A 72,089-nucleotide genomic window follows, 5' to 3' on the forward strand; every position below is an offset into this window, starting at 1 on the left:
GAAGCACGTCCAAATCACTGCTGTCGTGGACGTTAGACAAACAAAACTAGTGCGTGGCTTCGATGCACAACCTTGCGCGAGTAACTGACTGGGTGAGCAGACAATGTTAAGCGGCGTGCTCGTTACTATGTGTTATGTACGCAAACCACTGGTTGCGCTGCACCGCTAGGACTAACCAATATTACCCAAGGCGGCAGTGAATGTGCCATAGCAGCCAATATGTCCTACAATGGCGGCTTGTGGAGGTACGGCAACGCCATCTACATTTCGCAGGGCGAACTTCATGGCGGAAAAAAATTCCCGTTTGAGGCTTTTTGCGCCAATTAGTGTACTGCGCCAGCTTACATCGCTATGACATCGCATACACTGAGCACAACAAATCAAATGAAGCGTAGTAAGTGGGAACATTCGTCACAACGCCGCATCGCAATCTAACCTGAGTACACCCATGTATATTTATAGACCTTATTCTATAAAGGCGCGCATTACACTGATGAGCACTGACAGTTTTCCATGAATTCATAGCAGTAGGTTCACCCAGATTTTGAACGAACTAGCATATCCATGTGTTCTTAGTACCAACACACATCTGTTATTTTTGTGTTAAGATAAAACCAGAATTACATTGAAATAATTCACAAAAACACCACTTTAATCTTCACTAACACAGCACGCGTGCCACCTGTACATTTCCTCTAGTATTGACGACATAGCTAAAACTTAATATGTAGTGAAGAGGCAGTTAGAAAATGAAGTTATTGATCAAATCGTATAATGTTAACACTATACATATATAGCCTTTACTGTTACGCATACGAGCATTTTGACGACATTGCAGTGGTAAATACGGTAATACAATCTCGGAACATCTCAGCATTCATCGCCACGAGAAAACTTCAGAAAGCCTGCGCAGTTTCGTATCCATAATTATTCATGGATGGAAGCAAACAGCATGTCACTTCCCATTTTCCAATTCGAATGAAATTGTCTGTACGCTTTCAAATGTTTCCATTGCAGACGTATTCGATGCATAATTTTAAGCAACTAGTGTTTTGCCTCTAGAGATGTAGTCGCGCTTCAATGGCACGCGCTAATATTCTCCAGTCTGGCCGTGCTACGAGGTGCGTACCGGCTTTCTCTTGCGCCATGTTTACAGAGAAATAGTAGGCACATCTAACTTGCGCATTTCGAAGCGCTATCCATAGCTCAATACGAAGCAAAGTCGGCCACGGCATCTAAGCAAGAGCGGCCAGGAGTGTGCGCGCGCCGGCAAACGTGCGTGTGCTCAGATCTTAACTCCCACGTGGTTCGAGACGCGATGGCTACGATACCCGTAAGCAGGGTGACCAAAGATTATTTCCCACGCTGGCGACCGTGGCAGAGACTGAGCAGTCGATAATCGGCTTCTCCCGAAAGTTCTTAATTATTATCGAAATTTTAAAAGATATTTTCGCATACTTCAGCCTGTTTGTTGAACTTTGTGAATATATATGCACAGATACAGTAAGAAGAACCGATCTGATCGAAACACTCTTGTTGATTGATGTCAGCCATTAGCCAATGCCAGCCGCGTATGGAAATATACTATACTACGAAATAAAGCATTGAGAAAATATTAAGGAGCAGGCTTCTGTTGAAAAAAGAGCGTATGAGAAAACTTGACTTCGCGCTCCGCTTTCGTGCGCGGCACCTGCAACTTCAAAATTTGGCTGCGATGTTCACCGCAGCGTATGCCACCCGCGGAATACGTTTTGTTACCAAGCCTAATGTGATTGATTCAGGACCCCTTAAGGTCGTCAATTACCAACTGTTGTTTTAAAGCGAAGCTTTATATTGTTAGGCGAAACAAAAAAAGCGTCTGTCCGTCGCCTGTCCACAGAGAACTATCATCATCAGCACTGGCTCGAGCGTCGTCGTCTTCTTCCGCAGCTGGCTCGTTGGCTCCACTCGGGTTGCGCTCGTGCTCGTGCTCGGCACTCGCTCGTGCCACTGCTCCCGCGTTCGTCGTCTTCTTCTACAGCTGGCTCCGTTGCTGCTCATCATTCCAGCGTGTAGAATTTCACTCCTGTCGTCATAATGGGCAGGCCGCGTCTAAAGGATGTGATCCATTGCTTAAGGGGGTATGAACCATTCATTGTCTTACGTAACGGACGGATTTAATTTTGAAGCAATTTAATTACGAACAATCGCAAGCGGCAATGGCGGGCGAGTGCTGCTAACCATGCCATCGGCGAAACTCGAGACAGTGACGTCGTTCTGTCTGAGGCAGCCGAACGTGTGTGTAACCTCATAATTGAGAAATTATGAGGTTACACACACCGGGGCCGCACATTTCAGCTTCGCTGGTCAACCATCTTCACGGACTGGAAGGGCCGACAATTTTCTTTACATATTAGAGCTGATATGGTCCATAGGAGCACTTCATTCTCCAGAAAATATATTTCCTTCATGTATAACGAACATTGTTTCTGATATAACCACGAAGCAGGTTATACAATCAGTGGATGTAGATGTAGAGCCTTGGTATTAGTGGCACATACCCACTCTGGGGATTGGCCAAGAACCGGGTAGTTCGATATAACAATGAGAAAGGAGATTTATAAAATAATGCAAACCTAAATTTGAGAATGTATACGCATAAGAGAATGAATAGGTGGAATACATCACATGACTTGAATAAAGAAATAAATGAAGACTAAAAAAAGTAATAAACAGCTAGTCATCAAATTTGTCAAAGTATTTCGGAACCCTAGGCCCTGATTTTATCTAAATCTTTCTGATCTTGCAATGTAATCCAGGTTGGCATCGACAGCCTTCCTGTCGGTGTGCCCAAGGGTAGAGTGGACTTGTTCCATAAAACGAAGTACTTCTTTCTTCTTTTTATGGGGCTATACGTGCCAAAACCAGTTATGATTATAAGGCACGCCGTAGTGTAGGGCTCCGGATTAATTTGGACCACCTGGGGTTCTTTAACGTGCACTACAACGCTAGCACACGGGCGTTTTTGCATTTCGCCTCCATCGAAGTAGCATCGTGAGACACACTGTCTGTGAAGTTAAGCCTCGCGACACGATGCCCAGTCGCGCAGGAGGTTCACTCTGAAAGTTCACGCTTATGGGACTGTTCTCGATAAAATCCACTACGCCGTGCAGGAGAATAACTTGATTATTTGGACATGCTGGGAACAACCCCTAAAATTGCATTTTTTGTATCTTTATGAATGCGAAAGCTAGGCAAGTTTCTGGAATCCATTACCCGAACACAATGCGGCATATCTTGATTTACTGTGATTACTGAGCCATTGACATTGTGTGAACTTTTTTATCTATGCCTTTGTGTCGCGGTTGCACTACAGACTTGGTTATGAGATGCTCTCTTATTATGAGCCCTTTATTGTTACAGATTATACTTGTCACACATTTTTTTTCTCCCTACTGCCCTTTACGGTATAAAAGACGGCGCCTGCGAGTAGTCCAGCTACACTTGTGTGGCAAAATTTCCCACCATGAAGGCCTACGTATTTCTGGTGATCCTTAGCACAGCTTGTGGTGAGTTGTGATCTTATATGGTATGAAATATTCATGCCGTTAGAAGTAATGTGCCTATAAAAGGCATTTATATAAAAAAGTTGTTTATATTTCCTATTGATGTTCATTTAGACGTTCATTGCTATTTCAGCCAACAAAGCAAATCGTTTCCTTGGGGAATGCTCAAGAGGCTAGGATATTGTTTATGAATATGTGAAATAGTGCACAAAAATATCGAATCTATTGAATAACTACAGATACGTGATAGATAGCTTCGTACAATGGAGAAATTGACCAATTTAAGCACATAATGATTGAGAATATTCATTCTGTGCTTTTCTCGCTCGATTTCTAAGTACATACAGTGTTTTGTTTTTTAGTTACAGCCATTGCATTAATTTCAACCACAACACTATGGTGTTGATTTTTACGTGTTTGTCTGTAATGTTTACTTTTCTGAAAAAAAAAACTGGCCCTGACAACTGCAATCTGTAGTCTGTAATCTGTACTTTCCTGAGAAAAAACTGCTCTTGACAAATACTACGATTATTTCACCGCAACATGCACGGAGTTTACGAACAAAGCATACTTTCATTGTGAAATCATTTGTCTTCATGAGCTTCACGAAGTTGTGGAACCTGATTGAGACTAACGATGAAGTCGAGAGCTTAGAGTTAATCGAACCAACTCTAGTGGAAAAGCTGCCCATAGTGCCCATGTATTGAAATCGGGAACCGCAAGTGCGCTGCCATGTTGCTACTCTATGCTGGCGCGCAGGCGCAGACGACGAGGTGCCATTCAGATAAGGGGCGCAATCAACGCGATTCCAAGCCTCCGTCAGCATGGTAGCGCCATATAGTTAAGGTGCCTGCAAACGCATCCTTTTAGGCACCTTAAATTTCGCATAAAACTTTTCTAAATAGCCATCGAATGTGTCTGAAAAAATGTACGGAATTAACTTCAAACGTTGTCCGTGCCTACGTTCTACGTGTAAGTGCTTGCTCTTGCTTAATATGCAGACTATTTTTAGTTCTGCAAAAATGAGTCGTAGCAACATGGCGGCGCCTTTGCGCTTCCCGCTTTTTTGGCCCAGCTTTTCCTCTAGAGTTAGTATACTAACTATATGGTCGAGAGTATCCTGCTTCGAGCAGTACTAGGACCAATGATATAGGCGACCTTGCTCTTTAATTATTGCTTATTTGGTCTACAATCACAACAATAATTTAATTAGTGTTCTCAAAGTCATTGCGATCGTAGCCAGCGATTTCTTCACTGTGTTTCAACCAGGTCTGGATCCAATAATTTTTGTGGAATTTTCAGCGCATTTCTCGCATCTTCAAAATTATAATATTTGTATAGCAACTAAACAGATTAAGGATTTTGAATTATTTAGTGATCTTTCAAGTTTACAAAATATGAACTCCATACGAAATCTCGCTGTAGAAGGGTCAAATTTGAGAATGCCAACTATTTCATGTCTATAGCAGGCTTGAAAAGCACCCATCGAGCCACTTGGAAATTATTCCCGGTGAAACACATTGCGCGAAACAATGATAGAAGAGTATGCGCTACATAGAACGACATACTCAAACCGAGCAAGAACACCGATTGGCAAACCTTCCAACTCATTTTACTAAATCATTTTGCGCCCGTTATTCAAACCTGCAGCTGAATTCCAATCAGAAGTGTTTAAAGATGCATGTAACCTAAAATATCATAACATTCATCAATGCTTTTCCTGTTGATGCATTAGGTTATCGTACAAAATTGTGTAGACATCTCCTAAAAGAATTCATGGGTTAACGGTAAATAGCAATCGCATAAAATAAAATTTGCCTCGTGTGTTTGCGCTTTCCTACGAATGACGTCGAATCCCGTTAGTGTGGCTGTGGTACTGTGTACAACGTATAAGCGCCTCGTCGCATTGGAAATCGGTTGCACCAAATCCATGTATTGCGGACTGCCACGTTTACTTAAACGACATGACGAATTGTTATTTAACATGCTATCTGAATACGGAAATTGAGTTATATTTTTAAGCATCTATAAAGCGCACAATTGGTAACCGGAGCCCACGCAATACTCCAGGTATACTTTACCCCCATTTGGGCTCCCGCCACACATGATGGTTCTTGTGAACACATCACCTTGAATATGTAATCGTTATAGAAACGCCCGAATTGATGAATTCATTCACGGGGACTAATTGAAAACTCACCTTTTTTGTGGATTTATCCAGCTTTAAATGTTGAACAGCAATGCGCTGGGAATGCGGACAGAGGGATCTGCAACCTCAGCCTGCCAAGGTGGTGGTTCAACACAAAAACAGGAAAATGTGAGCAGTTTAACTACGGCGGCTGTGGTGGAAACCATAACAGATATGACACGAAGGAAGTTTGCGAGCATACATGTGCAAATGAAAAGGGTGAGTACCCATCAGGTTTAGATTGCAGACTACAGGGAAATGAGGGATCAAGAGCCACATTGGCTGTAACGATATTTGCTTGCTTCTGTATGAATCGTGACTTTTTTTATGCGTGTATAGTGTAGTAGAAGTGCACAGGATATTTGATGTAGGACTTTTGTTAAAGGCCCAAGAATTTTGCTCCAGATAGTATGATTCATTAAATGGAAAATTGCATTAGGTTACGTGAAAAAAATTCAGGCTCGTGTTGATGATATTATGTTTAGTCTATCTACCACAAACTATAGTAAATGTCGTTGAGCCAGCAAAACGTTATTGAGGCATGCGCCCCCTTAAACTCTGTGGATAAATTTCCAGATTTTCTTGCATTAAAGTTAGCATATGAAGTACGCGCATCCACTAACATCGCATGAAGGGAAACTGCACTCAAGTATATTGGAGCGGCACTAGAAAATTAGCAAAATAGCGCGCCATATTGAACGGAGCAAGCAGAACTTCGTGGAAAGACACATAAGTCGAGGAGACCTGATTTGTGTGGCCTCTTGCCACTATTTGTAACCTACTCTCTGTAGCATATTGTGGCACATGTTGCAGGTCTTCCACTCTTCTCGAAACAATATACGAATGTTACATCACTGGTTAAGTTTCTTATATCGAATTTTAAATGTGTGCCTTTCAGATTGCGGGATGCATATCGCTTGTTTTAGTACAGCTACGCTACCGATATTTGTTATTCAAGAACGAAATAGGCACATGTGCATGCACAGTGATGGAGCCAAAACTGCGAAAATTCGCATCTACATTTGTAGAGCAATCGCTGATGGTGTCGTTGCAGTATCTACAGTTATATAAAAATAATGTTCATTTATGCACACTATTGCAAGGCATATTCTCGCGCACATTTCTTAATCGTGTGAACGTATAAAACAACTGACAAATAAATTCACGTATATCGCCTTCTACTACTAAACTAAATAATGTATGTAGGGCGTGGGTTAGGGGGCAGTCTAGTAGATTCTTAAAAAGGTGAAACCAAACAGCACATCATGAAGCAGTAAGATTTTTGCTGGAAGTCTATTTTTAAATGTGGTCGCACGAGAAATTCTGTTTCTTCATTGGTGCAACTGCATTTTTATTATCGTAAGCTGCCAGCAATTGACGAAGTTCTTTCAAAATTCGCAGAGACTATATTGACTTTGTAGAGTACATAAAAACATTAAAAGAAATCTGGCACTTGTGTGAAAATAAACGTTGCTATGTGGAGAATAAATTCTATTATGCAGCTGGTTCTCGATAGCGTGTTGCAAAAACCTGAATGCTACATCATTAAGACTGCTTCAATATATTGAATCTCTGTTTTTACTTGACTGAAGTCATCGCCATGTTGTCGAAGATGATAATATATATATATATATATATATATATATATATATATATATATATATATAAATGCCTAGTCCCAGCTGATCAGACAAGCTAGAGGTGAAGTTTTCTACTTCTACTACTTTAAAAGCACAAAAGTATATACGTGAACAAAAAGAAATCGATATTTTACCATATTTTGATGAGTGTGAAGGCATAACCACTTCGCAAACTGAAGGCGAATCACACCCGATAGAAATGCATAATTGTCCCCAGACCTACCGGGGATATCGTTTTTTCGGCTAGTGCCAAATGAATATTTACGGTTGGTTGAAGATTGAATAATTTAGCACGTAATTTTTCTTTGTCAAAATAATTTTGTCATATTATCCTGTGCGCACAAACATTGCTGCTGGAACCTAATTCTGTGGGGATTTAAGAAAACAAATATGTCCACGAATGCACTTGATAAGGCGGCATGGTGTGAATATCATTCTACGTCGATCTGGTCACATTCTGTTTTTTGGCATTTTCATTTTTGCGGGGTACCAGAGAAATAAAAGTATTACCTCCTCGGTATACTTGGTAATCAATTGGCATCAATACTTCTTGCATGAATGACGCGGTGAAACTAAATAATTTCTACAAACTGACTGCAAGAAAACTTCATGTTACACGGAGTCTAGAAATGAAAAAGTATATTGGGTGTTCGTTACGATATTCTACGTAAGTATACATTATATTTCCGTTTTTAGATTACACTAAAAGTCACGATTCCAACTCCAGTGCTTATACTTGTTAAGGATCCTAATTGATCTCCTTAGATGGTATGCCTCGTGGGCTGACAATCGAGTTATTACCAAATTAGAGGTTTTACGAATGGTGACAGATACTTGCCATAACACCTTTATTACTTTCACGCAGTGACACAGCGTTATCCATTTTTGTACTTTTGCTCACAGTGCGGGTTGAGGAAATGTGTCGCCGTCCGCCGCACCGTGGTCCATGTCTCGCCAATATGCATCGATTCTACTATAACCACCTGACGGAATCCTGCCGCCCTTTTGTCTATGGAGGTTGCCAGAGCAATGGAAACAACTTTCAGTCATACTTCGATTGCATGAAAGTTTGTAAGGGAAGTTTACTCCCGTAGAGTGTGCAGCAGTTTGCGATGATAAAATAAACTCGCAGAGATGTAGTTTGATTTCTTGCAATAAAAATCTATTCCTGAAACGCTTTTATTTCAGATAATTCAAGATGTTATCGTGTAAACATACATGTAGAGCCGTTTTTCACAATATCTTGGGTGAAAAGAAAGTACACTGACACTGAGCAACATGCTAAGGCGTTCATGCTTTGAATAAATTAGATGTACGAAGTAGATAACTTTAAAGGTTGTCTTACTCTTGCCATTTTTTTACTGGTATTAGTTTAACAAGGCCGTGCAGGTGCAATATCTAAGCGCCATACTAGATCCTAGGTTGGTGGTCACATTGCTCACATTACGGTTCAAATTTCAAGCGCATTGTCGTCTTTTACCATGTATTTAACGCTTCCAAGGGGACAAAAGCAGCGTTATTTCATTCGTATAGATGAGGATCACGTTTATATTCTAAAACGACGTATTCTGCCGCTTTTATCACTATTGTCCCCGTATTTTCCCCTATTTCCTTCTCCTTGTTGGTCGACACAAAGAAAAAAAGAAGAGGTTGTTTTTGGGCTGACGCTGAGCTACGAGTGTAATTTTAGTAAGCTATTGATTATGATAAGTCAAGTCGAAAAGCCTAAAAACATTTTTATGCGAGAAAAAAAGTGGGTTGCACATGTCCCACCATTCTCCGAGGCCATTTTCATCAAAGAGGACATCTCATGGCCTCGTTATCCGCTTCTACCTTCTCATGGCTGACAGTAAAAAGAACAGAACGAGCCTGCACGCGCATATTTCACATGCTTTAGTTGAGTTTATTGAGCAGCCTTTGTACAAACCTCGCCTATTAGGGCTACCTAATATCACAAATGTTTTGATAAAAGAAACTCATTCGGAATCCTTAAAGGTTATACGTCGCGCTTATACATAACGCGCTAATTCCGGCACACAGCCATTGGGATTATCATCAGTGGGGGTATCATTGGCAACAGCGGGTATGACAAAGTGAAACACCTATCAAAAACAGAATGAGAAAAACACACATCCATGACAAAACCATGGCCTTAAAGTATTTTCGACAACGAGTACGGAGAAAAGTGGCCTTCGGCAATTTCTCTGTCATTGCTCTTCTGCAAGCAATATGTGTACTTAAAAGAGTCGCCATTTGCCATTGTGATGACTTGAAGGAATGATAAAAAATAGTGGGACGTAGCAGAAAAGAAAAATAATTAACAACTCATGCTACTATAGAATTTTGTTGGCGAATATAAAAAAATATACTAAATATGTCCAGTAACCTAGAAACAAGGACAGTTTATAGAATTTTGTTGGGGAATATCAAATAAAAAATATACTAAATATGTCCGGTAACCTAGAAGCGAAGACAGTTTCTAGGTTTCTTTATGAAACATATTGCAATTTACGAATTGTAGGCGGGGGGCTTGCGACACGCATCCACTTGGAATGAACTTCCAGAATGACAACAGTTTGGAGATATGCGCCATCAAACTCGCCGTAAAAGTGCACTGTTGCTCCACTTACATTTTGCCAAAATTCTGTTTAATACATTGAAGCACTAAAGTAACTGAAACGCCCATGCATTTCGTCCAACACTTTGGGAAATATCTCGAAACGGCTGTCAACCTGGAAATTTATTTCAAGTGCTTGCGTCTTGAAAACCCACTGGCTACAATTCGTAAATTGCAATATGGTTCTTAATTTATTTATCTAAGACGTTTATTAGTAAATGTTTGTTAAGTAGTTGAATGTGTGTTTCGATTTCTAGTGCTACTTATGTCCGCCTGTTCGAAGAACCCAGCTCTACAATAAGAAATATGCTACCTGCCACAGGCGATTTTTAAAAATTCTGTGAAGCTTATTTTTGAACACCCAGCATATCCATTACCAAGCATACATGATGCCCTCGACTGCATCCATGGAGCCAGCTATTTTTCGTACGTCGACCTGCGGTGTGGCTGTTGGCAGGTTGCCGTGGATCCTATGAACCGTGAGGAAACCGCATTTATAACACCTGATGGGCTATACCAGTTTAAAGTTATGTCATTTGGTCTATGTAATGAGCCAGCGACATTGGAGCGCATGCTGGATTCGCTCCTCAGAGCCTACAATAACCTAGAGGGCGTTATTGTTTTTCAGCCACATTTCCCAGCCATATTCAGGGCCTGTCGGACATTCTCCAAGTGTTCTGCCGCACCGGTTTATGCTACACTAATCCAAGTGCCCTTTTGGTCGCCGCGAAATCACACTGCTTGGTTACCGTGGTAACAGTGTCGGAATCAGACCTAACCCACAAAAAATTGGTGCCGTGAAGCATTTTTCTGTGCCTTGCTTGCTCTACTAAATATGCACGCTTCTTCAATGGCGCTGGTGGAGGCCACAAAGAGCGTTTTGGTGGAGGCGCTGGGTACGCTGCCTGATCATCACCATCCCCGAAGCACGAAACTTCGATACGGTAGCCGTGTTGCTCGCTCGGCGATGACCAGTGAAGCACCCACTGTGCCACAACTTACTGCGCAGAAGCTGTTTCCATTTTCTTAAATCTTGCCGTTTCAAAAAGATCCAGGCACCTTCTGTGGCACTGGTGACATGGACGTCGAATATTCCATCTCATGTTATGAGTGTGTCAACAAACAGAACAGGTGGCAGGATACGCTTATGCTGGCCAATGTGGTATTTTGTTTGACAGGAACCACGCGCGCCTGGTTCGAAATGCATGAGAACGACCTGCCCTATGCAAAGAACAACTCAATGACTTGTTCCGCAAGGGATAAGGTCGTCAGCTAGCCTCTAAGAAAGAACATGGTATTCGCGCGCAGTCATCGATGAAATCAAGCATTCGCAAAAATACCACAACCCAACTGAGGGGAGAACGGCGGATAACCTCCCAATATGTTTCGCGTGCTCTCAAGTAGAGCATACTGTTGTTGTTGTTGTTGCCTGAAAACAAGGCTCGTACCCACAGGGGCAACATTAGATTGTTTGAAATGTGCGTCAAACGAAACGCAAAATGGGGGAAAGTCAAACATCTAACACAAAGCAATAGTCAACTCAATGCCAACAGAAATTTTGAGAGGGCATATTCATAAATTTAAGAAAAAAAATAAAGTGAAGTGTCCCACGGTCCGTACCCTAGCAGTGAAGCCTTCCTGACGCTTCAGTAAACTTGCATATTGCAAGGCACAGCTGGAGCCGCCTCTACCTCTTCTTCATCGGTGCCGGCCTATTCTTGCAGTCTTACTCAACCTCTTCTCAACATAAACAGTTATATCTCAAATGCTTAAAGCAGCTGTCTACGCTTTGTTTGAATACCTTAGATCATAATACTCTTGTTCGCGCATTAATGGTGCGAGAAATCCGTGTTGTAATGCATTTCTGCACAAAAGGGGTGGCAACTCTTCTCAAGTACATGTCTACGCTTGACACGCAATCTACACGCCAGTCTTACGAAGGGTCTCTCACATGCTCATGCATAAATTAAGTCCCGCATTTGCCCTGATCCGATAGCGGTGGCCGCTGCCCTTCCGTTTGCAGTAATTTTTATTCTAAACTATGGCAAGATGGACGTCACCGCAGCAGACTTATTTCATCGGCCTTAAGCATGTGATGCCCACCAGCAAGTGATTTCGACAGGCGGCACGGTATTAAGCGCAAACTTTAGAACACTTCATGCGAAGGTGTTAGTCCGTGCTATTAGAGCAAAAGAGGAGCTGCTCAAGCTCCTTGCTTCGGCGAGGAGGCAGGCGCCATCCAACACGTCTTGTCCTTTGAAACTCATCGCTTCTAAGAAACCTACTATTTTCCCAATCAAATATTCAAATTGCAACGTTAGCAAGAAATGTAATTGATTACCAGGAATGATTCACATGTAATACGTTGCCTACCAGTCTTGTGGCTTGGTTCCACAAATGTAGCAGCAACGTACAAGTTCTGTGTTATCGCTCCTGTGTGTGGAAGAAAAATTAAATACTTTTGTTTTACTAGCCAAAACCACGATATGATTATGAAGCACGTACGCGGTAATGAAACGCCCAGAATACATTTAACCGCCTGGGTTTCTTTGACGTTACCCAGCGCAGGGGTGTTTTTGCATTTCGCCCCATCGAAATGCGGCCAGAGCGGCTGGTATCTAATCTCGCGCTCTCAGGCTTCGCAGCACTACACCATAGCCACTACACCATGGCGGGAATTTATCTGAACGGCTTGTCGCAAAATAAAAAAAAACTGAAGGCGAGCGCGGTGATGACTAGCCCAGCTGATCGGTTAGACGTTATTGGTCGACATCCAAAGACAATATGGTTGTTATCTCATACGCGAATAAGTTGTCGCAAAGGTTAGAAAATATTGAAGGGCGATATTACCACCTAATAGTGGCGGTGCGCAGGTAGGTAGAGCGCGAGTGTAGTCCAGCAATAAATTGAAATACATTACTGGGTGAACTGGCACCCGCAAGTGAATCGAACTCGGCGGCGATGGAAGTAGCAAGCGCAACGTCGGGTGTTGGGTCGAATTTTTTTTTGTTCTTTATTCATAAACGCTAGCATAATCTCTTAGCATAGGCATAACTCTATCTAAAACAGGACGTATGAATTCTATGTCATCGCTAGCGCATTGTCGCGTTACAAAAAAATGCGATTAAAGGCGGCGACGAAGTGCGCGGTAAAAAATTGGATCACACATGGAAATACGGTCTACAAGTGGCATTTCCCTCTCCCAATAAGTCAGGTAGCATTTGTTCTGGCCTTCGTATAAAAGTTGCTCAGTGGTCGGCAAAAGGTGGTCGTGGTATAAAGCACTAAATACCTCTGTGGAATATGTAAAATGTGTTTCTTATTGTATTGAATTGCCCTTGTGTGAAATAATTATGCAACAATTATGCATCAATGTGTAATTAAAACGTCATGTTGTATTTGTTGAAAATAATACATATTCTAGACTAGGTGCGAACTTCCTGTCATGTGAGTGTACAGTTTTTGAAAAGAAGAAAAATGAAATATCTTTAAGAAGGGGAGTATAGGAACTCGCGAAAATGGAGGGCTTCCTAATTTGCCACTCGGGTGCCAATTTATGTGTTAGCCATTTTCACGCTGACAGAAAAAGATATTTCATCTCTAAGTCCTTCCTAAGTGTCTCGTTATTTCCGATATATTATTCGCTCTGTGTTGTGCTGATGACCGTGCGAGATTTCCGAAACATTGCTTTGCATATTTCCTTTTATTTTCTGCTCATGTGACTTCCTCTTTAAACGCTGGTGCCTACGTCGAAACAAGCATTATTCGGTTTTGAGAGCGCTGCGTCCTTTTTCTTATTCGCTTTTGTCCCCGTTCGTTTTGCGCAGCGATTACCGTGAAAACGTTCCGGATATCATACCTTGAAGTTTTTCTTAAGTGAGATTGAAAACGGCTAAAAACGTTTTACATCAAAAAGGAATGGTACCATCGAGGCCATCATTCCAGGGATTTTCGCATCCTTTTCTGTACTTCACGACAACGTTCGGCTCCTGCAAGGGAAGCCGTCAGCCTTTCTTAAGGGGCTCATCGCGCAATGAAGAGGCGAAGACATTCAATCGTGGCATGCCGGTTGTCGTCACAAGAAGGCGCACTGCTGCTTTCCTTGCTTTCCCACTGTTCCTTCCCTGAAACACTTTCTTTCTAACACCGCGAGTTTTCTGGCACGCGTGTATTATGGAGATTCTTGTCATCACCATCATCATCAGCAGCAGCAGCCGCCTATTTTTTGTCGACTGCAGGAGGAAAGCCTCTCTCTCCCAGCGACCTACAATTAGCAGTATTATGGGCGCTCTAGTCTTAGTAACGATCTTATCCTTTATGCCCAGCGTGAGGTACCCTTTCCAACTGCGACATGCAGTACAAATGTTCACCACGCGGAGCCGCTCGAGAAATGTTTTGACCTCGCAGATCAGCTGATATGAGCAAGCTCAGAAGGGCGAGCATCTCCGCTGAAGTAATTGTAGCTACTGGCTAATGCAATTTGGGGTCGTTAAACCTGAAAATTCTAAAGTTGCAACAGCATTGCTTTCTTAATATAGATATCACATGGGTACCTTGTTTTTCGAATCGTAGGCCAGCCAAAGCTAAAAAAATAAGATCGTAGCATAAAAGCGTGGACACCAGTATAGCCACGACATTGCTCAACATCGTGACGTGTTGTGGGAAACGGCTGGGTTTTTGTGGTTTGCAGCAGAAACACTGTGAGCTCTAAGAGGTAAAATACAATACATCTGCCACGCAACGTATTGCTGAATGCAGTTGTGCTGCTCCTTATTTATGAATTTTAGAACGCGGGCACGCAATATTTGTTTTCCCAGCTCGTTTTCCTTTTGCTGTCCCGTGTTGCCTGAAAGGTTGCGCTTCTGACTGACGTTTATAAAGGAAGCAAATACTTTTTACGAAAATAATTTTATTGCAAGAAATCAGCACACGTACATGCATTCACCAGTTGTGGCTCTGTCTAGGGCGACAGGCTTCCCTTGCAAACACTCATGCAATTGACGTATGATTCGAAGTTGTTTCCATTGCTCTGGCAGCCTCCGTAAACAAAGGGGCGGCACTTTTGCCTCTCGTTGTCATAGTAGAATCGCTGCAAATTACCCATGCATGGGCCACGGTGGGGCGGAAGGCGGCACATGCTCTCAATATGCCCTGCATAGAACATTCTAGGAATTAATAACTGCCGGGTGTTACAGTTTTATAATAGTAACAAACGGTGAACATGGTCACGATGGATATCTGCCATCCTAAACGTACTCACGGTACTAAAAATCAGATGTCGCGCCTCCAAATACCTCGCTTAACAGAAGATAAAGAGACACCGTTAGAGTTAGCATCAATCACCTGCCAAATCTATCGCAAATTTAATAAAACCATAAAAACACGGCGGTGAATCTTCACTAGTAGTAACATTGTGCCCGCTACTTTTTGCATACCTTACCTTCAGAAGCTATACCGTGTCTTTGAACGAACACTTTCAAAAACATTTAACTGCCAGTGGCGGAGAGCACAATAAGTCCGGGAGCTGGTTTACTCGAAGAGGCGGACCTGACTTGTACAAAAAATTGAAGTGAATAATCGACAAATAATATAAATTCACTAATAAGTTTTTTACTAATTACCTTATCGCACACATTGTAATTAGACAAATTCTAGCCGCGGAGTAGCAATGCGGATCCACTTCTAACGAATTCTCAGGATGAAACCAATTTCAAAATATTAATTTGCGAACTTTGCGGAGAAATGCGTTAAAGGCCGAGTTTCTTTTGTGTTTCATTGCATAAAATGACCTTTTCTGGAGAAAGTAAGTGGAACGACAGTGCATATTTACCCCAAGTTTGACCGCGCATATCTCGTAAATGGTGTCATCCACACAATTCTTTTCATGTCGATATGCCTTGCAGTCTCACCCCCTAGAATCTATTCATTCAAGCCAAGCTTGTATTGCCTCACATTTGTCGGCGGTGGTGCTGTTTGTGTCACGCTACTACCCTTTCGAAAACCTGTGAAAAACCCGCGTCTAGTTCACTTGGTATATTCTAAAATTGGCATGGAAGAGTATGAATGTATGACTAACACATCATGCATTAATAATAACATCACAATCTCGTTAGTTACGGATTAAGGATTAAGGATTATAAAATCACGTGTGGCGCATACCCACGTTGGATATGGGGGTATGAGCCAGGGACAAGAAAAAAAGAATGAAAGAAGGAAAACAAGGAAGGAAGAAAGAAAGAGAGAAGGAAAGAAATAAACCACGTGCGGCTCATACCGAGGCCTCATATTTCAGCTCCGCTCCCAGAGTAGAGCAGGTGCGGTGAAAGCTGCGCCGCGCCGGGTCACATGACGCGCTCGACCAATCAGGGTCGTTTGGTCTATCACGGTCAGGGAAAGCAAAGGGGGTTGGCGTGGGCTCCGCCGGGCTTCCCTCGCCTCAAATGAGTTTCGGCGCCCAGATGGGAATGCCAAGCGTGGTGCGTTCCGCCGAGGAGCAGGCTGCGTTTGAGCAACAGCGGCGCGAACTCGCCCGGGAAAGAGAGTGTCGTTGACGTGGCGATTCTAACGTGAGGGCTTGCAAAACACAGGCGAAACGTCAGCGAAGAGCTGCGGACCCCGATTTGCGGGAGTGGGATGTTGAGGCCAAACGTCAGCGAAGAGCCGCCGACCCCGAGTTTAGGGCATATGAAGCGGAACGCCCATGACAGTGATGTCTTGCCACAAGCTTCGCTTACCCCCTTTTCTCGACAGGGGAAACCTGGTGATTTTTGCAATATACATACCGTATTTATTAAAAACCTAATTAGTTATTTTTGTTAATTAGTCGATTTTGAATTTCGATTTCTTGTGCAAATAATTTCCTCCTCTACTAGTAGACCAGCTATCGGGCAAGAATTGTAGTATCTGCCACAGGCAATTTTCAAACATTTTTAAAGTGTGTGCTGAAACAGCCTGCACAATTGCATACGCCAAACATCTAATTGGAGCTCTTTGGCCATAATTGGCCCTTACGCCAGTAAACACTATACATCATCATTACATCAAAAATCTAAAAAAGTGAATACTTTATTAATCTTACACTTAACTCCATATCTGCTCCAAAGTTTGGGGCTCTTTTGATTACGTCTCAGACGCGTGATGTGATAGCAAGTCATGTGCTTGTGATATTGAAAATTACATTTGTGAAGACTAAACGGTTAAGCCTACTCCCTCTAAACAAGATTATTTTCAACATTGTTTGAGGGCGATCTTATTACAGTGAGAATAAGCACACTTCCTCTCCATTTGAATATTGCAAGCATGGCAGAAGGAACACGATGACGAGGGTGGCAGTCGTAGCTTGAGTTAACAAACCAGTGTTCCCGATGAACGCGTGCAAATACTCTGTAGTAAGTAGGCTTCTGCTTGAATAAATCTGTCAGTCACGGATGACTGGTGATGTGAAACAATACTAGTTAGAATACCCACAATTTGTGGAAAAGCGCAAGGCTCTGCTTGACAAACACAAGGACACTGCATTTTCAGAAGTGTTTCGCCTTCGCCAGACGTTTCCTGAAGACACCGGTATGTTCTGCGAATGCAAATTAAGGACGACAATACTTGGTTGTAGGAGATGTTATTATTCGATAGGTGTGAGCTTTTTGGAGTGGTAACATTATATCTCTGCTCTTTATAATTATTTCGATATGTGTTGGTAGCGTTAGATCTGCTTAGGCTACCAGTAGGCGGTCAATACCGAAATGATTTTGCCAGGCCAGATACTTGTTTTGACTGCCTGCTAGCAAGATTGTTATTGATCGTGTTTAGCAGAACCTTCCGTACAGACGAACAGTGTAGTGAAGAGATGGAGAAGGAAAGGTAGTGAGGTTAAACAGGCAAACAACATTGAGATACAAATAAAGGAGAAACTGGAGAAAGAAGAGAGTTGAATAGCACTAGCTAATATTGTCCCGAGATTTCTGTTTCACCTATGACACGAGCTTTGCATAGCTCTTTGAAATTCTATCAGTGGCTTCATTCTATCAATCGTTTTCAGCAAACAGCTATTGAATCTATGAGTGGTTTTCATTCAACACGGAGTCACACGAAAGTTTCAGGCGCTTTCGAACAAAAAGTTTAAATATTTTTCTTCAAAAGCTCTAGGAGGACACCTGGAATTTTCTGGGCAAGGGTACACTTGAGCGTATTATTGAACGTTGTTTTATGTGCACTGGATTCTCAGCTTCCCTGAGAATCTTTGTAAGGTTTAATGCAAACGTAAGTGGATGTGCATAGTTCCTGCTGGAACAAGGAATTGTTTTCTTCCTTGAAGAATCATGAACGAATCAAATGGAGCTTTTCAAATTTAACACTCTGAGTCCTAGGTATGATCACATAAAATTCCAGTATCCGCCAACACTCACAACCGCTAATTAGTTTTAAGCCGCACTACGGGAAAGTATAAAAACACAGGCTACTTAAGCATTAGGCCTGAAATATTGTAGCAGATGGCAGAGCAGCTTGTATCGCGAATTTCTTTAAAAAGTACAAAAGTAGGAGATCAAGCACTCTTTAAAGAATAAGAACGTCGTGTGTTGCCACCTATAAGTTTGAATAAACAGAACATTTACGTTCACTGCCCAACCAAGGCTCCTCTCCGAGGGATCAGTACTTCCCTATGTCTTAAACAGGCTTACAGCAAGTTATACATGCAAATTTTCTGGTCTCGTCCCAACGCCGAGTTGGTGTCATCGATATAATCGTGTTACATTCAAAAAAGGCCCAGGTAAAGCAGCAAATATCGCGCGCAGCAAATATTATAAATGGACGTGCGAACTTACCCATCTCTATTTCTCGAGTAACTCCCTCGACTGGCACATCTACTGTGGGCGCAGCTGAGGAAAAGAGCAAAAAATACACTCTTTGAGACGCCTGCTAAAGGCCACGAAACTGAAAAGCTTGTGTTGCACTTTCAATACAAAACTAAATTCTTGGGTTTTACCCGCCAAAACTACTATATGAATATGAGGAAAATCGTAGCGGGGGACGCTGGATAAATTTTTGAGCGCCAGGGATTCCTTAACACGCACCCCATGCACAGTATACGGGCGTTCTCGCATTTCACCCCCGTCGAAATGCGGCCGCCGCGCCCAGGATTTCACCTCACGGCCTCGGGCTTAGCATCGCTACGCCAAAGTAGTATGCCACCACGGCGGGCAGACTTCCATTTGCTAGTTTCATACTGTTCTACAGTTCGTAAATATCTTCGTATGTGGCTTGTCGCTGGTAGTCCTCTTTGCGGCCCCATTTTCCTATGTTTAACAGCGAGCAATATTTGATAAACAAAAACGACAGATATAATAACAAAAATGCTATTTATAATAATGTAGCAATTATAGCGTGAGTATTTCCATGTCAATCGAATACAAATAATAGGTAGTACACACCACTTCAAGCCACAGTGCATTCTCGAACTGCAGCCAGCTGAGGTTAGAATATCCATGATATTAATATAATGCTGCAAGATATCGAAAATGGTTAGTTGCAAATAATTCAAAACCCAGGTTAAAATTTATGATCAGCAGCATGTTTGGAACATTGAAAACGATGAATTGAAATATTAGGCGCAAATGTCGCAGCGAACTTGAACAGTCATTTTGCCGTAAATACTGTTTTAGCGTGTGTTTAGGACAAGCAGATAAAATGGGGCTCGGCTGAGAATTCACAAGGTACGGTAGACTGCTTCTGAATTGAGCAAGGTGGGCAAAGCATCTAGCGATAGAAATGCTGCGTTATGTCTTGAATGGCGAATCGAAATACGGCGGCCAAGGAAATTACTGCACTAAAGCTAACTGCACAAAGTAGCGTGAAGAAATAAGACATCAAAAAAAAGGCGATGAAGTAGCCCGAATTATTTATTTTCTCTACTTAAGATGCTAATGTTATCAGCGAAACTTTTAAGCATTTGCATCAAGGTCATATTTGCTTCAGTTTTACAGTTAGATTAACAGTAGTATCACATCAGAAAACATTGTAACCATGAGCATGTACAAGAAATTATCAAATTGATAAGAACATTAGGCATCGCAAATAGAAAGTATTCACGAAAATATCACAACAGTTTCACACGTATACCTATCTGTTCCATGCCAGGAAATTTCAAAGACGTTTTTGTTTAGAGAATGGAATAGGAGTGCAAGCAGAGTTGTTACTACAATATTGCAAAAGTAGGGCCACTTCTAATGATGTTTTCTTGGTATGATTATAAAAGAATATCGGTTTATCCTTTTAATAATAAAGGATAGTGATGTCGTTAAATATCAATCCAAAGGTATAACTGAGCCGTTTGCGGCATAACCAAGAAAAGAAATGACATTACACAGGCTGACGAGCTCGTAGTAAACATGTCTACCTTGAGAAGTTTGCTTAATTTTGGAACTGCACAGTGTGTATACTGGTTTAATTGCTCACTGTTTATGCGAAAGGCATCAAATGGCCCATTCAGCGAAAAAGCCGGTGTCTGTAACAGCGGAACGGCACTTAAATTCCCATTGGCTGCAACTCCCCGTCACGAGCGCGCCTTGACGTTGCATGGCGACCGAAACGGTGTCGCATGAGGGGAGAGTGCATCGCAGCGACGCCACGTAACCAGCCCGCCTCGACGGAGCAGATACGACGACGCGGTGGCGCGGGGTGAGACGGGTTGTCGTGGACGAGGCAATCGCGTGCCGCGCGCGTGCGGGTGCCACAGTGTCACTCTTGGAAGCCGGCACGCGCTCCATATCTCTCCCTCTCTCACCCCTGCTAGGCTTAGCTGCAGCGCGCGCCGGCCGGCCTTGGTGGCCGCTGCTGCTTCCTCGGTCTACCGCAGCACAGGACGTCGGTGGCATGCGGCGGTGGCGCCGCTGGCTGCTGTTGTCTAAAGTCCCTATTAAAGAAAAGTACCGCCATCTACTCTTACCCTCCTCTAATAAAGCGCTTGCTTTTTTTCTTTACTTTTTGCTTGCGAAAGGACTTTCACCATGGCTCTGCGGCGCAAAAAAATACTAAATATTAAGAAGTGTAAAGCGCGCGCTATCATCGTCCAATCGGAGATACAGGAGAGAGAGAAGCGGCGTTTATCAAAGGATGGCGGTACTTTCCTTATATAGGGCCTGTACTGTTGCTTGCTGGCTCCGGCAGCACTTACCGCTATGGAGCATTACTCCAACGCATAACTCGAAGGACCGCTCAGCGGCGTTGAATTTGACATTAATGCTTTTGCATTCACTACTTATAAGAAAAGGTGGTTAGGTGTCGTCAGATTTTTGTATTTTACGAGCACTTCACGAAGGTAATCATAGAGAAGGAAAAATTGGCGCAAGCGTGGTAGACGCCCCAGCTTCTCACCGTATGTCGTGCCACGCAGCAATTTGGCAGCATCGAAAGGCTCGCATTCCTGTATTCTACCCATCCTTAGATAAAATTTCATAGACATCCAGCGGCTGACGGATTTCAGCGTTCGTTGGATCCAAAAAGCCGGCATTGCAGAACTCAAGGAAGCTTTGTCCTATTGTTTCCCGGGTATGATTGGTTCCCACCAGAAGCGATAGCTGTTCTCTTCGCATCCACTTTTTCCCCTATATTAGGACTGTAAATAATAAAGAAAAAAGCAATATAAGCCTAATGGGTCATTACTTCGTTGGACATTTCGTGAACATCCTATTCTGATCCACCAGAGCCATTACTTTAAGTAGCGCTGGGAGGAAGATGTCAAAAATATCTTGGTAAAATTGTTTTTTGAACGGTGCAGCACCTCTGAGTATTCTCCCGAGAATGTGTTTGGAGTAATATTTATAGCGAATAACTGCTTCCTTGTACCCCAAAATATCGCCGGTGATGAAATCACTAAAGCTTTCTTTTTATACTCACGTCCGTGATTACGCGTGGAAAAGTACTCAACTCATTTTGCGCCCGAGAGAACCAAAAAAGAAAAAGAAAGCCCAAGGGCGCCTGTCTGATAAATACGTTAGGTCAAACCTCACACTTCCTGCACCTTCCCCCCTCCCACCCTGCACAACATTTCCTCTGCTTTTCCCTTTGCACGTGGACAGATTAGCACACTCACGTTTTTTATCCATGCACGTCTCCTCGCAGTGCTCCTTCGTCTTGTACAGGTTAGCGTTGCCGCCGCAGCCACCGTAGTTGAACACCTCGCATCTTGCAGCATCCATGTTGTACCACCACCTCGGCAGGTCAAGTTCGCAGGGCCCTCTGTCGGCCTTCTCCGCACATTGGAGCTTGAAATCTGCGGCTGCTGAAAGAAACAAAGCGATGGCAGTTTTTTATTCGAGCGGGCGAACTCTAAGGTAAAAATTAGAGACCATTTATGACTGCTATGTTATATTATGACCTGCTGTGTTCTCAAAAAGCAGCTGCTGCAGCCGAAGCCCTATAAGATATAGTGCTTTTGTAAGCGCTCATCCTTATGTGGCTACGGACATAGCATTTTGATAAGTACGTACGCCCTTCCATTTTCCTTGAGAAGAGGTTTTGCACATCCGCAGTGACCCCAATAGTAGTGTGCTGTTTCGTGGTTAATTCTGTGTTACGTAGGATACATCAAAATATCATTATTTTGTACAAATATTAAGGTATGAATTATTTGCCAAGAACAGAGACGTGCAAATAGGCACTAATTTGTGTATCTACTTTATGTGTGATAGAAAATGGTGCAATGTGGATTGGTTTGTCTGAGGTGTTTAAATGCTTCTTTAGTAGACCGACAGCCAACGTTATTCACGTTCGACACTAGACATCTGTTCTGTGGAGCATGTGGTTATTTTGTCCAAAATGAATTGTTTATCAAACAAAGGAGTTTCCGCATAGCGACCATATTCGTTTCACAACAGAAGCAAATATATGTGTTTTAAGATTCCAAGAATATATCTAGCAATGTCAACTTGTCATTCCATGTCTGGTAATGTGGCCGTCAGCAAACAAATTTGTACCAATACTTCAATGCCCTGAGTCCATATATGATGTTTATGTTTCGTACTGTTTTATTAACTCCACGTTTGCGCGCTTACCTACTATTAGCACTATAACACAGCGAGGTAAATCATTTTGAGACATTGGGCAATGAATTTTTTTAATGAAATTTAAGTCAGCTATGATGAAAACGAAGGACAACCACCATCTCTATTCCTTATCAAGGCTTTATTTCATATTTCTTGCAGCTAGCACGTATTAGCTTCATGATTACTTCCAATCAGATGCCAAAACTTCAGCAACTTTCATATAAAGCATTTCATAATTATACTATAATTTAGGAAACACGTGTATTCCTCCCTAAAGTAGCGTTAATATACACTGTGGTCGTTTATTGTTTTATTTTAAGGAAAATATGCAAAATATAAAAATGTTAATAACACCGTATTGTACTGGGCAAAATATTAGAAAATAGTGTTCATAAACCAGATTGCATTGTCACGCCTACATTCCATCACTATCTTCGAGTGACTGTTTTTCACCACATTGTCACCGCTACCAATTAAGTTATCGTTAGGCGCAAGACTCTCCTACGGTATTCAATATTTCTGGAATCTTGTCTGATCTGATTGAGCGCGCGACGCAGATAAGGTTCTGCATTCCAGTGTTTAGGAGCGTACGTATGATGTAAGGTGAGATATGTATAAATAGCGAATATACTTCACCCATCCGTTCTGATCCGCCTACCGACAACTCTCCTCGCTATTATCGCTTTTGTTTGACTTTTGCTTGTCTTTCTGGAGTACAAGTCCGCGCAGTAAAGACTTACATTCTTAACCTACAATTTTGGGGGTGTTTTTTTCTTCCCCATAACTGCAGCGTGATAATATAATAAAAGCACTGAAGACTTTACTGAAGTATATTTTTGAGCGATAAGCCGTTACATAAGTGTTTTCCCTTCTAATTCAGTATGAGCATATATTAGTAAATTCCTCTATTGCTATAGCTATATTTATCTGTAGTTGCTTGGTAGCTTATAGACATTGGGATTCATTTCGCTGTATTTATTCACCTACTTGTAAACAAACGCCACAACTTTGGCAACCATCATTAGGAGGAATTTTAGATCCGGAGCTCCAGAATAAATGCATGCGAACAAGTAAATCGTCTTTCTCGGCAACCACAGCTCACATGTTAAATACGTTTGTTGGATTTTAAATTGAAAATCTAGTAACCCCATCAAGAAAATTCGGGAACTTATGCAATAGGTGTCTTATTTTTTATTTCAATATAATAAAAGCTAGAATATCCAGTTTACAACATTGTAACACAACAATGAAAATGTTGCAAAACTCTTTATACTGCACCTTATAATGCAGCAATAGCAGCCGAAATGGCCGCAGTTTGATACATCTAACTTATTTATGACCAGGTCTTTTGCACAACATTACAAAAATATTTAGCAATCTTGCGCAAGCTGTAAATTTATCATCAGATCTGTACGTTGAAAATATTCTAGCAGGTGCAGCTTACATAATTTCAGCTAGTCTTGTGAAAAATTCAGGTTCTAATTAAATTTATGCTTCGTAGAGTTGACAAAAACCCAGATGCTCTTTCCAAAAATAATTCAAACCGGCACAGCGCTGTTCTCATAAGGCTCGTCTTGCATGAACTTGAATAATAAATTGTAGTCAGCCCTTGGTTATGCTTCCTTTCATAAAAACCACATAGATTTCTCAAAAGTCGATGTGAAGGTGAATGTGAAAGGCCATTCAAAGGTTTTCATATAGTTGTTTCCGATATGCACTATACTTCCTGTTACATACAATTTACGGCAATATATACAATCAATCTGGTTCGGAACTCACCATATGCGGTGCTAAGGAGAGCCAGAAATACGTAGGCCTTCATGGTGGGTACAGTCAGGCACACGACAGTGGCTAGTCAAGTCACAGGCACTGGCTTTTATACGCTAAAAGACAATAGGTTGAAATAATCGCGCAAGGGGAGATATCTGTGAGAATAAAGGGCCCAAGATAGGAAACCCTTCATAATAAAGTGTGCTGTGCAACCACGGGACAGGGTAACCAATGGAAAGATATTATACGACGTCCTTAATTGAGAATAAGCAAGATATTTCAGAGTTTCTTCACACGAATAGATTTCTCACACGTGTCTAGCATGTCGCTTTAATAACGAAACAGAAGTTACAAAGGCACTTAAGTGTCCTTACGTGCGAATGCGAAAGCATCCCGGGAGTCCCTACTATTTCGACGTGCATGTCATGTGACATTGTCCCATATTGTTATCACTTGATCAGGCGACCTTGCAACTTCTGGCGCTTGATTACATGACTCTGTCGCATCACATGATGTGACAGTCAGTGATAGTCATGTGCTCGAATTGGGCAAAATCAGTATTGAGGGTGGGCCAACAAATATTTGGCGGTGGGCCAAATCAATTGTGCAAGTGGGCCAGGTCGATTTTATACGTGGGTCAACATAATTTTCGAATTGGGTAAAGTAAATTTTGGGGGTGGGCCAAGTAAATTTCGGAAGAAGGCGAGGTTGGTTTCAAACGTGGGTTAGCTCAATTTTCCAATTAGACAAAGACAATTTTGAGGGGTGGCGACTCAAATTTTGGGGGTGAGTCAAGTCAATCTTAGGAGTGGGCCAGGCTGGTTTTACTTGTCATTGAAACGTGACGTCAATAATTCGTCACGTGGGTTTTGGTACCATCGTATGTTAACGCCGGGTGGACGCCGGATTTTCCGCTTCACTGGGCATAGAGGGAGTTTCAGCAAACACTTTCCAAAATTTTTAAAGGTTGCCTGTTGTAGATAGCACTATTCTAGTTTATCAGCTGGTCTACTCGAAGAGGCGGTCATTACTTGCAAAAAAATTGAAACGCATAAAAGACTTATTAACAAAAATTTACTAATTAGGTTTTTAAATATTTACTTTATGGCCCATCGTACAATTTACAAATTCTAGCTGTAGAGCTAGTAAGATGAATGCACTTGGTACGAATTCTCTGGATAACACCATTTTCGAGATAATAATGCCCGAACTTTGTGTTCCAGTTACTTTTGAGCTTCAATGCACAAAGAGACGTTTTGTCATGAAAATAACTGGAATGCCAGTGCATTTCTGCGCAAAGTTCGGGAATTATAATCTCGAAACTAGTGTCATCCAGACAATTCGTTCCAAGTGGAACCGCCTTGCAAACTCCACGGCTACAATTTGTAATTTGCAATATGGTGGGCCATGAGGTAATTAGTTAAATAATAGTAGCTTTTTGGTACTTAGTCGATTATGCCTTTCAATTTGTTTTCACGTAATGTGGGCCTCTTCGAGTGCACCAAACTACAATTGTGCTATCTGGCACAGGCAACCTTTTAAATTTTTTGAAAACTATGGCTGATACACTCTATATAATGCGTTCGCATTTATTACCAAGGCAAGTTTCGTTGTTCGGTGCATTATTTCCAAGTGCGAGAACAGCGTCGTGCTACGTCAATTGAAGACAGTAGTTTTGTGTAGTTTTGCTTGTGGTATGAGAGGAGCGCATCCGTAACTTGAGCGAGGGTTCGCGAACAGAAATGGTATTTTAGAGCAAGACGAATGTACTGCACGTGGTTAACGATGGTGTTCTAAAGTAAACGCTAAAACGCCCTTTTACCGTGCATTGGGTGCACGTTATGGAACCCTAGGTGGTCAAAATAATCACCCGTCCCCTACTACGGTGTGCCTCGTATTGATATTGTGGCTATGGCACGTGAAACTCTAATATTTCATTGAATTGAAAAGAGTGCGCACGGGTCCTTGATGCCGGTAATGAGCTCGTATCATACTTGTTCTTTCTAATGCATTCGTACAACATTTGAAAATCGCCTTGTAGTCCTAAACAGTACAGTCATGTCCGTTATCTGTGTAGAATTCTCGAATTGAAGCTTTAACTATGACGTTTTACATATGTATGAAGCGAGAATAATGATTTCGCTATGATGAGCCATCACTGCCCTGTACATTAACTTTTGTCACTAATTACCCAGAAAATCTCACAGCTATTAGAAAATTATGCAGAATTACTACTTCGACAACCTCACGGATTTATATCCCGATTTCCTCCGGCAAATGCAATTGTGTTTTGTCTTCATTGGTTGAGGGGTAGTTTGATTGATTGTTTCAGAATTCTTTTTGGTGGAAGATCAGAGTATGGCCGAGGAGCACCATGCGAAGTATTGTTGACTTGTCGGTGAAAATGAATTGCGGATGACAGATGTAAGAAGGCTCTAAAGAGGCTTCAATATAAATAATGGCAAAGTGCGTGAAATATACCGGGTGTTTTTTTTAAGAGGTCCAAAAATTTTTTAAAGTTGCCTGTTGCAGAAAGCACAATTCTAACCCTATATATAAATTACTCGATGAGGCGGCTATTAGTTCTGGGAGAAATCAAATTGCTTCATAAAATAATTAGCAGAATTACGCTATAAACTTTTTACTTAATTACTTTACGGCACATATTTCAACCTACGAATTATAGCCGGTGATTTCGCAAGGCGTATCCACTAGGCAGTAATTCTCAGGACTGTACCAGTTTCGAGATATTAATTTTCAAGGTGTCCGACGAAATGAATTGGTGCTCCAGTTCTTTTAAGAAAACGCTGTTTTATGCATTGGAGCACAACAGTAACTGGAGAATCAATGTATTTCGTCAGGCACTTTGAAAATTAAGATCTAAAACTGGTGCAGTCCACAGAATTCGTTCCAAGTGGATAGCCTTACCAACTCACCGGCTATAATTCGTAGAAATAAGTATGTGCCGTAAAATTATTACATGAAAAGTTAGTTGCGGTTCTTTCTTCTGTCTGGTGTTTTACGTGTCAACACGAGTTCTGATTATGAAGCACGCCGTAGTAGAGTGCTCTGGAATAGTTATGACCACCTGGGGGTTCTTTACTGTGCACTACAACGTAAGCACGCGGGTGTCTTTAGGGTAATTATGCTAATTATTTAAGAAACCATTTTGATTCCTCGTAGAAATAATGGCTGCCTCATCGAGTAATTTAGATCAGGTATTATAATTGTGCTACTGACACAGGAGAATTTAAAAAATTTTTGCACCTTCTAAAAAATATATCCTGTATAACCACTAAAATATTGACAATGACCAGTTATGTGTGCTTAGTTCATTTATTAAAATTTTTTGTGGAAAATACATCAGTGACATAATGCTTAGAGGATAGGTCACATCAACGCTCTACTGATTAGGCCACTAGGATCATAATAGAAATTCATCGCACAACGGTATTGGAGAAAAAATATACTATAACAAAAAATACAGCAAATAACTTATAAGCACATTTTAACGTTCGCAAGGAACAAGTTAAAAGTAACAGAAAAATTCATCTATACCATAAAAATTGGAGGACGCTCAAGCTTCGGCTTTAAGAGTGAGATCACCATAGCCTTATCGTGCCCCGTTCGCATCGCATTTTTCTTTGAGTAGCCTTCACTGCAACACAGAGCGTGGTTACAAGCTAACAAAGACGAAACTTACACCAATCCCCTTAAAGTCGGCTTCACTTTTAAACAGAAATGCATTGCTGGGAAGTCGTTTTTCCAGGGGATTATCAGTCGTCTTATATTAAAGTGTGAACGCCCTAAGACGGTTTTTATTATGTTATTAATTGTTTGCTATTGCCCCGACGAGCGCGCGTGTCCAAAACACATTAGGCAGGCCAAATCCTAATTTGACCTGCTGAGGATGCGAGCGCAACCTGGATAAAATTTTAGCAAGTAGTCTACCCGAGCGCGCCGCTGTTGTTATGGTAGAAATGCTGGCAAAAGGGTTTGTGTTTGAGTTTCCTCGTAACAGAGTTATGTTTTCTCATACATTCAAATAAACAGTCCGACGCTACCATGTCTGCCTGCAGGTTGTGGTTAAGTCGTACTTTAACATTTTTCTGACGGATTTCACTGTGAGAAATTCAATTTTCTTCACTAACACCTTGCACCACGCGGGGTGCCTGCGCGGTCGGGGTTGTTCATTATGATTTTTTCCTGCACTAACAACTTGCGCCACGCGGAGAGCCTGTGCGGTAGGGTTGGTTCGGGATGATTTTCTCCGCAACGGACGCCGACACCGACGCCGGAATTTCTGCGACACCGGATTTTCTGGGGCCCTTAACGCTATCGCGTTTGTAGCGACGCGGCGATGGCGCACCACCCCCGCAGCCATAAACAACTCCGCGGTGCGTCCCGCGGTCCTGCCGTGAACGGACCATCGTAAGTGCTGCACACCAGACACACGGACACATGATCATAACCGCCGTGCCGAACGTCGTCGAGTACGCGAACTCTCTTTTCTCATTACTTTCTTTACTGCTTTCCTTTCGCACTAAGTCCGCGCACCGTACCGCTCCTTTTCCCTCTTTACCCCTCTCTCTCTCTAAAGCACTCGCCACATCCAGCGCGCGGAGTGCGCCCGCTCAAATCTCTCCTTTTTAGACAGAAATCAACTAGACCTTGTTACAGAAAAGACGTGTGTCCGTATCGTTCCCCATGGCTCTATAAAGTGGTGACCCGTAGTTCGTCTTCGCGGCACTGCCGAAGTTATTGTGGAGCCATGCACAGCGACGAGATGCAGCCAGACACTCAACCTACCGGAACGACGAAGCAACCTGACGTCTCCGTGGTTTCAATCTGACTCCCACCATACTGGGACCGGAACTGCGGGTTCCCCGCAGTTTGGTTTCTACAAGCGGAATCGCAATTTGTTCTCTCTGGCGTTCGCACGGAACAACGCACGTACCATCTAGTTGTATCGGCGCTGTCACCTACCGCTGCAGAAGAAGTTGCCGATCTGTTTGCCGCACCGCCTCCCGCCACTCCGTACAGCGATCTAAAGGCTGCACTGCTCGAGCGCACAACATCGCAGTGAGCCTGCATGCAGCAGTTGTTGTCCGCGGCGGATTTGGGAGACCACCGGCCAAGCCAAGTCCTTCGCCGTATGCGGCAACTCATGAGCGGCAACACAGCAGTCACCGATGACAGGATCCTGCGGGAACTGTTCATGCAGCACCTTCCAGTACATGTTCAGATGGTACTCGCTACAGCCACTACAATGGAACTCAAGAGCTTGGCCAGTTTTGCGGACAGGCATGGAGGTAGCGACGCAAGCAGTATACAACGTAACACCATCGAACACCACTGAGTCCAGTTGCGCAAACAACATCCACCGCCGCTTCCACCATCGACGCGCTCTACAATCGCCTTGAACAATTAGTGTGTCCTGCGGAGCGTCATCGCACTCCAACCTCATCACGGGAAGTACCGCAGCTCAAGTACACCACAGCGTACAAGAGAAGAACGCTCTCGGTCTCAGACGCCACCACGGGTATGCTTTTATCACCGCCGTATCGGACAAGACACCCGCTACTGCCTCCGTCCTTGCGCGTGTCAGGGAAACGAGCCGGCCGAATTTTAATGGCGACAACCGGTTATGGCTCAAGCAAAAGTCCCCTATTTCATGTTATGGACAGAACCTCGGGTCAACAGTACCTGGTGGACACCGGAGCCGAAGTAGCCGACGACGCCGCCGACCTCCTACCTCCAGGCGGTATCGGTAGCAGGATCCTTGTTTACAAGTCACGGTCCCTGACCCTGATACTCGGCCTGCGGCGTGTGTTCCGCTGGGTTTTTCTCGTCGCGGACGTTGGCAGTGCTTTCCTTGGCGCTGACTTCCTGAACCACCATGGACTGCTGGTCGACGTGAAACGCCAACGCGTGCTAGGCACTGCTACGTTGCTCTCTGTTCACGGCGTCGTTTCCTCTGACTCACCCGTAGTCACCCCAAACACAACGGTTGCTTTTACTTGCCTCCTTCAAAAGTTCCCGAACCTCAAGCGACCACCCGACTGGACAAAACAAGTGCAACATAATGTTCGCCATCACATCTTAACTGGCCCACCTGTTTATGCTCGCCCACGACGACTCGCCCCGGACAAACTCAAGATTACCCGATAAGAGTTCGAAGACATGTTTTAACTAGGAATCATACGACCATCGTCCAATAGCTGGGCATCTCCGCTCCACCTGGTTTCCAAGAAATCAGGTGACTGGAGGCCATGTGGGGACTACCGATCCCTGAACGCAAAAACCATTCCCGATCGGTACCCGCTGCCTAATATACACGCTACAGTGTTTTCGATCGTGAGTTGCTCGCCATATTCCTCGCCGTGAGGCATTTCCGACACCTACTTGAACGCCGCTCGTTCACAATCTTCACTGACAACACGCCTCTCACCTATTCAATTGGCCGCTCTGAATCATTGTGCACTCCACGTGAGGTGCGTCAGCTCGCCTTCATCTCAGAGTTCTCAACTGACATACGCCACGTCAGCGGCATTGACAACTCACCTGCCGACGCCCTCAGTCTCGTGGATGCTATCACACGCAATCGCTCCAAGAGCTCTACGTCAAAATCGTTTCCTTTCAACCTCCAAGAATTGGCTACAGAACAAACAAATGATTCTGAGCTCCGTCATCTACGCGAAACGTCAACATCTCTTCAGCTTGAATCCGTCACCTTGGCAGATGTGCCAATTATTTGCGACACGTTCACCGGCACACCTCGAGCTTACCTTACCGCCTCTTTCCGCATGCAAATATTCGACGTTTATCACACTCTTTCTTACCCTGGCATTAGCGCATTCCAAAAGCTTGTCTCATCACGTTTCCTGTGGCCGGGCATGAACGGGAACATGAATGACAGGGTCCGCTTGTGCGCGCCTTGTCAGCGCGCGAAAGTTCAACGGTACCCTGTTCCCCGACAAAGCCTTTCTTGCAACCCGACGAACGTTTCGCCGTTGTGCACGTCGACATCTTCGGTCCGCTACCTCCATGCCAAGGCTATCGCTGTCTTCTGACAAGTGTCGCCCGTTTTACCCGCTGGCCCGAAGCGACACCCATTCCCGACATGTATGCAGCTACGGTCGCCGCAGCCTTTGTCTCGACTTGGTATCCCGATGTGGCTGTCCAACAAAAATTGTCACTGATCGAGGTCGCCAACTCAAATCGTCCCTTTTCGCAGAGCTCCTTCAACTTCTCGGAACAGCACGTTCGCGAACTGCCTCGTACCATCCTCAAACAAATGGCCTCGTCGAGAGATTTCATCGCCACCTCAAGGCAGCTGTCACAGCGCACGGCTGCCCTAACAAGTGGGTTGACAGACTTCCACTCACGCTTCTCGGAATTTGATCTGGCTTCAAAGAGGACCTCTCCGGCACCACTGCAGAACTTGTTTACGGTACATCACTTCGCCTGCCAGCGGACTTCTTCGAAGAAAACACCCCAACCTCCTCTCTAACAGCAAGCTAGACGTCGACCCGCTTCGCCATGTCGTCCGAAACCTCCGTCCGCAGCCTACGCGTTTGAACAAACCCCGTGCAGTGTACGTCACTTCAGACTTACAGACAGCCACACATGCTTTTGTGAGGTACGGCCCTGTGCGCGGCTCGCTTCAGCCCTACTATCTCGGACCATTCCCTGTTGTAGAACGTTTCTCTTCGAACTTCGTCGTCGACGTAAATGGGACACGAGATGCCATTGCGGCTTGACCAACTTAAACCAGCATTCAGCGAAGCCCCCGCACTTAATTATCTCACTGTGCCTTGCTTCCTTGGACATGCGGACGCCGCCTTGCAAGTGCGCTGTTCGTCACCTTCTCTTTGTCGCGTTCACTGGGCTGCCAGTTGTGCATTGTAAACATCGCTCGTCGCTTGAGCTTCCTGTCTAAGGGAGGAGCAATCTGTAGCGGCGCGGCGATGGCGCACCACCCCCGCAGCCATAAACAACTCCGCCGGGCTGCCCGCGGGCCTGCCGTGAACGAACCATCGTGAGTGCTGCACAACAGACACACGGACACATGACGAGACCCACCGTGCCGAACGTCGTTGAGTGCGCGAGCTCCTAGTTATCATAACTTTCTTTACTGCTTTCCTTTCGCACTAAATCCGCGCACCGTACTGCTCCTTTTCCCTCTTTACTCCTCTCTCTCTAAAGCTCTCGCCACATCCAGCGCGCGGAGTGCGCCCGCTCAAATCTCTCCTTTTTAGACAGAAATCAACTGGACCTTGTTACAGAAAAGACGTGCGTCCGTCTGGTTCACCACGGCTCTGCACGTTAAAACGTACATGCTATACACAAACAAGTGGACAGTATAAACATATAGAATAGTAGAAATTCAATAAAGACAAAGTCAAACAAAAATTTTGCAATCCAGTGCTTCTGTTGCTTTAAAAACACAAAATATGAGCATAAGCAAATATTAAAAAAAACTAATTATATCCAAGAAAATAGCTTTTCTATTGCCTTCTTAAAACTAAAGCGGAAGAGAATTGTGTTAAGATTAATACGTGAGGATCAGTATTTAGCAGATCAGGAATTTGCCATTTAATAGCTGCTGTGCATAGTTATAGTTTTATAACTAACCAGTACCAGTAGAAAGGGATGAAATATAACGTGTCGATGAGAGAAGCACTAGCGCTTGAACGCAAGAGCTGGCAGGTACGTGCTCTTCAAGAATGCTATCGCAGCAGCAGCCTCTAGTAATGGGAGGAACTAGAAATGTGTGGCGCTGATATATCCCCATGTAACAACGTCTTGTAAAAATTAAAATTAACTTAGTTTGAAAAAAGACATTTGATTTAAAGAAAACATTTTCGGTTGGAGCGAATGTGTTTTGCGTATGCTTCAGAGGAAAAACTTTTTTCCTTGAGGTGCTACTTCCCCGAATTCCAACAAGACGTGAAGAACTATCAGTGTCTCGGCGGTCAACAGGTGGGAGTGAGAGCCACAAGTGGTCGGCATCGGTCACCGGTCAACAGGTAGAAGTGGGAGACACAATTGTGGCCTGTTTTAGGATAACGGAAAGTAACCTCAGTTGTCGTATTCTTGTTACAGGCTGCCAATTTTATAAGTTGGGCTTATTGACGTGGAGGGGTTTGGATGTCCCAAGTACATTGCGAATAGCTCCCAAGTTTCTGCCATTGGAAAGGCTTTAGGTCTGTGGCGCAGATAGCTATGGAAGAGCTGCGATCTTCCGTTATGGGTGGGGCAATATAGTCGGCAACACATACCCTCGATGCTTGATGCCCATATTACAACTTGTTGTTTAGATGCATAAACTGAAAAAACCATAAACTGCTGAAACAGCAGTTTATGCAGTTTCAGCATAAACTGCTGAAAGGACCTGCTCGACATTTAGCGCTACTGTCAGTACACATCGTGCATGGTTTACTTCAGGGTACGCACCTGCGGCCAAGCCAGTGCTTCCTCCGTGGTGTTTGAGCCGTCCACAAGTACATATAAAGATTCCAGGACTACAGAAGAAGTCAGATGTACCGGCCCCTGCTCTAAAACAACTGAGCTTACTCCTCTTGCATGAAAAGTACAGCAACCACGTGCACATCTATACCGATGGATCGACTACGTCGTCCAGTTCTGGTGGTGCGGTGGTTATACCAACGCGAGGAATAACACTGTGGTTCAAGACATCGCATGTCACGACCTCAACGGCGGCAGAACTAACAGCTCTGCGTCGTGCACTAGAAATCATTGATTCTGAAAGACCTACAAAATGGGCTGTGTTTTCAGACTCAAAACCGGCATTACAATGCATGCAGTCAGTTCTCCGACGCGGCTGTCATGAACAGTTGACATACGAAACCGTGAAACTTCACCATCACGTCCAACAAAAAGGCCACGAGGTTGTATTTCAATGGGTACCTGGTCATTGAGGAATCAGTGGCAATGATTCCGCAGACAACGCTGCTCGCACATCACACCAAGATGAGCTCAGCGTTCCAATTCCACTTTCGAGGACAGACGCCGCAAGGCAGCTTCGACACCTGGCACGCAGTCTCTCACTGACCGAGTGGAACTCGCCAAACTTACGATTAACACGACTGCTATCAATTAAACCCCTCACTGCAACTCCGACCTCCATTCGGACTTCCTCGACGTGAAGCTTCGCTTCTCTGTCGCCTTTTGGTTAGGAGTTGCCTTCACAAAGGCATACCCTACATTCATTGGAGTGACCGACAGTGCAGCATGCGAGGTCTGCGGCACCGACGAAACTATTGACCACCTGCTGTGCCACTGTCCACGATATGACCAAGAAAGACAAGAACTTGCTAACGCGTAAAAAAACTGGACAATCGGACGCTTTCCGTACAGGTGCTGCTGGAACACCGCCCCCATCGCTCGTCGGCCCATAAAGCGGTAAAGACACTTTTGTGCTTTTTGAGTGCGACGGGCTTGTGTCAACGTCTGTGACTATTAGTGCACTAACACACCCGTCAGCGAACTAACCGCTCATTTCCCTTCTTTCCTTCCCTCCTCTCTTTCCTGTCATCCTTGTGTTCCCTCTTCCCATTCTCCCAGTGTAGGGTAGCCAACCGGACGTTATCCTGGTTAACCTCCCTGCCTTCTGCCTTTCTCTTGCTTCCTCCTCCTAGATGCATAAACACAGCAAAACAGGGAATACAGATTTTTTATTACAGGATTTGTATGTTTTTTCGTGACACCAAAGCGTTAACGACCCATGAAAGAGCCTTTTAATATTACTGCGATATCGAATTTCAGTGTCTTGATGTGTTTCACCGTCGACGGTACTGCATAGGCCTCCAGTATAAAGGCGCTCGTTTGGAGGTGCATTACGTCAGGCACTGCGAAGGACGGACCGACTACAGCGAAAAACACGCCAGAATGGTATTTTGTTGTGTCGGTGTAGAACTCAAGGCAAGATCACTTAAACTTAACTTCTAAAGGTGAATTCGAATGTGTGTATCTGGAGCGTGATTTGTGATAGATAAAGGATGCGTCACGTTCAACGAGTTGCCACTACCAAGTAGGTTGGTAGCAGGTTCGCTGAAGTCATTAGATGGTGTTCAAGCAGTGAGGTACTCATTCCCTCACAAAGGTATGGAAAAGCCGGGGCACACATGTTGTCGTTAATGTTGAATATAAAAGATGTTCACAAGTTAACTTTCAGAAGATATGTCAGACTCTATAATAACCTAAAAATATAGAATGACCGCAGATTTCATTCTACATAAAGTCAGAGTACAGGACATGTCCCGAAAGCTGCGGTGGCGATGTGAATGTCTAATAGTGGTAAGGGTCTAGCATCGTTAGAGAGCTGGGTGCAGTAGACTGATGAACTATCAAGCCGTATTCCATACATTAGCCAACAGGGCTCCTGTAGACGTTGAAAGGGCAACAAGTTCATTGTCCTCAGGCATTTAGTCCTCAAGAATTAAAACAAGTCGCACTTTCACCCGAAAGGCCAAGCATCGATTGCGATAGCGAATTAGTAGACAGCTATACGAATTAAGCATAGTAGTTTTATCGGCGGCCGTATAAGGTTGTAAATATTTGCTTACTAACTAAATAGACAAGCACGGTGTCACATACGCACAGGTAAACATGAACACATCTCGCTCGATCACCGCGGAAACTCGTCAAAACACTGGAGTGTGAAAGTGCACCAGCGGCAGCGAGCAAATTGACCTTCGCGCTGGCTCTCGCTTCAACACAAACTAAATGTCGAAAGCACAGCGCAAACGAAGCTACCGGCACTCGGCACATGCACTTTGTATCCATCGCAGATCGCTTTGAAGATAAAGCTCCCGCGGTCGCACACTTCGGCCACATCACAGATCGCTTTCGAGACAGGCACCCGTGCGGCATCTCCGTGAGCAGCAGCAGCAGCAGCAAGAGCAGAACGCACATTCCACACCGTCTACGTTGCCTCCTCCCCGTACCTCGCGCGTAAACAAGGACCGCGCGCGCTTCCAGCCGTCTTGCTCTCTCGTGTGCGCTAGATTAAGCTGCCGACTCCCCCAACTGCCGACTCCCCGAGATTAAGATGCCGACTCGCCCTCGCACGCTTTCACTCGTACATACAGCATACGACGCGCGGCGACGGTTTTGTCACCATTGGACTTTAAACGGAACTTCACGGCGACAATGACGGCGACGGAAAAAATGCGCTTGGAGTTTCCATATAATTTCTGGCACAATATATGCGGAATGAATCTAACTTCTGAGTCCAATATGATGCCGAGAAACTTGCGTTCTGTGCTTAGAGATACATACTGCGAGAGAGCTCAATAGCAGCGTCTTGTACTGTTCCTCTCTTATTTTTGAAAACAACGCATGTACTTATCAGTGGGCTAAACATAAACCGTTTGCATCTGCCCATTTACCTACTCTATTTCAGCCATGTGCTCGACACATCATCCGCAGATAGCAAGGTTGCACGATTTAAACTTATCGGTCCGACGTCGATGATACCGAGGAAAACATTCTGCGCTGAAAATTTGTGCGCAGAGAGCTCATTTTCACAATAAAGACTCTACAACTAAGGATGCCGTTTTGCGGCACAACAGTTCCTTGGGTTAAATACCTGGCCAAATATTGGCCAACCGCTGCATGGATAGGACAGTCAGACACGTAGCTTTTGATTATAGTTAACATGTTGCCACGGACACACAGCTCAGAAAGTTGGCGTAGAATCCCATAACGTTATGTGATGTCATACACTTTCTCCAAGCCAAGAAATAGTGGCAAAAACAACTGTTTACGCATGAATGCATCCCTAGTGTTAGCCGCAATGCGAACAAGGTGGTGATTTCTTCATCCACTTTCTCCAAAGCCAAATTGTAAGTTATTTAGTAATTTGTTAGTTTGCACAAGATGATTAGACGACGATTTATTATGTTTTCAAATACTTTGCACAGAGAGCTTGTCAGAGCTATCGGCCTGTAACTTCTCGCTAAGGATGGGTCCTTAACTTCTTTAAGAATGGGGATGATAATAGTTTCTTTCGAAGGAGTTGGAATGTACCCTGCAGCCCACATGACATTGAAAAGAGACAAAAGTGTGTTCATTTTTGCAGTAAACATCATCATTTGAAGATGAAGAGGAGGAGAAAAAGGATTATGATTTATTGACATCTACTCTGAAGGGCGCGGCGACAAATATTCACCTAGACTGCTTTATCAACTCAGTTTTGGTATATATGCTTATCGTTCTAGCATACATCTCTTTACCATTTTCTCTCTTCCATATAACTTCTAAAACAAGCTTGTATACCTACCGTATTATATAGATAATTTGGTCGCCACCTGGTACGGATTTGCAAGAAATTAGAGAAGCCTGATGATCAGCTAATGAAATGGACCATTATATACCTTTTTTGTGCACGTTTGCGTTCAAGGAGCTTTCGCTCTCCGTGCTCTTTGAACCGAAGTAAAGTTTCATGTAGTACAATGCGCAAGAGGTATGATGTGTTCCCCCAGAAAGTCATCCGGGTCTTACAGGCTGTCGCCTTGGCTAGTCACTAAATAGAGAGGGTCTGTTTGGCGGCCTTTTAAATTATTCACACTATTTCACTCTTCTCGTTAGTGTAAAACATTACACTAAAGATATACTTTTTCAAAACACCTTGTATTCTTCTGCCCTAATTACTTTACTTGTTTGATCCTAATGAGGTTTTCAACAAATGGGAGGCTCACAAAGTAGTCCCGAGTCTTTGTTTTGATTTCCCCATGCTTTTCCACATTCGTCGTTCCACCATGAGATGCGACGTTTGTTACACTGTCCCTGAGATTTTTCGATGTTTTCCGTAGTAGCATCAATTATACAGCCTGTTAAGTACATTACAGCACCATTTAAAGAAAGAATGCCCTCATGGCTGGATTATCCAAGTTGACGGAACAGTGGCAAGTTACGAGAGTCAACCTTCAATCGGTAAACGCATGAAAAGCATTCATTCTGTTTTGTTTAACTTAAAATTATCCAAACCGATTATCAGGAATCAGTACGAATTCCTAACACCACTCCAACGACATGAGTGCATCAAAACTATGCATAGAGGGATTGTTCTATATCCAACGCCAAAGAATGCTGGCTATCTGTTAAAGGGCAGGCATGAAATTTAGAAGTGAAAGTTGTCTACCCGGCGGATTCTCGCATCGCAACCAGTCTTCCCACAGAGCGCTATGTGCATTTAAATCAACTACGACTATAAACAGTTCCAGAAGTTCGTCGATAATATTTTCAAATAATGTTCTGGAAAATCTATAGCAGGGAGGAACGTACAGACAACTAATGCTAAATAGCTCATTAAACAGCAACGTCCTGATGGCACCTGCCTCAAGGCTCGTTCAGCGATGTAATTGTCGACAAGCTGCACCTTCATCGACTATCATGGCAACCCCACCCGACAAGGCAACAGCGTCGCCGGTGTATTTGCGGGAAGTGTCATTTGGCCTGACAAAGTTTGTTTGTTGATTTCTGGCGTGTCTTTTGAACGCACAGCACCTATGACTAAAACGAAGGAGGTCTTTAAGCACCTGTCATATTTGTGTGTCCAAAGCTACAGAGATAATTCCGGGTCCCGTAATGCTGGTTTTATCTTTTTTCGCGGGATCCGTAGAGTGGCGTGAAGGCCTCGTCGCTCCTGTACACACGCGCCTTTGGGAGCTTTGTGTGTGTGTCGTGAGGGAGGAGTTCCTTGGAGCCTACCAGCCCGTAGCTTAAGGGTTCTTCTGACAAGGCAGAGCAATGCTTAATGCTCGCGACAAAGAATCTGGTGGAATAGCTATGGTGGCTCTATTTGTGAACTGGGCTGATGCCAGAGTTTATCGCGGCTTTGCCCTCTTACGCGCCGCATCAGCTTGCCCTTCTGCAGCTTTGCGGGCTATGGCCGAATCCTTGGCGCTTGAAGCAACTATACATGCGCAATGAAATGTACAGTGTTGTTGTCTTATAGTACCCTGTTTCAAGGGTTTCTGGCGGTTAACTCGGGGCAAAGGGGGGTTCAAATGCTTGGCACAAATTTCTTTATTGCTGCGTATGACCTTTCTTATTAACGCTTGAATTAGGTTCTGCTGTTGCCAGACTTCGAGGAATGGGTCAGTGGGACATTTAGCTAGTCTTGGCCACTGACTAGGTACTAATAGGGCGTCACCACTAAACAGCTACTTTGTCGGGTAATTTCTAAATGAAACTGGGTACTTTCTTCAATTCAAGTAATTTGCAGCTGTAACAGTGTTATTTTTATACGGTAACGGCAACGTTACTCCGTTACACCGACTAAAACCCATGCGGTTGCGCCCACAAGCAAAATAACTCAGCAGGGGAAACTTCCCCCTGCCTTTGCGGTCAGATAATGTCGCGAATAGTCCACACCCCGTGCTCTGCAATCTGGCGTATCTGACGAGCCATCTGTCGCAGGAAGTTAAAGACATTGTCACCTCCACTCGAGCCCCGAGATTGCATGCTAGACCGGCACCATGTCGGAGGCAGGGGCTTTGCGTTCGCGCGTCCGTTCCGTCAGCCGCGTGCCGAAGCACGTCCAAATCACTGCTGTCGTGGACGTTCGACAAACAAAACTAGTGCGCGGCTTCGATGCACAACCTTGCGCGAGTAACTGACTGGGTGAGCAGACAATGTTAAGCGGCGTGCTCGTTACTATGTGTTATGTACGCAAACCACTGGTTGCGCTGCACCGCTAGGACTAACCAATATTACCCAAGGCGGCAGTGAATGTGCCATAGCAGCCAATATGTCCTACAATGGCGGCTTGTGGAGGTACGGCAACGCCATCTACATTTCGCAGGGCGAACTTCATGGCGGAAAAAAAATTCCCGTTGAGGCTTTTTGCGCCAATTAGTGTACTGCGCCAGCTCACATTACATCGCTATGACATCGCATATACTGAGCACAACAATTCAAATGAAGCGTAGTAAGTGGGAACATTCGTCACAAAGCCGCATCGCAATCTAACCTGAGTACACCCATGTATATTTATAGACCTTATTCTATAAAGGCGCGCATTACACTGATGAGCACTGAGAGTTTTCCATGAATTCATAGCAGTAGGTTCACCCAGATTTTGAACGAACTAGCATATCCATGTGTTCTTAGTACCAACACACATCTGTTATTTTTGTGTTAAGATAAAACCAGAATTACATTGAAATAATTTCACAAAAACACCACTTTAATCTTCACTAACACAGCACGCGTGCCACCTGTACATTTCCTCTAGTATTGACGACATAGCTAAAACTTAATATGTAGTGAAGAGGCAGTTAGAAAATGAAGTTATTGATCAAATCGTATAATGTTAACACTATACATATAGAGCGTTTACTGTAACGCATACGAGCGTTTTGACGACATTGCAGTGGTAAATACGGTAATACAATCTCGGCACATCTCAGCACTCATCGCCACGAGCAAACTTCAGAAAGCCTGCACAGTTTCGTATTTATAATTCTTCATGGATGGAAGCAAACAGCCTGTAACTTCCCATTTTCCAGTTCGAATTAAATTGTCTGTACTCTATCAAATGTTTCCATTGCAGACGTATTCGATGCATAATTTTAAGCAACTAGTGTTTTGCCTCTCCAGATGTAGTCGGGCTTCAATGGCGCGACCATAATTGATGTCGCTGCTCATTGGCTTGGAACCGAATTTCAGCCTCGCCTTCGCGACCGTGTGAATTGACTTTGTATTACCTTTGTGCAATCTAGAGCACGGTGATGGAGACCACTTTCCTTCTCGCCATATGGAGGACGCAAGATCACTGCTCGCCCGATCTGGCGTCGGTGGGATGATCCTTCTCCTTACTTATCTTGCTCAGTGGTGCAGTCTAATAAATAATCACGTTCTATCAAAGAAATAAAAAAGCCAGAGGAAAGGCGGATAATACTGATGACGGTTTGTAACAAAAAGACGATGACATCTTCTTGCAACGGCACAGCGCCTAAAATGGGAGGCGTAAGCATAGATCGAGCACGTCAACAGCGAAGTGCGCAATAATCGACTCCCTATCGTTTCCAAGGGAAGCGTAGTCGAGGGCGGCAGAAAACTAGGTGGGGTGATGAAGTTAGGAAATTTGCAGGCGCAAGTGGGAATCAGCTAGCGCAAGACAAGGGTAATTGGAGATCGCAGGGAGAGGCCTTCGTCCTGCAGTGGACATAAATATAGGCCGCTGCTGCTGCTGCTGCTGCTGCTGCTGATGATGATGATGATGATGATGATGATGATCGTTTCCAAAGCTGCAGCACGAGTGGTTCACCTTCATTGCTGAATACTGCAAAATATTTTACGGTATTTACTTTCACTTCAAGGGAGCAGCAGTGCTGACTATTCGTATTTTTCTGGGTGAGGCACGCAGTACCAAAAACACTGAACGTTTTGCAAGGAAAACAATATATGTACCTGGGCGTCCTGCCACCAAGACTCCGCTCCCTGCTGTGGTATCAGCGATCCCTCGAACCACTCATGTACTACTGTACTCTAGCCAAGCCTGTTTATGTCGTTTGCTGGTGGTCACATGTCATACTCCCTAGCAGACTCGCTTTCAGCACTCTCAAGATCTAAACCCTTGTTTATCTTAGGGATGGTCTGGTGCACAGTATATAACTAATACCTGAAGTCATGTGTTCTAATAGACTAGCGAAATATCTGTTGTAACTCCCTACGATACAAAATGTTTCACTCTTATATGATTGAAAACTTTAATTACTCGAATAGCCCGGAAAAAATTTTGCACTCTTTGTCAACACACGTTTTCGCTAGAATACTTGAGGACCCTGATTTGGCGCTTGCGCCAACGGTTCATCACAAATTAAAGCTTGGAAGGATGGAGAGCGAAGGGCCGCGAACTTGGGCCTTCTCGAAGAAGTGTGCGATAGGCTTGAAGCGTTTGGTACATACCAAGCAAGCGGATAGGGCGACTTATATTTCAGCTGCCGCAAGCGTCCCCGTCGTATGCAGATATTCGCCAGTGTCTAAGTCATCCGGGAGTTGACCTTAGCGAGCAGGCAACCTACCCCAACATAAAGAAGTTGTTCGTCGCATGGAACACGGTCATTCTGTACTGCGCACCTGCGCAACGTCTATTTAGCAAATGACACGGCGTCTTCACTATAAAGATGGTAAACTCTCCGTTTAAAGCTTTGAGAAGCAACTTATTTTACACTCAACACGTTTTGCAAACAAAAACGCCACGTAAATGAGGAAATACAAGTTTGAGACAGACCTTTTTAAACTTCTGTTAGCGTTGCCTTTTCGTTGTACCTTGTCCTTCGTTTATGACGCATGTAACTTGACTATTTCACTCGTATTCTGAATTTTCCACCTAATGAAATACATTGTTTGCCTTTGTTAGATTTCGTAAACTGTTTTCACGGTAAGAAGAGAATAACGACGTCATTTTGCGGTAGTGACCGTAACATGTTACTTTGCTGCAACTTGTCAACATAACTAACGTGGTTACATTTCTGCTCCAGGGAACTGTAATTGCAACATCATTACTTTTTGCTGGTAGTTCGTCCATAACTGCTCAGCAACACTGAAGGGTAAAATCTTTATAACGGTCCTCTCAGTGTTCTGATAAGGAATTACATGAAAGCATCAGAACGTTTCTTTGTGCTTTACAAAAAAAATTGAAATGATTCTAGGTGGTCTCTGTGTCTGTAAGAGGAGGAACATATATAGTTGGGGGAATGAGGAAACCATATACATTTTAATGATTTTGGCAGCGGTGCCAGCCACCCGTCGCGGAGCCCAACACCATTTGTGCGTACACAAGGCCTGCAAACACCATCTGTACACAGCCCCTATAACCAAATACTTCATCACCAAGCTTTCATGTTTATCCAACAAAAGGTTCACCCTAGCCGCCAGAAAATTCGAAAATAACACAAAAGGAGGAGGAGACAGGATAAGTTGTAAAGAAGAGATGAAAGTGAAAGGTCGACGAGGCAGACAGGAATGGGCGACTACCAATTTCCTCCAGATGATTCCATGCGGGGTGATGTCTGCGTGAAGCCGAGGCGAAAGGGTGTTTTGCCTCCACCGTGAGGCCTCGAAGGTACAAATACCCGGCACCAGTTAAACCTCGAATATCCCTTTTTCCTCGGAAATAGCTAAGCCACGCGCAGCTAAGCACGCCAGGATCCAACACACATGTGGTCGTGGCTGTTGTGTCACAAGATATCCTATGGCTGCTGAGGCCAACGGCCCAGTGGGGGTGATTTGTCTTGCACCTTGTGATAACAATAGACCTTAGTAAATACTGGATCCCTCCCACCATTGTCTCCATTCGAGGCGCTGGCAGCAATCTTCGCCAAGTGCTCTGTAGTGCAATTTCATGCACTATAGAAGAGTGCCGTTTTTGCATCAGTTCCAAGAGTCATTGCAGCCGTTTAGAAGCGTGGTGCAATACCTGGGAAACATGTTATCTCGCTCAGATAGCTGTGCCTATTGATAATTTAAAGCTGGGAGTATGACGGCCTAGTTAGGTGAACTTATCAGAAGTGCGCAACCGACTGACTTTATTGTCTGTGGGAAATATTTGGGTCATGCTACATAGGGCAAATTTAATCATAGTTTTCAACTAATGTCGATCTCATCATTAGCCCTTTTGTTCACTTTAAGCAAGGATTGCCCTCAATGTCATCGTGGCTTGCGCCTGGAGTTTACGAGCTGACTAATCCACGCTTCGAATGTCGTAATCTCATCAAGCCACCAATAAAGCTCCACTCTTCCACTGCATTTTCTCTAGTCCTCTCAACCACATGTTATTATAATACACCACTGTTACATCTACGCAATACTTGACGTGCACCACAAGCTTCATCGAAGTCTCTAAGGTTCACAGCACCCGATTTCGGTCAAATGTATACTGTCGTCTTGATTTAATTTAAGACTGCAAGGGTAATTTAAAATTAAATAACTGTGTGGCGTTCTTAAACTTCGGTTCAGCAATCTCGCCCCGAGATATTCTCACCTTCAACACATTTCATTTAGCCGTTTAGCACAGACCAGCTTTCAAATAAAGGCAATGCTTCTTTCTTTACAGCATATACACTCTCCTCTTGAAAAGATTTGTAGCACTGAAGCTCACTTTTCTAATCCGTACTTTGTGTAATTATTTTTCCCAAATAGACACGAACTAGATTCTATTCCTGTTAGATATGCACACGAATATAGAACAGGAGAAAATGTCTGGGGTAATGTTCCGGAAACACCCATCGGCTTTACAACTACGCAAGACACATTGTTTACGTCATTGGTGCTACGTCATCGGTGCTTTCTAGGCATATTATCACTTAAGCTTAAAAGTACCTTACTTAGCTTCGCAACCTTTACGTGTTCTATTTCCCAGATGCCTCAGCATGTGTCATTGCTATGAAGTAATAAACAATCACTGAATGGGAGCTTACAACTGTCGTTGTAAACTAAAGTGTACAATCATTGCGTTCTACCGGTTCTAACATATGGGGCAGAAACTTGGAGGGTACCAAAAAAGTTCAAGAACAAGTTATGGACCGCACAAAGAGCGACGAAACGAAAAATGTTAGGCCTAACGTGAAGTGACAGGAAGAGAGCGGTGTGGATTAGAGAGCAAACGGGGATAGCTGATATTGTAATTTACATTAAGAGAAACCAATGGAGCTGGGCAGGCCATGTAATGCGTTGAATGCATAACCGGTGGACCATAGAGGTACAGAATGGATAACAAGAGAAGGGAAGCGCAGTCAACGACGGCAGAAAACTAGGTGTGGTGATGAAGTTAAGAAATTTGCAGGCGCAAGTTCGAATTAGCTAGCTGAAGACAGGGGTAATTAGAGATCGCAGGGAAAGGCCTTCGTCCAGCAGTGAGCATAAATATACGCTGCTGATGTTGATGATGACGAATAAACAACAGTAATTGCGTGATTTTGGAAGCATGCGATTTGTGTACAACCTAGCACATTTCTGCAAGGATCATAGCTATATGGTAAGCATTTGGCGTGAGTTTCGTATCAGTATCGGCATCAGCATGCAATCCTTCGAAATACGTTACCCATGTAGTTCCAGGGCTTTTTGATTTCCTGACGCAATAGCAGGGCTACCTTTCTTGCGGTTCCAGCGCGCTCTGTACCATGTCGACCATTTTATTGCGCCTAATTATCCTTCAATGATGCCATTAAAATTATCATAATTACCAACAACGAAACAAGAAGAATGTGGTGCGGGCAAGGTATTCGCGCGTCAGATGTTGTGCTTTGAATTTCATTGGCGTGAGGTCATGTTATCGCAGAGCAATCAGCAAAGATGTCATCGAATGCTGAAGTCATCAAAAATGTTAAATTTCCTGCTGATGGTGTAGGAGAGCAATCCATTCACTGAAAGGCGTGTGGTTGCGTCAGTAGAGCGCCGCCCAAAATCATCTACGATGAATTTGTGCAAACTGATGGTGCCCAGTTTGCGCCCGCAACAATTAAGAGTCAGCAGATGGTGCGGTGCAGTACAAGGTTCATAGTTAGAAAGCGGTGGCAGTACTGGGTGAACTGTTGACCACCTGAAGTCGAGAGGCTGACTGTCGGAAGCAGCGATCCTCTACGGAGGCACGGCGCATGTTGCAGTCCACTCTCGTATATATTATTAGGAAACGGTGACCGCTGGCGCAATCGTTGAGATAGAGGAGGCAGATTGTTGTACAATCAATGCCACTAGGCACCGGCATTACTTTTGCACCCATGAGAACGGCCGCGTGCACAGGCGGGCAGTGATGCAATGGAACGATGCTAGAAGTAGGGGTCCAGTCCCGCAGCTGTGGTACCAGAAGTATTGGTAGATGGTCTAGCGCGGAAACTGGGCGGGGATGACCGGCAGGTGGGGGAACGATGGTGACGTGCTGGTTCATGAGTGTTAGAGCACCCAGGTGAGGGTTTTAGCTCGTAGACGTGCCTATCGATGAGTGACAGTTGCGTATCGTCTGGTGAATGTGTTGGCAACTGCCCAGCGAAGGCAGAGATTGTCGACGACCACGAGCAGTCGAGTACTCGGCCTGGAAGCTGGGCGATGTTGTCGGGCGCCACGTGCAGCACCTAAACCACGCTTCATGGAAGGCGCTCAATGAATAAGTCACGCTGTAGACCGAGAAGCCGTTGCTTGCGAAGCAAGTGTAAGATGCTTGAGGGTGAGTAGAAGGTGCCTGTTCGCCCCGAAATTTTTGAATCTGAACTGCTTTTGTTTTTAATCCAACAACATTCTTTGTCTTTCTCTATTGTTTTTCGCGGTGGTCGATGGTTGATAGCTGATGGTCGGCCTGTTAGCACAGACACAACGACGCCGATGCACAGGGCGCGTGCTGTCGCTCAACGGAGTTGCCGGTAGCGATGCTCCCCGAACGCAAAGCCTTGTTGCTCTTGGAGACGCACGAGCTATTATGCGAGAGCTGAAGTTGTCTGAAAGCGTGGAAAGTTTTGGATGCTGTGGAAGGAGACCCGTCTTCGGGAAAGAAAACTCTCCTCTTGTCCCGCCACCATCAACACTACGCAGTAGAGTGCAGCTACATTCAACTGTAGTGCGTATATGCGCAGCGGTTTCTTTGTGCACGACAGGGCTTGATTGCGCGCTCGCGCTATAATTGCTCCGGTCTGGCCGTGCTACGTGGTGCGTACCGGCTGTCTCCTGCGCCATGTTTACAGAGAAATAGTAGCCACATCTAACTTGCCCATTTCGAAGCGCTATCCATAGCTCTATACGAAGCAAATTCGGCCAAGGCATCTAAGCAAGAGCGGCCAGGAGTGTGCGCGCGCCGGCAAACGTGTGTCTGCTCAGATCTTAAGTCCCGCGTGGTTCGAGACCCGATGGCTACGATACCCGTAAGCAGGGTGACCAAAGATTATTTCCTGCGCTGGCGACCATGGCAGAGACTGAGCCGGCGATAGACGGCTTCTCCCGAAAGTTTTTAATTATTATCGAAATTTTAAAAAATATTTTCGCTTACTTCAGTCTGTTTATTGAACTTTGTGAATATACAGGGTGTTTCAGCGAACACTTTCAAAAATTCTTAAAGGTTGCCTGTGGCAGATAGCCCAATTCTTGTTAGTGAGCTGGTCTACTCGAAGAGGCGGACATTACTTCCACAAGAAATTGAAATGCATAATCGAATAATTAAGAGAAATTCAGTAATGAAGCTTTAAACTAATTACGTGATGGCCAGTATTTCAATTTACAAATTGTAGCCATGGAGTTCGCAAGGCGGATGCACTTGAAACGGATTCTCGGGATGACACCAGTTTCGAGATATTAATTCCCGAACTTTGTGGAGAAATGCATTGGCCTTGCAGTTAGGTTCTTAACAAAACGTCGCCTAATGCATTGAAGCACTCAATTAACTGGTGCCGCTCATCATTCCAGCGTGTAGAATTTCACTCCTGTTGTCTAATGGGCAGGCCGCGTCTACAGGATTTGCTCCATTGCTTAAGGGGGTATGAACCATTCATTGTCTTACGTAACGGACGGATTTAATTTTGAAGCAATTTAATTTCGAACAATCGCAAGCGGAAATAGCGGTGGAATGCTGCTAACCATGCCATCGGCAAAATTCCGAGACAGTGACGTCGTTCTCTCCGAGGCAGCCGAAGTTGAGGTTACCGAGGTTGAGGCAGCCGAGGTATAAAGTTACCTCAATTATGAGGTAAGCTCATAATTGAGAAATTATGAGGTTACACACACCGGGGCCGCACGTTTCAGCTTCGCTGGTCAACCATCTTCACGGAGTGGAAGGGCCGACAATTTTCTTTACATATTAGAGCTGCTATGGTCCATAGGAGCGCTTCATCCTCCAGAAAATATGTTTCCTTCATTTATAACGAACATTGTTTTTGATATAATCACGAAGCAGGTTATACAATCAGTGGATGTAGATGTAGATGTAGAGCATCGGTGTTAGTGGCACATACCCACTCTGGGGGATTGGCCAAGAACCGGGTAGTTCGATGTAACAATGCGAAAGGAGATTTATAAAATAATCCAAACCTAAATTTGGGAATGTATACGCGTGTGAGAATGAATAGGTGGAATACATCACATGACTTGAATAAAGAAATAAATGAAGACTAAAAAAGAAATAAACAGCTAGTCATCAAATTTGTCAAAGTATTTCGGAACCCTAGGCCCTGATTTTATCATCTAAATCTTCCTGATCTTGCAATGTAATCCTGAATGGCATCGACAGCCTTCCTGTCGCTGTGCCCAAGTGTAGAGTGGACTTGTTCCATAAAACGAAGTACTTCTTTCTTCTTTCTGTGGCTTTACGTGCCAAAACCAGTTCTGATTATGAGGCACGCCGTTGTGTAGGCCTCCGAATTAATTTGGACCACCTGGGGTTCTTTAACGTGCACTACAACGCAAGCACACGGGCGTTTTTGCATTTCGCCTCCATCGAAGTAGCATCGTGAGACACACTTGTATCTGTGAAGTTAAGGCTCGAGACACGATGCCCAGTCACGCAGGAGGTTCATTCTGAAAGTTCACGCTTATGGGACTGTTTTTGATAAAATCCACTACGCCGTGCAGGAGAATAACTTGATTATTCTAGGAATAACGCCAGCTAGCCTTAAGGCGGCAAAGTCACAATTATTATGTATTGCCTGTCAAAAGATGTTCGTAGAACATATGTAATAAGTTTGTCTTTTGCAATTCCAGTAGATTGTGAGGAAAAATTCACTAAGGTAATGATGTGTATACGAACGCGTCTGTCTGCAGTAGACAAATATAAGCACACAACTCTGGTAGTGATTACTGCAATGCCGCCTCTGAAGTTGATGTGGTTCGTTTAATAAGCCCACCATTCTCACGCACTTGGACATGCTGGGAACAACCCAAGAAATTGTATTTTTTTGTATTTTTATGAATGAGAAAGCTAGGCAAGTTTCTGGAATCCATTACCCGAACACAATGCGATATATCTTGATTTACTGTGATTACTGAGCCATTGACATTGTGTGAACTTTTTTATCACTGCCTTTGTGTCGCGGTTGCACTACAGACTTGGTTATGAGATGCTCTCTTATCTTGAGCCCTTTATTGTTACAGATTATACTAGTCACTCATCTTTTTTCTCCCTGCTGTCCTTTACGCTATAAAAGACGGCGCCTGCGAGTAGTCCAGCTACACTTGTGTGGCAAAATTTCCCACCATGAAGGCCTACGTATTTCTGGTGATCCTTAGCACTGCTTGTGGTGAGTTGTGATCTTATATGGTATAAAATATTCATGCCGTTACAAGTAATGTGCTTATACAAGCCATCTATATAAAAAAGTTGTTTATATTTACTTTTGAAATTCATTTAGACGTTCCTTCCTATTTCAGGCAACAAAGCAAATCGTTTCCTTGGTTCCCGGAATGCTCAAGAGGCTAGGATATTATTTATGAATATGTGAAATAGTGCACAAAAATATCGAATCTGTTGAATAACTACAGATACGTGATAGATAGCTTCGTACAATGGAGAAATTGACCAATGTTCATTCAGTTCATTCAGTGCTTTTATCGCTCGATTTCTACGTACATACAGTGTTTTGTTTTTTAGTTGCAGCCATTGCATTAATTTCTACCATCACACTATGGTATTGATTTTTACGTGTTTGTCTGTAATGTTTACATTTCTGAAAAAAAACTAGCCCTGACAATTATTGCCCTGACAACTGCAATCTGTAGTCTGTAATCTGTACTTTCCTGAGAAGAAAACTGGCATTGACAAATACTACGATTATTTAACCGCAACATGCATGGAGTTTACGAACAAAGCATACTTTCATTGTGAAATCATTTGTCTTCATGAGCTTCACGAAGTTGTGGAACCTGATTGAGACTAACGATGAAGTCGAGAGCTTAGAATTTATTCGAACCAACTCTAGAGGAAAAGCTCCCCATAGTGCCCATGTATTAAAATCGGGAACCGCAAGGGCGCTGCCATGTTGCTACTCTATGCTGGCGCGCAGGCGCAGACGACGAGGTGCGATTCAGATGAGGCGCGCAATCAACGCGATTCCAAGCCTCCGTCAGCACGGTAGCGCCATCTAGTTAAGCGGCCTGCAAACGCATCCTTTTAGGCACCTTAAATTTTACATAAAGCTTTTCTAAATAGCCATCGAATGTTTCTGAAAAATATAAGGAATTAACTTTAAACGTTGTGCGTGCCTACGTGCTACGTGTAAGTGCTAGCTCTTGCATAATATATTGAATATTTTAGTGCTGCAAAAATGAGTCGTAGCAACATGGCGGCGCCTTTGCGCTTCCCGCTTTTTTGGCCCAGCTTTTCCTCTAGAGTTAGAATACTAACTATATGGCCGAGAGTATCCTGCTTCGAGCAGTACTAGGACCAACGATCTAGGCAACCTTGCTCTTTAATTATTGCTTATTTGGTCTACATTCACAACAATAATTTAATTAGCGTTCTCAAAGTCATTGCGATCATAGCCAGCGATTTATTCACTCTGTTTTAACCAGGTCTCGATAAAATAATTTTTGTGGGATTTTCAGCGCATTTCTCGCATCTTCAAAATTGTAATATTTGTATAGCAACAGAACAGATCGAGGATTTGGAATAATTTAGTGATTTTTCCAGTTTACACAATATGAACTCCATACAAAATCTCGCTGTAGAAGGGTCAAATTTGAGAATGCCAACTATTTCATGTCTATAGCAGGCCTGAAAAGCACCCATCGAGCCACAAGGCAATTATTCCCGGGGAAACACATTGCGCAAAGCAATGATAGAAAAGTATGCGCTACATCGAACGACATACTCAAACCGAGCAAGAACACCGAGTGGTAGACCTTCCAACTCATTTTACCAAATCATTTTGCGCACGTTATTCAAACCTGCAGCTGAATTCCAATCAGAAGTGTTTAAAGATGCATGTAACCTAAAATATCATAACATTCATCAATGCCTTTGCTGTTGATGCATTAGGTTATCGTACCAAATTGTGTAGACATCTCTTAAAAGAATTCATGGGTTAACGGGAAATATAGCAATCGCACAAAATAAAATTTGCCTCGCGTGTTTGCGCTTTCCTACGAATGACGTCGAATCCCGTTAGTGTGGCTGTGCTACTGTGTACAACGTATAAGCGCCTCGTCGCATTGGAAATCGGTTGCACCAAATCCATGTATTGCGGACTGCCACTTTCACTTAAACGAAATGAAGAACTGTTATTTAACATGCTATCTGAATACGGAAATTGAGTTATATTTTTAAGCATCTATAAAGCGCACAATTGGTAACAAGAGCCCACGCAATAGTCCAGGTATTTTACCGCCATTTGGGCTCCCGCCACAACTGATGCTTCTTTTGAACACATCACCTTGAATATGTAATCGTTACAGAAACGCCCGAATTGATGAATTGATTCACGGGGACTAATTGAAAACTCACCTTTTTTGTGTCTTTATCCAGCTTTAAATGTTGAACAGCAATGCGCTGGGAATGCGGACAGAGGGCTCTGCAAGCTTAGCCTGCATAGGTGGTGGTTCAACACAAACACAGGAAAATGCGAGCAGTTTTACTACGGCGGCTGTGGTGGAAACCATAACAGATATGACACGAAGGAAGTTTGCGAGCATACATGTGCAAATGAAAAGGGTGAGTACCCATCAGGTTTAGATTGCAGACTACAGGGAAAGGAGGGAACAAGAGCCACATTGGCTGTAACGATATTTGCTTGCTTCTGTATGAAGCATGACTTTTTTATGCGTGTATAGTGTAGTAGAAGTGCACAGGATATGTGATGGAGGACTTTTTTTAAAGGCCCAAGAATTTTGCCCTAGATAGTGTGAATCATTAAATGGAAAATTGCATTAGGTTACGTGAAAAAATTCAGGCTCGTGTTGATGATATTATGTTTAGTCTATCTACCACAAACTATAGTAAATGTCGTTGAGCCAGCAAACTTTTTTGAGGCATGCGCCCCCCTTAAACTCTGTGGATAAATTTCCAGATTTTCTTGCATGGAAGTTAGCATATGAAGTACGCGCATCCACTAACATCGCATGAAGGGAAACTGCACTCAAGTATATTGGAGCGGCACTAGAACATTAGCAAAATAGTGCGCCATATTGAACAGAGCAAGCAGAACTTCGTGAAAAGGCACGGAAGTCGAGGAGACCTGATGTTGTGTGACCTCTTGCCACTATTTGAAACCTACTCTCGGTAGCAGGTTGTGGCACATGTTGCAGGTCTTCCACTCTTCTCGAAACAATAAACGAATGTTACATCACTGGTTAAGTTTCTTATATCGAATTTCAAATGTGTGCATTTCAGATTGCGGGATGCACATCACTTGTTTTAGTACAGCTACGCTACGGATATTTGTTATTCAGGAACGAAATAGGCACATGTGCATGCACAGTGATCGAGCCAAAACTGCAAAAATTCGCATCTACATTTGTAGCAATCGCTGATGGTTTCGTTGCATATGTACAGTTATATGAAAATAATGGTCATTTATGCACGGTATTGCAAGCCATATTCTCGCGCAACTTTCTTAATCGTGTAAACGTATAAAACAACTGACAAATAAATTTACGTATATCGCCTTTTACTACTAAACTAAATAATGTATGTAGGGCGTGGGTTAGGGGGCAGCCTAGTAGATTCTTAAAAATGTGAAACGAAACAGCACATCATGAAACAGTAAGATTTTTGCTGGAAGTTCATTTTTCAATATGGTTGCACGAGAAATTCTGTTTCTTCATTAGTGCAACTGCATTTTTATTGTCGAAAGCTGCCAGCAATTAACTAAGTTCTTTCAAAATTCGCAGAGACTATATTTACTTTGTAGAGTACATAAAAACAATAAAAGAAATCTGGCACTTGACTTCTATGAAAATAAACTTTTCTAAGTGGAGAATAAATTCTATTATGCAGCTGGTTCTCGATATTGTTTTGCAAAAAACTAAATGCTACATCATTATGACTACTTCAATATATGCAATCTGTGTTTTTACTTCACTGAAGTCATCGCCATGTTGTCGAAGATGATGATATATATATATAGATTTATATATATATATGTGCCTAGTCCCAGCTGATCAGACAAGCTACAGGTGACGTTTTCTACTTATACTACTTTAAAAGCACAAAAGTATATACGGGAACAAAAAGAAATCGATATTTTGCCATATTTTGATGAGTGTGAAGGCATAACCACTACGCAAACTGGAGGCGAATCACACCCCATAGAAATGCATAATCGTCCCCAGACCTCCCGGGGATATTGTTTTTTCGGCTAGTGCCAAATGAATATTTGCGGTTGGTTGAGGATTGAGTAATTTAGCACGTAATTTTTCTTTGTCAAAATAATTTTGTCATATTATCTTGTGCGCACAAACATTGCTGCTGGAACCTCATTCTGGGTGGATTTAGAAAACAAGCATGTCCACGAATGCACTTGATAAGGCGGCATGGTGTGAATATCATTCTACGTCGATCTGGTCACATGCTGTTTTTTGCCATTTTCATTTTTGCGGGGTACCAGAGAAATAAAAGTATTACCTCCTCGGTATACTTGGTAATCAATTGGCATCAATATTTCTTGCATGAATGACGCGGTGAAACTAAATAATTTCTACAAAACTAAGCGCAAGAAAACTTCATGTTACAAGGAGTCTAGAAATGAAAAAGTATATTGGGTGTTCGTTACGATATCCTACGTAAGTATTCATTACATTTCCGTTTTTGGATTACACTAATAGTCACGCTTCCAACTCCACTGCTTATACTTGTTGAAGGATCCTAATTTATTTCCTTAGATGGTAGGCCTCGTGGGCTGACAATCGAGTTATTACCAAATTAGAGGTTCTACGAATGGCGACCGATACTTGCCACACTCACCTTTATTACTTTCACTCAGTGACACAGCGTTAATCATTTTTGTACTTTTGCTCACAGTGCGGGTTGAGGAAATGTGTCGCCGTCCGCCGCACCGTGGTCCATGTCTCGCCAATATGCATCGATTCTACTATAACCACCTGACGGAATCCTGCCGCCCTTTTGTCTATGGAGGTTGCCAGAGCAATGGAAACAACTTTCAGTCATACTTCGATTGCATGAAAGTTTGTAAGGGAAGTTTACTCCCGTAGAGTGTGCAGCAGTTTGCGATGATAAAACAAACTCGCAGAGATGTAGTTTGATTTCTTGCAATAAAAAGCTTTTCCTGAAACGCTTTCATTTTAGATAATTCAAGATGTTATCGTGTAAAAATATATGTAGAGCCGTTTTTCACAATATCTTGGGTGAAAAGAAAGTACACTGACACTGAGCAACCAACATGCTAAGGCGCACATGCTTTGAATAAATCAGACTTACGAAGTAGATAACTTTTAAAGGTTGTCTTACTCTTGCCATTTCCTTTACTGGTATTAGTTTAACAAGGCCGTGCAGGTGCAATATCTAAGCGCCATATTAGATCCTAGGTTGGTGGTCACATTGCTCACATTACGGTTCAAATTTCAAGCGCATTGTCGTCTTCTACCATGTACTTAACGTTTCCAAGGGGACCAAAACAGTGTTCATTTCATTCGTATAGATGAGGATCACGTTTATATTCTATAATAACGACGTATTTTACCGCTTTTATGACTATAGTCCCCGTCTTTTCCCCTATTTTCCTTCTCCTTGTTGGTCGACACAAAGAAAAAAAGAAGAGGTTGTTTTTGGGCTGACGCTGAGCTACGAGTGTAATTTTAGTGAGCTATTGATTATGATAAGTCAAGCCGAAACGCTTAAAAACATTTGTTATGCGAGAAAAAAAGTGGGTTGCTGATGTCCCACCATCCTCCGAGGCCATTTTCGTCAAGGAGGACATCTCATGGCCTCGTTAACCGCTTCTACCTTCTCATGGCTGACAGCAAAAAGAACAGAACGAGCCTGCACGCGCATATTTCACACGCTTAAGTTGAGTTTATTGAGCAGCCTTTGTACAAACCTCACCTATCAGGGCTACCTAATATCACAAATGTTTTGATAAAGGAAACTCATTCGGAATCCTTAAAGGTTACACGTCGCGCTTATACATAACGCGCTAATTCCGGCACACAGCCATTGGGATTATCATCAGTGGGGGTATCATTGGCAACAGCGGGTATGACAAAGTGAAACACCTATCCCAAACAGAATGAGAAAAACACACATCCGTGACAAAATCATGGCCTTAAAGTATTTTCAACAACGAGTACAGAGAAAAGTGGCCTTCGGCAATTTCTCTGTCATTGCTCTTGTGCAAGCAATATATGTACTTAAAAGAGTCGCCATTTGCCCCTGTGATGACCTAAAGGAATGCTAAAAATAGTGGGACGTAGGTGAAAAGAACAATAATTAACAGCTCATGCTACTATATAATTTTGTTGGCGAATATCAAATAAAAAGTATACTAATTATGTCCAGTAACCTAGAAACAACGACAGTTTATAGAATTTTGTTGGGGAATAGGAAATAAAAAAATATACTAAATACGTTCGGTAACCTAGAAGCGAGGCAGTTTCTAGGTTTCTTTATGAAACATATTGCAGTTTACGAATTGTAGGCGGGGGGCTTGCGAGACGCATACACTTGGAATGAACTTCCAGAATGACACCAGTTTGCATATATGCGCCATCAAAACCGCCGTAAAAGTGCACTGTTGTTCCACTTACATTTTGCCAAAATGCTGTTTAATACATTGAAGCAATAAAGTAACTGGAACGCCCATGTATTTCGTCCCACACTTTGGTAAATATATCGAAACGGGTGTAAACCTGGAAATTTATTTCAAGTGGCTGCGCCTTGAAAACTCAATGACTACAATTTGCAAATTGCAACATGGTTCTTAATTTATTTATCTGAGAAGGTTATTAGTCAACGTTTGTTAATTAGTTGAATGTGTGTTTCGATTTCTCGTGCTACTTATGTCTGCCTGTTCGAAGAACCCAGCTCTACAATAAGAAATATGCTACCTGCCACAGGCGATTTTTAAAAATTCTGTGAAGCTTATTTTTGAACACAAGGCATATCCATTACCAAGCATACATGATGCCCTCGACTGCGTCCATGGAGCCAGCTATTTTTCGTACGTCGACCTGCGGTGTGGCTGTTGGCAGGTTGCCGTGGATCCTATGAACCCTGAGGAAGCCGCATTTATAACACCTGACGGGCTATACCAATTTAAAGTTATGTCATTTGGTCTATGTAATGAGCCAGCGACATTGGAGCGCATGCTGGATTCGCTCCTCAGAGCCTACAATAACCTAGAGGGCGTTATTGTTTTTCAGCCACATTTCCCAGCCATATTCAGTGCCTGTCGGACATTCTCCAAGTGTTCTGCCGCACCGGTTTATGCTACACTAATCCAAGTGCCCTTTTGGTAACCGCGAAATCACACTGCGTGGTTACCGTGGTAACAGTGTCGGAATCCGACCTAACCCACAAAAAATTGGTGCCGTGAAGCATTTTTCTGTGCCTTGCTTGCTCTACTAAAGATGATAGCTTCTTCAATGGCACTGGTGGAGGCCACAAAGAGCTTTTTGGTGGTGGCGCTGGGTACGCTGCCTGATCATCACCATCACCCGAGCACGAAACTTCGATACGGTAGCCGTGTTGTTCACTCGGCGATGACCAGTGAAGCACCCACTATGCCACAACTTACCGCACAGAAGCTGTTTCCGCTTTCTTTAATCTTGCCGTTTCCAAACGATCCAGGCACCTTCTCTGGCATGGGTGACATGGACGTCGAATATTCCATCTCATGGTATGAGCGTATCAACAAACAGAACAGGTGGCAGGATACGCGTATGCTGGCCAATGTGCTATTTTATTTGACAGGAACAACGCGCACCTAGTTCAATATGCATGAGAACGACCTGCCCTATGCAAATAACAACTGAATGACTTGTTCCGCAAGGGATAAGGTCGTCAGCTAGCCCCTAAGAAAGAACATGGTATTCACGCGCAGTCATCGACGAAATCAAGCATTCGCAAAGATACCACAACCTAACTGAGTGGATAACGGCGGATAACCTCCCAATATGTTTCGATTGCTCTCAAGTAGAGCATATTGTTGTTGTTGCCTCAAAACATGGCTCGTACCCACATGGGCCACATTAGATTGTTTGAAATGTGCGTCAAACGAAACACAATATTGGGGAAACGCAAACATTTAACACAAAGCAATAGTCAACTCAATGCCAACAGAAATTTTGAGAGGGCATATTCATAAATTTAAGGAAAAAAATAAATTGAAGTGTCCCACGGTCCGTACCGTAGCAGTGAAGCCTTCCTGATGCTTCAGTAAACTTGCATATTGCAAGACAAAGCTGGAGCCGCCTCTACCTCTTCTTCATCGGTACCGGCCTATGCTTGCAGTCTTACTCAACCTCTTCTCAACATAAACAGTTATAACTCAAATGCTTAAAGCTGCTGTCTGCGCTTTGTTTGAATCCCTTAGATCATAATGCTCTTGTTCGCGCATTAATGCTGCGAGAAATCCGTGTAGTAATGCATTTCTCTGCAAAAGCGGTGGCAACTCTTCTGAAGTACATGTCTACGCTTGACACGCAATCTATACGCCAGGCTTACGAAGGGTCTTTCACATGCTCATGCATAAAGTAAGTCCCGGATTTGCCCTGATCCGATAGCAGTGGCCGCTGCCCTTTCGTCTGCAGTGATTTTTATTCTAAACTATGGCAAGATGGACGTCACCGCATACGTATTTCATCGGCCTTAAGCATGTGATGCCCACCAGCAAGTGATTTCGACAGGCGGCACGGTATTAAGCGCAAACTTTAGAACACTTAATGCGAAGGTGTTAGTCCGTGCTATTAGAACAAAAGAGGAGCTGGTCAAGCTCCTTGCTTCGGCGAGGAGGCAGGCGCCATCCAACACGTCTTGTCCTTTGAAACTCATCGCTTCTAAGAAACCTACTATTTTCCCAATCAACTCTTTATTAAATAATTTAAGTCATAGCACTATCCTACTTCAATAAACACGTAAGAATTCATTGTTCACCCAGAACAACAAATCCAGTTATTAGGGAAGATGCTAAAAATATACTGTTCCGGTAGTTTTCGCATAAATTATTACATTGCAACTTTCCACCCTAACGACGTGATTGTGCCAATCACTCGCCTGAATTCTCTTCGTCTTCTTTCGTGTTATTAAGAAATTGGGAAGCCTATAGCCAGCCGAAGTGCGCATTGCCAATTTTCTCACATTAACAGTCAATGATGACCAATTTCAACCAATCTGCATGCCTTCCTCTTATATTTTTTGTGAGATTGGTAATAAAAAAATCTAGAAGTAAATGTTTCTCCAACCTGTAGACCAGATGTAGACAAAATTTAACCGTCTCTTAGGCCATGGTAACAAGTGAGTAAAAATTGATCGAAAACAGAGCTCCATTTGTATCCTGTAGCATGGCACGCATCTCAGAAAGGATATATTTTTGAACATGCTTAATTCTTAAGCACTATCGCAGCTTAAACTAGTAGTATCGCTGTCCCAATGGAAATCCTAGTGATCATAAAAGTGCAAGACTTGAAATTTTTGTAAATGGTAAAAGCAATAACCAAAGTAAAATTAGCGATTCATAGCTTGATAAGCTTATCAACTACAGATGAGAAGCACGCCATGATTCAATATATGGCAAAATATTTCCCACAGCAATACCTAGAATACTGTATTCCAGGGAAGCTTGCGCGAGGCATGCATAAGATGGCTCAAACCATTTACGACGGGCAATCCGTAGAAACGAAATAATTTCCCAGCAATACGTAGGGAGCTCATACATAACGAATACACGTCCACATTTCTAAAAATTGTAAAATATAGAAGCCTCATTTTTGCCAGGTCTCACTACATTCGACCCTTAGGTAGTTGAATATATATATATATATATATATATATATATATATGCCCCATATTTAGGGCAGTTTCACTGTGCCATAGTGATGACGTATAGTGATGACGTATAAAATGTGTTTGTTTTTAATGCTACTGTACATATTTAGTATATCATATTTGATATTCGCCAAGAAAAATTGTATAGTAGGACGAGCTGTTAATTATTTTTCTTTTCTGCTACGTCGCACTATTTTTTTACATTTCTTCAACTCATCACAACGGCAAATGACGACTCTTTCTAAATACATTTATTGCTTACACAAAAGCAATGACAGAGAAATTGTCGAAGGCCACTTTGCTCCATACTCGTTCGTTGAAAGTGCTTTAAAGACATGGTTTTGTCACGGATGTGTGTTTTTCTCATTCTATTGAGGATAGCTGTGCCTCTTTGTCATACCCGCTCCTACCAATGATTCACCCACTGATGAAAATCCATTAATGGCTGTGTGCCCGAATTAGCGCGTTATATATGAGCGGGACGTATAACCTTGAAGAATTTCGAATGATTATTTTTCTCAAAACATTTGTGATATTAAGTAGCCCTGAAAGGCGAGATTTGTACAAAGGCTGCTCCATAAACTCAACTAAAGCATGTGAAATATGCGCATGCAGGCTCGTTCTGTTCTTTTTACTGTCAGCCATGAGAACGTAGAAGCAGATAACGAGGCCATGAGATGTCCTCCTTGCTGAAAATGGCCTCGGAGGATGGTGGGACATCTGCAACCCACTTTTTCTCCCATAACAAATGTTTTTGAGCGTTTCGACTTGACCTATCATTAACAATAGCTCACAATAGCTCAGCGTTAGCCCAGAAACTCTCTTCTTTTTTTCTTTGTCGACCAACAAGGAGAAGGAAATTAGAGGAAAAGACGGTGACTTTAGCCAGGGTTCAAAAAAAGTGGTAAAATACTTCGTTATTATTGAATATAAACGTGATCCTCAACTATATGAATGAAATGAACGCTGCTTGGAAACGTTGAGTACGTGCTAAAAGGCGGACAATGCGCTTGAAGTTTGATCCGTAATGTGAGCAATGTGACCACCAACCTCGGATCTAGTATGGTGCGTAGATATTGCACCCTTACAAAAATTTTTAATGTGTTTTTTTAGAGAGTCTTTTGAACTTGTTCGATAGAATTCTATTGTGTTTATTTTGACTGCTTATAGAATTTTCCTATAGAGTTCCAACAGTTATTTGGCCACCGCATTCTTATAGGAACTCTGAAGACACAATTCTATAGAACATTCCTACGGAGTTCCTTTTAAGATCCTAAAGACAAATTTCTATAGAACATCTCTACGGAGTTCCTTTTAAGATCCTAAAGACAAATTTCTATAGAACATTTCTATTGAGTTCCTTTCAAGATTGTAAAGACAAATTTTTACAGGACCTTTCTACGGAGTTCTTTTAAAGATCCTAAAGACGAATTTCTATAGAACATTTCTATTGAGTTCCTTTCAAGATTGTAAAGACAAATTTCTTTAGAACATTTCTCTGCAGTTGCTTTACAGACCCTAAAGACAAATCTTTATAAAACCTATGTCGATGTTTGTAATCTGCTTGTACTTTGCCGAGGTTCTAGAGAACTGTACTGTAGGCAACGATTACAGTAAATGCAGTGGCAAAAATAATTGGCACTACAACCACAAAGTGATCTGTTTTAAACGTTTATTGCACTTCAGACATGCATCATACATACTACATACACACTTTAGAACAGTCAGCATACATGCTTCAGCCTAGAACTTGCAACACACAAACTGTAGCTGCCAATGCGCTTCACGGATCAAGCTGGTGGTGCTAACATACGAAACAAGAAAACATTTGTGGCACACTCGACTGGAGTTGACATCTGAGAAAAGCAGGCTTGTCTAAGACAAGAAAGCTTCGCATTAAAACTGCAGAAGGACCTGCTGTTCCAGCAATGCACATTAAACGGCTGGATACTAAAGCCTGAAAGTAGATTCATATCAATGTGCACAGATATATGTGCACTGCAATGTTTTGCGTCAGCTCCACAAAACCACACTAAACTTATAAAACACAGCATTCTCGCTAATTTCGAAGTGTAAAAAGAACACTGGCAATCCTTGTAAAAATGCAGCAAACAGTGGTACTCCTGGAGAAGTGCATCATATATTGTACAAAGCTTAATAAGCTTGAATGTTGTTATAAGGCAAATTTTGAGATCAGGCTCAATATTCCAAAATTATGCTGGGAAATACAAACATGACTGACGCACACCAATACCTAAGAAAACGATTTAGCTCAGGAGCTCCTATGCATGTGAATAGTGAAATCGTTTTTCATGGCAACCACAGGACTGAACTTGATGTTTGTTATTTAAAATATTTTTAATTGGTGTTATTTACATTTAGACCAATTTTTATTAAGAATGGTTGAAAATTGCACAATTAAAAAAACTTATGTTTAGAACTATAACTCACAAAAAAAACTAGCATGCACAATTCTGTTCTGCAAATCGGAATTGGCCTCGAGCTTTAGCTAAGGACCAACTCCGATGTCCCTCCTTAAATACGTGTGAAATTCCTAAATGGTTTTGAGACAACCACAAGGCTATTTTGAATTAAATTTGTAGCATTTGAGAAAGTTAAGGTCTAGCGGTTGTTGGAAGAATTTCAATTCAGAGCCTAAAGTAAAAATTATTAAAAATAGGCAGGTTTAAAGAAAAGTAAAAGCATGAAGTTTAATCATCCCCAACTCTGCAATAAAAACACATATCACAGTTCTGCAGACTGGATCAGCTATGTCTTAAGTCAAGGAATTTGATATATAAATTTACAGCTTGCGTGAAATGTTCCAATGTTTATAAGCATTTTGCACGTCCTACTCACAAATTAATTATTGTATTTAAGAGCAGTATATGATACGTCAATTTCGCCAACTTTAGTTATGGATTAGGTGCAACTAACAGAACTGTGATATCACTGTTTTTTTTAGTAAGAGTTGTTAACTTAATAGCTTCGTTTCTTGGAATTTTCGTGGATTTGTATGAAACGTCACTTGATTAAAAAATGTTACATCATGCTTGTGCTATGCGAATGATGCTTTTTTGAATGACGTGTTTACTTTGATTTAATAATGCTTTCCCATTTTACCTAATTCCTTCCTGGAGGCATGTAAGTCTTTAGTGAGGTATAAACAAATAAATGTAAATTATTTAATACTTAAATAAATAAATAATGTGGTTTGTCTCAGCATTCCAGTTTTTACCACCAGCATGACCTGTATGAAGCTTTGGCTACTGCTCACATGTTGCAAGTTCATTCTTACATGATCGCCCACTACTTCACTTCCTGGAAAGCAGCGAGGAAAGGCTAGCTTTTAACCTCGTTGGTTCCGCCTGGTACTCTGCCACGGTGAAGCCTGCAAAATACAATGGAAAATCATTTTAAAAAGGTGTAATGAACATTTAGCCATAATGTATAGGCAGGCGCAAACATGTCACAAATATATATATCTACAAATGTGGTATAAATATTTATATGTATATAGTTGTAGCACTACACTGTTTCATTTAAGTATTTCAGACAAAAAATTATAACAAGAAAGTAGCAGAAGTATCTCCGTGAAGAGGGACAGTTCTCAGGCAATCACTTTTGAGAATATTTTCACTTTCCCAAGATTTTGTGACACTAGAACTAGGCCAATGCACCGACACTAGAATGTCATTGCTAGTGACAAAAATAAAGTGTTTCCAAAAGACAGCAGCCCAGTCGCACATTAACGTCATCTTGTAATGACAACACATTTTAAGTTTAACATATGTAAGCAAGCAGGAACACCCATGAACTAAGGCTCCTATATAGACATTGCGCTACGCATAGCAAACAAATTTTTGGAAGAAAAAGAGAATGATCTACTGGCTTCCATTGTTCAGCGGGTGAAACAATATTACATCTGCCGGTCGCCATAGTTCGTATGTGCTATGCGTAATATGGCAGTATTCAATTTCTCACGTGGAGCTTGAGATTTTGAGCAATCATGATAACAATGCATTTAACTATCTGTTGCATGGGGACCAATCAGACTTTTTTAGGGTTGTTTGCAATGAAAAGTTTGCAATGCCAAGTTTGGACTGCCGTCCTCAATTTCGCATTGCTTTCACAGGCAGAGGAAAAAATTGGCTTTATCGCTCAACCCCTGGTCCGTATAATTTTCTCTCCTAGGCGCATGTTGAGGCACCGGCCAGTCTGCGCCATGTACATTTGACCAAATATGCATATGATCACAGAAATAGCACTACCCCTGACAGACACAAGACAAATTTAATAGTATCTTTAATAAAGCAAGTCTCCCTGGCCAGGGTGCCTTTCTTAGTTCACTTGTACACTGCTATGCACATGTATTTCTAGCGAAAAATAAAGCAGGCAGGATATGCATGGCAGCCCGCAAGCGAATTGAGAAAGGCAAGCAGGCAAGTGAGGCTTGCGTCAGTGAGAAATACCACCAAATTTGTCCATTACGTGTCACAGGTAGTGTACTGTACTCCTTTCACATGTGGTCAAACTTACATAGGGCAAACTGGCCGGTGCCTAAACATGTACCTAAGAGATGACCATATTTCACTCAAAAGACCAGTATGCTTGTCCTACTTGGCCATGCAATGTCACAATAGGGCATAATGTAGGATTAAGATTGTTCATCTGTGTTCACCCACACTGAAAAATTAACTAGAGAAATCAGTGAGGCATACCACATAAATAAGACGTGTGAGTGAGCTTTCATTAATAATGCACGAAAAAAAGGTATCCTTTCTAGATGACAAGGGATCGAAATCACTCTGCCTATTTATTACTGAAGTAACTGAGCAGAGCGAATACTGACCTTCATATTTATTTTCAGCAAATTCAAGCTAATCAAATGTGCATTTGCCAGACACAGTTTTTCTGGGAACAGGACAGAAATAACTGGGAAGATATTAGTGATAAACAATGGTGTGCACACTACGTGCTTAGACTTGTGACATCTGTGGCAAACTACACTACAAATTCTTACATGCACAGGTAACTGCATGAGCTTGCAGCACAAACAGGAAAAATGTGGAAATAAATGCAACAGCATAGGAAACAGTTTTAAGACAATAAAACCAAACTAAAAAGCGATAAACATACTGTGTACTAAACAAAAATAAAATTTATGTTGCAGCCAAACAATTTATGCAGGAAAAAATACTAAACATCAGGACATGTTACGTCTAGTTTTATACAGAACATGATAATGTGTGCATAATCTTTACGCACACATGTAAGTAAGTTGAATACAGTTGCATAAATATTTATCCTCTTTAGTAAACTGCATAAACTAATGTGTCGCTAAACTGAACCATGAATGATACCAAGATCCAACTTTTTTGGAACATGTACATTTCATACATACCTGACATGAGCATCCAGCCATGCTGCTGCAGGCACTCGTATGGGGTCTGCATTTCTGGGGGCTCCTCCTGTTGCGGGCCAAGGCCTCGCCACTACAAAATCAGTTGTGTTAGCTTATAGCAGTGGAGCAATAAAGCTGTCATATCGTAAACACATGCAAGGAGCACCTAAAATAGTCACGAAAACAATGTCTGCACTAGTACATGATGGCAAGAGAGCAAAAGGTTGAAATTATTAAATGGCTTGATAATATCGACCTCTTCATCAAAGTAAATTTTTGGGCACGTCGCAACTGCACATTACAATGTATTTTAAAATTTTTTAGAGAGTCGTTTTTTTATTACTTAGATTAAGCAACTTTCCCCTACCATGTTTATTTATGTGAAAGTTATGTCAGCACAGCTTGTCATGAAAAGAAAGCTATACTAGTAAGTAGCAAGCTGTGATTGGCCTACATTTTTTTCCAGCTGCTCGTAAGCCTAGAACCTCGTAAGCAGAGATTACCTACAACGTCGAAGCATTTATAAGCAAGGAAACGTCATTGAAAGAATCGGTGAAGAGGCAGGTGGATCGTTACTATGCAACTGCAGCAGAAAAACGGGAGCTCACGCACAGGTGCACAAGATGATTTCCGAACGTGATCTATCTCAACGGAAGAAAACGCTTGTCAGGATTATCAATTCCGCATTGTGGCAACAAATTTGCGTAACTAAATTCTGACAACCAGTGCGTCGCAAGCATCAGCACAGATTTCACTGTTGCCGTGGGTGTTCTATTTCCTACGTCCGCAAGGCACTCTATGCACACGATAAGCACGCACAACACACGTGTAGTTAGCAACTACGATTGCTTACCTTTTGAACAGTACGATGAGATCGAAAAGAGCTCTCCGAGTTGCCAGTGCTGCGTCGACGATGTTGATCCAGCATACATGCCGTTGCGTAATGGACGAGCTGAGGCACGCTAATAATACGCATTATTTCATCGCAACGTCCACAAAACTTTTCACGACTACCGAAGACAAAGGGAACACACTCCACGGCATGAAAATCGTTGGTCCACATTTGCCTGGCGCGCCACGCATACGGCGAGTTTGCAGCGAGACGCAGGCTACCTTCCGGCACTTTCATGCACACGAACTACACCACATTTCATTACGGCAAACCTAAAAACACGCGATCAAACAAACACTTCGAAGCAGCGTGCACTACCGACCGGCACATTCAAGACGGAGGAATAACAACACGACTTATTTTACCGGCCGCGTGGGACCGGCGCCGCCAGCGCCGTCTGTATACTTGTGAGGCTGTTATGGCCTCCGTGATGCCAGCAATAATAACCACTACAGCACGTTTTTGTGCCATTTTGTGCCCAATTACGTATATATATGTTGCGAGACAAAAGGAACCATTGACCAGTCTATATTGTACACTACAATTTAGCGCAGGAAGAAATTCCATGACCAATTCTTGCTTTTGAATCACTTATGCCGCATGTAGCCAACAAAGCATGGCCTTCGAGATCAGGTTATGTGATCCTGAGAAATCCGTGGCTGGGGCGTGATTTGAACGATTTGAACTGCAATCACCTGCCTTAAAGCGCCTAAATGACATTTCCCGCAGCCGTTAGCTGCGCTACTTGGGCCGTAACTTCGTTTTAAGTAGCTTCCTGCTGTCTTCAACATTGAATGTAGCCCAGAAATTTTTGACACAATCTCGGAGGTACACATGACAGTGTGCGATGTTTCCGTGCACTTTGTAATTGTCCGTCGCAAAGCAACAAATATGCGATGGTTCTTAATTTTGCTCGTGTGGCGCAGGTTATACCCATGTCGTCCGTATCTTTCTTTCGTGTCGGTGTGTTTATCGTGCGCGGATTGCACTCATGTCGTTCGTGCCTTCTCTGTGTATCGCGCGACCTACGAAGATTCCTCGAAAAAACCGCATGTCTCTGCAGCGTGCATGCGTCGCATTTTAGTGACGTAGGCCAAAATGTGCGGCGGCGTTCTGTGTATTTGCTGCCAAGTGCTGCAGTCACTGCGTTCCAGCAGCTAGACGCGGCTGCTTACGCGTAGTTTTGTTTAGTGTTCCTTGGTCATCTTTGTGATTCACCTGCATCGGCGATAGAAACCACAATGCGCTTCCTTGACGTTACTTTGTGTAATTTCCCTTTTTGTTTTGTTCGCCTTCTTCAGTGATTATAAAGATGCTCTTGCTTGATAGTAAAAACCCATGAAACGGGTTTGAAATAATCAGGCTTTTTATTCCTTGGAAATTGGCGCGAGTGGTAATTTTACAAGAGCTTAGCAACAGCTCTGTACATCGAGCTAAAAAGCAAAATATCTAAACGTGTTACAGTACGTGAATCTTACTATTATGTGTCAATATCTCAGTACGTTCTCTGCTGAGAACAATTGTCCAATTCGCTCTGAACTATATATAATTTTTTTTTCATATCATTTGTTGCAAGTACAAAAATTTGCATGGTTGCACTGTTGTCTTTTCGAGTTAAAAAGACACTTTGAGATATTATTCAGCAGTATTCGACACCTTCTATTGAAACGTTTATAGAGTGCAAATATAGAGCCATTCTATAGACAGGCCGCACGGTAGCTTCTTTAAGCGTCCTATAAACGTTCCTCTATAGAATTCAGTGCATATGTGAATACACACACTATATAGAACGCTTATAGAGTGGGAATGGAGGGCCAGTCTATAGGCAGCCACAATAGAAGTGCTACAAACATTCCATAACATTCTTCTATAGAATTTAATACATATGATGTCAATACACCCTCCATACACGGTGTTTCACATAACTTGAGCCAAACTTTAAAAATATGCAAATGCCACGTTGCTGGACCGAACTATCCAAACCAAGGTAATGTTGTTAGCCGTCGCTTGGAGATACTCACATAATTTTTTGCATTCCCCCTAATTAGATAATTAGTCTTAAATAATTAATCAACTTCTGAAATATTGCCGCGCGACTGGCCGTTCGAGGAACTTCGTGTGTATTCGCGGGATTCTTTCACACTCGAAACAACACTTTCATGCAGCGTGTATTGAGCAACAGAAATATGTGTCGCGAGTATTTCATGTTGCGCTGCAATTTTCTCATTGATAATTTTTATCTAAATATAATACTTGAGAAGTTCAATAATTAATTAGGACTAATTATCGAATTAGGCGGAATGTAAAAATAATTTGAGCATCTGAGGGCGACGGCAAACATTACCTTGGTTCTCTCCAGCTACGTTGCATTTGCATATTTTTTAATGTTTGGCACAAGGTAAGTGAAACACCATGAAGAATGCTTAAAGAGCGCGAATAGAGAGCCGCTCTATAGACAGACCACATTAGAACTGCTAGAAATTTTCTATAAACGTTCTTCTATAGAATTGAGTACGTAAGATATCAATACACCCTCTATAGAACATTTGTAGAGGGCTAATTGAGAGCCAGTCTATAGACAGGCCGCATTAGAAGTGCTAAAAACGCTCTATAAACGTTCCTCTATAGAATTTAGTACATAAGATATCGATACACCCTCTATAGAACATTTATAGAAAGCCAATGGAGAGCCATTCTATAGAGAGGTCACGTTGGAAGTTCTAAAGACGTTCTTTAAAGAATACTTTATAGAATTCAGTACATATAACGTCAATACACCCTCTATTGCACTTTTATTGTGTGTGAAATGACATGTTTCTATAGACAGGTTGCTTTAGACTTCGTATAGAGATTCTATGCAGACGACTCTATAGAGCGCGAGTTCCTATAGAGTTCCTTTTGACTTCATAGGAACTCATTAGGAGTTCTAAAGGAACTCTAAATTAATTTTCGTAACGGCACCTGCACGGCCTTGTTAAACTAATTCCAGTAAAGAAAAAAACAAGAGTAACACAACATTGAAAAGGTATCTACTTGGTAAACCTGATTTATTCAAAGCATATGTGCCTTAGCGTGTTGCTCAGTCTTTGTGTACTTTCTTTACACCCAAGATATTGTGAACAACGGCTCTAAATATATCTTTAAACCATAACATCTTCACTTCTCTAAAATAAAAGCGCTTCAGGAAAAGCTTTTTATTGCAAGAAATCAAACCACATCAATCAAAACCAGTTGTTTTTTATCATCGCAAACTGCTGCAAACACTACCGGAATAAACTTCCCTTACAAACTTTCATGCAATCGATGTATGACTCAAAGTTGTTTCCATTGCTCCGGCAGCCTCCATAGACAAAAGGGTGGCAGGATTCCGTCTTGTGGTCATAGTAGAATCGATGCCTAATGGCGTGACATGGACCACGGTGCTTCGGACGGCGACACATTTCCTCAACCCGCACTGTGTGCAAAAGTTAAAAAAATTAATAACTCCGTGTGTCACTGCGTGAAAGTAATAAAGGTGAGCATGGCAAGTATCTGTCGCCATACGTACAACCTCTAATTTGGTAATAACTCGATTGTCATCACACGAGGCATACCATCTAATGAAAGAAATTAGGATCTCTCAACAAGTATAAGCACTGGAGTTGGAATCGTGACGACTAGTGCAATCAAAAAACGGAATTATAATCAATACTAACGTAGGATATCATAACGAACACCCAATATATTTTTTTTCATTTCTAGACAGCGTGTAACATGAAGTTTTCTTGCGCTCCGTTTTCTAAATATTATTTAGTTTCATTGCATGATTCATGCAAGAAATATTGATACCAATTGATTATCATGTATACTGAGGAGGTAATACTTTTATTTATGTGGTACCCTGTAAAATTGGAAATGGCAAAACAAAAATACCAGCATGTGACCAGATCGACGAAGAATGGCATTTTCACCATGCCCCCTTATCCAAGGCATTCGTGGACATTTTTGTGTTCTTAAATATACACAGAATGAGATTCCAGCAGCAATGTTTGTGCGCACAAGATAACATGACAAAATAATTTTGACACAGACAAATTAGGCAATACATTACTCAATCCTCATTTTTCCATAAATCTAGATTTGGGTCAACGAGTGCAGCACAAGAAACAATATCATCGGGAGGTCTGCTTACGGTTGCGCATTTCTATAGACTATAACTAGACTTCAGTTCCGAAAAGTGTAATAATGTCATTCTCGTTTAAATATGGTAAAATATTGATTTAGTTTTGTCCACGTATGCACGTTTTTATTGTAAAGTTGTATAAGTAAAACGTCAACTAGTTTAATCTCCTGGAACTAGATATTTTTATACATCTGACAGTTCTACTTTCCCGGCCTATTTATTAACACATTGACAAAGCTCGTTTGATTATCATCTTGGGCAACATTGACGATAATTTCACTCAAGTAACCACAGAGCGAAAATTTTCATGCAGTCATAGTGATGTAGCCTTCAGTTTTTTGAAACATACTATGGAGAACCAGCTGTATAGTGGAACTTGTTATTCTTCACTAGCCAGAAGCATAATTTCATGGAAATGTAGTGTTAGATTGCTTTTAATTATTTTATATACTAGCCACAGTAAACACAGTTTCCGAGAAATTTGGAAGAAATTGGTCTATTGTCTGCGGCTTACAACAATAAAAATGTGGTTACAGCATTGAAGAAATAAAATTTTCCGTGCAACTACATTAAAAAACCATTTTCATAAAAGCACTTCATGTTTGATGGTGCGCTGTTTCGTTTCCCCGTTTTCAAAACTTACTATACTAACCACTTCTCCCCCCTCCCCTCTCCTCCCACCGGCATAATTTTAGTTCATTAATACACGACAATATTTGCCAATTTATTTCGCAGTTTTCGATGTGTACATGATTGACGTATTTGCTCAACAATCTGCTTTGCAATCATTATGAAATTATGAATATTTTTATGTTCCTGTACATACAGCGAGGGGAAGATCAGACACAGCTACAAATGTAAATGGGAATTTTTACAGTGTTGGCTCTATCACCGTGTGCACACATGTGCCCATTTCAACCGTGAAGAAGAAATAACGGCAGCGCATGTGTCCTAAAAAAGCAATGGTCAGGCCGTAATATCAAATGCGCTCAATTAAAGTCCCGCATCAGAAATCAAAACAGTGATGTCCCCTTTGTACATTGTTTTGATAAGAGTTAAAGACCTGTAACATGTTCCGCAACCTGCTACCAAGAACATGTTGCAAATAGCGGCAAGCGGCAACAAAAGCCTGATAGCTTGGAAGTTTCTGATTGCATCATACAATATGACGCAACATTTTCCTAATTATCTAGTGCCGCTCCAATGCGCTTTTGTACAGTTACGCCTCATGTGATGTTAGCGGATGCGCGTACTTCATATGCCATGCAAGTAAATAGGGTAATTTTTTCTGCGTTATACGCTGGCGCTTACCTCAAAAACATTCTGCTGGCTCAATAACCTTTACTAAAGTTTGTGACAGATAGGGAAAATATAATACCATCAACACGAGCCTGATTTGTTTTCCCCGAACCTAATCCAATTTCACGTTCCAGAAACAATACTATCTGCGGCTGAATTCTTGGGCTTGCCACAAAATTCTGGCCCGAAATAACCTGTGTACTACTACTATCCTTAAAATACGCGTTTATACACGCATGGAAATATCATGATTCATGCAGAAGCAGGCAAATATTGTTATAAGCTGCCAGGGGCGTAGCCAGGGAGGGGGGGTTGGGGGGTTCAAACCCCCCCCCCCCCCCCGAAATTTTTTCCGCAACCCCCCCCCTCACTTACCCACCCTTTGTTCTCGTCGCTTCGCGCTGACATAATTCATGAAACCGGTGCTACTTTCCCAATTTCATTCCTGGGCGCGTCCGTTTGGGTTGCTAATTTACAGCGAATCATGTCTGCGTATATGGAAAAAACTGTCACGGTGTTTGTCAAGGCTTTGGCACTCTGTGAAGTTTTGGGCGAGAATGTGGCGGCCGCATTCTGAAGCAACAAATGCG

The 72,089-nt window shown here is 42.7% G+C and overlaps 2 protein-coding genes across 4 annotated transcripts; one reads left to right on the forward strand and one right to left on the reverse strand.

Moving 5' to 3' along the window:
• Window positions 1-3,446: 3,446 nt before the first annotated feature.
• Window positions 3,447-55,061, forward strand: LOC125946965 (boophilin-H2-like). Of its 3 annotated transcripts, none has more exons than XM_049671195.1 (3): window positions 3,447-3,548; window positions 5,767-5,952; window positions 54,763-55,061. In XM_049671195.1, the coding sequence occupies exons 1-3, from the start codon at window positions 3,506-3,508 to the stop codon at window positions 54,951-54,953; spliced, it is 420 nt and encodes a 139-aa protein (XP_049527152.1). In that variant the 5' UTR covers window positions 3,447-3,505; the 3' UTR covers window positions 54,954-55,061. The 3 variants fall into 3 exon arrangements, with proteins under 3 accessions (XP_049527152.1, XP_049527151.1, XP_049527153.1); XM_049671194.1 differs by lacking the exon at window positions 54,763-55,061 and adding an exon at window positions 8,277-8,500; XM_049671196.1 differs by lacking the exons at window positions 3,447-3,548; window positions 5,767-5,952 and adding exons at window positions 49,993-50,047; window positions 52,270-52,455 and having other exon boundaries at window positions 54,763-55,058.
• On the reverse strand, window positions 14,913-24,912 carry LOC125946964 (boophilin-H2-like). The gene is made up of 4 exons (XM_049671192.1): window positions 24,807-24,912; window positions 22,076-22,264; window positions 18,810-18,863; window positions 14,913-15,141 (listed from the first exon to the last, which is right to left on the reverse strand). The coding sequence occupies exons 1-4, from the start codon at window positions 24,847-24,849 to the stop codon at window positions 14,951-14,953; spliced, it is 477 nt and encodes a 158-aa protein (XP_049527149.1). The 5' UTR covers window positions 24,850-24,912; the 3' UTR covers window positions 14,913-14,950.
• Window positions 55,062-72,089: the final 17,028 nt, after the last annotated feature.

The sequence above is a fragment of the Dermacentor silvarum genome, chromosome 7 (genome assembly GCF_013339745.2).
Source record: "Dermacentor silvarum isolate Dsil-2018 chromosome 7, BIME_Dsil_1.4, whole genome shotgun sequence".
Classification (NCBI taxonomy): domain Eukaryota; kingdom Metazoa; phylum Arthropoda; class Arachnida; order Ixodida; family Ixodidae; genus Dermacentor; species Dermacentor silvarum.

Bases quoted from the DNA above. Each gene is read 5' to 3' on its own strand.
- LOC125946964 (XM_049671192.1), bottom strand. From the start codon at position 24,849: ATGAAGGCCTACGTATTTCTGGCTCTCCTTAGCACCGCATATG. The intron at 22,265-24,806 runs GTGAGTTCCGAA...TGTTTCTTTCAG, and splicing joins TCTCCTTAGCACCGCATATG to CAGCCGCAGATTTCAAGCTC. The intron at 15,142-18,809 runs GTAAGTTCGCAC...TGTTCTATGCAG, and splicing joins TACTCGAGAAATAGAGATGG to GGCATATTGAGAGCATGTGC.
- LOC125946965 (XM_049671195.1), top strand. From the start codon at position 3,506: ATGAAGGCCTACGTATTTCTGGTGATCCTTAGCACAGCTTGTG. The intron at 3,549-5,766 runs GTGAGTTGTGAT...GGATTTATCCAG, and splicing joins GATCCTTAGCACAGCTTGTG to CTTTAAATGTTGAACAGCAA. The intron at 5,953-54,762 runs GTGAGTACCCAT...TTTTGCTCACAG, and splicing joins TACATGTGCAAATGAAAAGG to TGCGGGTTGAGGAAATGTGT.